The following is a 72,089-nucleotide window of genomic DNA, read 5'->3' as shown; positions in this document are numbered from 1 at the left end:
TTGTTGGCGGAGGCGACGGTGCCCTGGTGCAGCTTGTTGGTCAGGTACAGTATGAGATTGGAGGAGATGCCGTAGTACGCCATCCGCTCGAACGCCTCGTACGCTGCCAATCGATTCATCAGACGCCCGGAGGCGGTGATTGGGAACCAAAAGAAAGATAGCCGGAGGGGTAGTTCGTACCGACGATGAAGGAGCAGGCGGTCCACCCTCCCCGCTTGGACCGCAGCGCGGGGTTGCCTTTGAGATCGACGGTGCCGTCCTTGGTGTGCTCGCCGAGCACGGAATCCCCTCCGTTGGCGATGGCGGTGGTGGCGGTGACGGCCATGGCGATTGAGCGAGGTGGTTTGTTAACTATACGGCGGAGAAGATCGACTGTGAGTTATAACGCCAGCTGGTAAATGATTGATTGCTGTGGCAGAGCGTGCCAAAAAATCTAAAGCGGTCCTTTGTTACAGTTTGCGTGATACTCTTTTTTTCTTTAATAAATAAATAAAATAGCACTTCAAAAAATCTTTTATTTTAGTCAAAATTACTTTAGCTATTTTTTTTTATCTCAGTATTTAGCTTTTCACGGTCCAACCAATCCGGAAGATTATTAGTTTGATTTTATTGAAATTTTTACCTGACTACTCAGATCAATAGGAAAGCATAAATACAAACGATATTTTAGTGGTTTTGTTAGTCAAAATTATATTATATTAATAGTTTATTACAGTAAAAAAGAGGTTATTTGGGATAAAATTTGTGATGAATATTAAAAAAAATCATCGTAAAAAACATTTGCAATGAATTATGTGATGAAAAAATTCTACGATGAAAATATGTAAATTTGTCGTCAATTCTACGATGAAATTTTTTTGTCATCAAATTTATTATAATTTTGTAATGAAAATAAAATTCATCGTAAAATTATCAATCACAAATCTGTGATGAAATTCTCTTGTCATCCTAAATTTGATGACTAAAATGTTTTTTGTTGTAGATTCGGCAACGAAAATCCATTCATCGCCAAATCTAGGACAAATGGTTTCATTGTAAATATGAAATTGGTCGTCAATATATTAATTCGTCAAATTTGTGACGAAAATAAGATTCGTCGTAAATTTGGGGCCGAATCAAAGGATTCGTAGCTGATTCAACTATAAATTCGCCAATTCTACGATGAATCCATAGATTTGTGGTAGAATTGACGACGAATCTATGAATTCATTGCAGAATTATGATATACAATAAAACTATGATAATTTGACGATGAAAAAATTTCGTCTCTAAATCTATCCCAAAACACTAATATTTTAACCGAATCCTAACCATTTATGTATTTTATTAATACAATGCATCACATCCAAATTCAAATATATTTATAAATCATCCTATTTATATACATCCAACACATCATATCTAATAACATATTCTATTTAACATACAACTCCTATTTAACAACACATCCTTTTTAACCTACGCATTCTATTTAACATATACATCACATCTTATTCACAACATATACATTCTATTTACATTTCAAACCAAATATGCAATCATACAAGTTAAAAATTATCAAAATGAAACCACACAAACAAGTCAAAAGAAACATATCAAATCGAAACCATACAAACAAGTCAAACGAAATATATCAAGTCCATACAAATTATCATATCCAAAAATATCTAACATTCTCTAAGAAATTAAACAAGTTAATTCATATGAAAAACATCACTAAATTACCTTCTTTCTTCCTTGACAAACACTTTCTTCTTCTTCCATTTTTTACCTTTTCCTACGTCAAAACAAACAAACAAAATTATCATTTATAACAATAAAAAAAGAAAATCCTATAAAAACTAACACAACTTAATACTTACTTTCTCTAACATGAATTTTAAATTTGTACCAGTTTACTTGTCATCATCAATCCTGTTCGAAATAAATTAACAGTGTTAATAAAAAAATGAAAGGTTCACAATTAAATAATTAATATTTAAAAACACCAATTAAATAATATTCAGACATAAAAAAGTCATGAAAAATCATCGCCACCATCATCGTCGTCGTCACCACCATCATCATCATCGCCACCATCATTGCTAAAATGGGGAGGAACCTGACTTGGAGCGGAGCTTAACTAAAGATGTTGCATTATGAAATCTTGTTTTCAGCTCAACTAGCTAATTTCATGATCCCTTTGCAACATTTCTTGATCCTTCTGGGTCATTTATTTATTCCTTTGTAATATTATCCCCTTCAAATGACTAACCTCTCCAGTCAAGTTATTTATTTGGATCCTTACTACTGATGGGGTGGAAAATATGTACTAGCAACTATATGGGTTCTACTCAAGGGACTCATTCTCAATATCCTTCTCCCTTTAGCGCTCCCACTCACCTCTAGCCATAAACTAATATTATTCTATCTCTATAATTTCATCCAATAAATCATAAAAATCATTGCTAGCACTTCTATCATTGGATAACTAAACACAAACTCTACTATTCATTATAAGTTTACTCATTCTATGTTCTTGAGTATGCTAATTATATCTATTTATGAAATATATTGGTCAAGTATGTTAAGACCAAAAGTAGCTAGAGGGGGGTGAATAGCTCGTCGCGTTCGCTTGTTGCTCGGCGTTGCTTGTTTCTTCAAAGATGTGCAGCGGAAATACAAAGAAACAATCACACAACGCTAACACGGTTGGTTTACTTGGTATCCACCTCACAAGAGGTGACTAATCCAAGGATCCACACCAACACACACACCCTCCACTAATAAAACTCTCCTTTATGGTAACTACCAAGGGCGGAGAAGCCCTACAAGACTCAATACAAGAAGAGAGGGAAAGGATACAAGAAATACAAGCTTACAAGCTTACAATGAGTATAAACCCTAACCCTAGCTTCCCTTCTTGGTTTTGATCCGCCTCTTGACTTGGAGAACTTCCAAGATCCTTCAAGAACTGGCGATCTGAGCTTTGTGAGTGCTGTGGAGGAGCTGACAAGAGATCTGGAGTGAATCGGAGAAGAGCTGCCGAAGGAATCGTGCGCCTGCGGCCTTTATCGACGCCAACGGTCGGATCCCGATCGATTCGAATGTTCCCAATCGATCGGGGAGGCTTTGGATCGATCCACGGATCGATCCAGAGCGCCTCTGTGCTCTGGAAAAACGCCTGGATCCAGCGCTTATCGCGCGAAGCAGCCGCGTCCCAATCGATCCACTGATCGATTGGGACATCTGGATCGATCCACGGATCGATCCAGAGGCTCTCTGTTAGCTTAGGAAAGGCCTGGATCGATCCACTGATCGATCCATCTCCTGGATCGATCCACTGATCGATCCAGCACTTGTTTTTTGCCCAAAACCAAGTCCCAAGCCTCTCAAACCAACATCCGGTCAACCTTGACCTGTTGGTACATCATGCCTAGCATCTGGTCACTCCTTTGACTTACTAGGACTTCCCACCAAGTGTCTGGTCAATCCCTTTGACCCACTTGGACTTTTCTATTCATGCCAAGTATCTGGTCACTCCCTTGACCTACTTGGACTTTTCTATTCATGCCAAGTATCTGGTCACTCCCTTGACCTACTTGGACTTCCATCAGATGTCTGGTCAATCCCTTTGACCTATCTGTATTTCCTCGTGCCAAGTATCCAATCAATCCTTTGACCTACTTGGACTTCCCAACACCAGATGTCCGATCATCCTTGATCCATCTGGATTTTCCCTTGCCTGGCTTCACTCACCAGGATTTTCACCTAGCTTCACTCACTAGGGTTTTCCATCTGCCTAGCTTCACTCACTAGGGCTTTCACCTGGCTTCACTCACCAGGACTTTCACCTAGCTTCACTCACTAGGGTTTTCCCCTGGCTTCACTCACCAGGACTTCCATTCTACCTAACATCCCAGTTAGGACTTCCCAGTCAAGTATCTGGTCAACCTTGACCTACTTGACTCATCTTCAATCAATTTCTTATTGTCAAACATCTAAACTCAAACCAAGACTCAGCTTGGTCAACCAGGTCAACCTTGACCTGAGGGATGTTGCACCAACAATCTCCCCCTTTTTGATGTTTGAGAATACCACAATAACACTTACAATACCATATGTAAGTTAGGCTAATCCTATAGCCTCAATCTTCATGCCACTAGGTAATGAACACATAAATTAAGCTCTTCATTCTCCCCCTAAGAGGTTAAGCTCTTCATTCTCCCCCTAAGAGGGCACACTCCCTCTAGGTAATGAAAGCCTAACTTACACCCATTCATAGGTCCTTTCATTCTCCCCCTATTGGCACACATCAACCCATCTTTGGGCATACATCAACTCATGCCCCAATTTTGGATACACATCAACAAATCCATTTGTTGACGACTCTCCCCCTGAAGAGTTGCTCATCGTTGTTCACAACATCACTCGTTGTGATCAACACGATAATGAAGGTCTCATACCCTTCATTTATCCTTAACTTCTCCCTCATTGTAGACAAATACTCAACCTTGAGCATTTTCTAACCACGTGAGTTCCCACTTGAAATAATGAGGATATCCACTCCCCATTTCAAGTTCAAAAGCTCATACATGAGCATTTTCTTTAAAGAAGGTTAACCACCTTCCAAGGTTCATGAAAAAATAATTTTTCATGTCTTTAAAGAGTCCCTCCCCCTAAAGACATGGTAGTAACTTCTGTCATTGCACCAACAATGACTTGGAATCCCTAACCATTTAGGAAACCCAAATTTAGAAGTTTTGAGGTTCAAATATTCAAAATTTGAAACAAACCTCAACCTAAACTTCAACTTAGCCTTCCTTAACCAATCCATCTTTGTTTTCCACACGAAAACACCCGTTTTATGTATACAAATGTATTTTTAGGGGTTTGGAATGGTTACCTAGACTAAAATAGGTTTAGAGTGCTGAAATCAGACCTTCCTATCCAAAATCAGCGTCCTGGATCGATTGGAGTTGGGTTCCAATCGATTCAACCTATTTGAATCAATCCACTGATCGATTCAAGATGTGTGGATCGATCGGCTAATCGATCCAGCGAGCTTCTGCTCGCAAGAGTTGCCTTATGAATCGATCCACGGATCGATTCAGGCACTCCAATCGATCCACGGATCGATCGGAGCCTCTGATAGTTGCTGAATTTCAAATTCAGCCAACTTCAGAAACCCCTAGAAAATTCTACAAAAATCCAAAAATCATGAAATTTCGTGTAGACATTATTTAGGGCATACTTAATCATAGAAAAATAGTTTTCTATGAAAATACTTCATATTTTCAAAGATTGACACAAACTTGAAAACTTGCAAAAACTTTAGCGTTTTCTTCAAGTTTGTGTCTAACTATTCAATGGTGATTACTATCAAAAGATAGCCTTCACCAAGGTTTTCCAAAAACATTTTAAAAACATTTTCAAAACCAATATCCCATCATGTTCCTTGGGCATAATGCACATGGCTTGTACATTAGCTTTCCCAATGATGGGAATACACATAACTATGTGTTTTGATGAACCTAAAACTCAAAAGAATGCACTAAATCAACATCTTGAGTTTTGTTCATCTTCCTAACATCTCACTTGTATCTAATGTGCACTAAAGTACATACAAGTCACCTTATAGTCTTTGTGAGATGTAGATTTTGGTTTTGCCCTAATCTGGGGATCATGCATGTCTATCTAGGCATTTTAAAGATATTAGACATCCACCTAGGATGTCACTTGTTAATAAGTGTTGTTAAACGCCATTAGTCCTTAATTACAAGGAAATAAACTAATGCATGATAATGTTATGGCATACATCAAAATAAAATAACTTTCAAAAGAAAGATTCCTATAACTACATGATATATGAATGTCATGACATGGTATTTTTGGATTTTTCATGACAAAACATGAATGCAAAAATAGACATGATGTCATGACATATGATGGGCAAACAATCATGGCAAGATTTAGCATAAATAAAATATACTTAGATTAACTATCTAAGTATCCTTAAAACCTTAGCTAAACTTACAACTTAAACCTAGATTGCCCTAAAGTGCTTTAAGAAAATGTCAAAGCCTAAATTGGCATTTCTAATTCCCTTGATTAATTTATGCCAATCGAAAGTAAGCATATCCTCAAATGTTGGCATATTTCATTTTTCCACAAGAGTAGCACTTTTAAATTAAGGCCAGGATTGTCTTAAATTTCTTAAGAACATACCAAAATCCCAACTTGGTAGTTCTTATGAATTTCCCAATATGTGCCATTTAAGATTAAAATCAATTTTTCCACCATTTGGCACATTTTACTCTTTCAAGGAGTAAATAATAATTCCATTTCATTTTCAAAGGTTAACAAAAACCTTGAAAATGCTCCTTGAGTGTCAATTTCCTCAAAGTTGGGTTAACTACCCTTCTAATCGGAGTTGACACTCTCTAACCCATCTATGGGGTAGAGAAGATGCTCCTAGGAACCCAACACCTATTGGTGCTCCTTGGATGCTCTAGGTATTCACTAGGGATAACTTCTCTAGATACCTTCCTAGTGACCTTGTTTGGCTTCTTGGAGGCCTTGGTCACACTTTCTAGGTCAACTCTAGGGATAGCCTCCCTTGTGACCTTGTTTGTGACTTTCTTAGACTTCTTAGAAGCCTTAGTCACGTTTATTGCAAAAATACTCTTAGGGATGACTTCCCTAGTATTTTTGGCTTGACCACTAGACCTAGGGTTTGTTCCATAACTATATGGAACTCTATGGTAAGAGGGCACATCCTTCTTAGCCTTTGGTTTGTATCCCAAACCTCTATGGCCATTGGATGACTTTTGTACCCCTAAACCTAGGTTATGCTCATTTTGCCCTAATAGGATATTTTCCATCCTTTTTAGGGTCTTTTCCATTTTATCAAGTCTTGACCTCAAGACTTGATTTTCCATCACTAAGTCCTTAGTTTTTGGTTTTCCATTAAGTTCATGAGCATTTTTGTTTCTAGGCTTGTAGCTACAATCCTTAGAGTTCTTGCCTAGACTTTTACCTACATTCCTAGCCTTAGGTGTAGTAGTTTTGGCATGTAGGGCCACATGCTTTTCCTTAAAGCCCTCATGCTTCCTATTCTTATGGTAAATCGCATTAAAATGATAAAAATTAGAACTATCATGCTTTTTACCATAATGTAAAGGAGTAGGCTCAATAAATGTTACCTTCTTCTTTACCTTGGAGGCTCCCCCTTGACTAATGCCTCATTGAGCCTTGACCATCTTCTTCCCCTTGAGGCATTGACTCCGGTAATGCCCCTTTTGATTGCAAGAGAAGCATATGATATGCTCCTTGCTCTTCTTTGTTCCGGGAATGGTCTCCTCGGGCTTCTCCTTGCCCTTTTGCGTCACTTGACCCTTCTTCTTGGCCAAGTTGGGACACTTGCTCTTGTAGTGCCCACTTTCCCTACACTCAAAATATATTATATGATTTTTATTTTTAATTGAAACATTTATACCTTCTTGTGTAGGGATGACACTTGCTCCTCCATTTGCTATTTCTTGAATTTCGGAGGTGGCACCATCTTCTTCTTCTTCACTTGACCCGGATGTAGAAGCTTCTCCTTCTTCTTGATCCGGCGTCACCAAGGATTGCTCCCCCTCAATCCTAGAGGTGGAGGCTTCATCATCTTGAACATGAAACAAGGAGTATGCTCCCTCCTTGTTCCCTTCGTTGCATTCCCTTGAGGATGAAGCTTCTTGGATTTCCTCTTCTTCGGAGGTTAAGCATCTCTCAACCTCGGAGTCCTCCTCTTGGCCTTGCTCCAAAGAGTCACCCTCTCTGGATTCTTCATGATCTTGTACAGTGGAGGGGATCTCTTCATGAAGCTTGGCCAATTTGCTCCATAGCTCCTTTGCATCTTCAAACTCTCCAATTTTGCAAAGGATGGTGCTTGGCAATAAATTGACCAAAAGCTTGGTCACTTTGTCATTGGCCTCGCACCTTTGGACTTGCTCCGGGCTCCATTTGCTTTTCTTTAGAACTTTGCCCTTTGAATTTCTTGGAGCCTTGAAGCCTTCCATTAGAGCAAACCATTGCTCTATCTCCATCATAAGAAAATTTTCGATTCTTGATTTCCAAGAATCGAAACTCGTAGAAGTGTATGGTGGAGCCACCCTTGTGTCAAATCCAAGCCCATCTTGGAATTGCATCTTGAAGTTGAGCTTGATAGAGTCTTGAACTTGAAGAATTTGCTCCAACTTCTTCACCCTCTAGCTTTTCTTGATATGCTTGACCCTTCCGGCGATGATTCCGGTGAAGAGCAACCTGGCTCTGATACCACTTGTTAAGACCAAAAGTAGCTAGAGGGGGAGGGGTGAATAGATTGTCGCGTTCGCTTGTTGCTCGGCGTTGCTTGTTTCTTCAAAGATGTGCAGCGGAAATACAAAGAAACAATCACACAACGCTAACACGGTTGGTTTACTTGGTATCCACCTCACAAGAGGTGACTAATCCAAGGATCCACACCAACACACACACCCTCCACTAATCAAACTCTCCTTTATGGTAACTACCAAGGGCGGAGAAGCCCTACAAGACTCAATACAAGAAGAGAGGGAAAGGATACAAGAAATACAAGCTTACAAGCTTACAATGAGTATAAACCCTAACCCTAGCTTCCCTTCTTGGCTTTGATCCGCCTCTTGACTTGGAGAACTTCCAAGATCCTTCAAGAACTGGCGATCTGAGCTTTGTGAGTGCTGTGGAGGAGCTGGCAAGAGATCTGGAGTGATTCGGAGAAGAGCTGCCGAAGGAATCGTGCGCCTGCGGCCTTTATCGACGCCAACGGTCGGATCCCGATCGATTCGAATGTTCCCAATCGATCGGGGAGGCTTTGGATCGATCCACTTGATCGATCCAGAGCGCCTCTGTGCTCTGGAAAAACGCCTGGATCGATCCATGGATCGATCCAGCGCTTATCGCGCGAAGCAGCCGCGTCCCAATCGATCCACTGATCGATTGGGACATCTGGATCGATCCACGGATCGATCCAGAGGCTCTCTGTTCGCTTAGGAAAGGCCTGGATCGATTCACTGATCGATCCATCTCCTGGATCGATCCACTGATCGATCCAGCACTTGGTTTTTGCCCAAAACCAAGTCCCAAGCCTCTCAAACCAACATCCGGTCAACCTTGACCTGTTGGTACATCATGCCTAGCATCTGGTCACTCCTTTGACTTACTAGGGCTTCCCACCAAGTGTCTGGTCAATCCCTTTGACCCACTTGGACTTTTCTATTCATGCCAAGTATCTGGTCACTCCCTTGACCTACTTGGATTTTTCTATTCATGCCAAGTATCTGGTCACTCCCTTGACCTACTTGGACTTCCATCAGATGTCTGGTCAATCCCTTTGACCTATCTGTATTTCCTCGTGCCAAGTATCCAGTCAATCCTTTGACCTACTAGGACTTCCCAACACCAGATGTCCGATCATCCTTGATCCATCTGGATTTTCCCTTGCCTGGCTTCACTCACCAGGACTTTCACCTAGCTTCACTCACTAGGGTTTTCCATCTGCCTAGCTTCACTCACTAGGGCTTTCACCTGGCTTCACTCACCAAGACTTTCACCTAGCTTCACTCACTAGGGTTTTCCCCTGGCTTCACTCACCAGGACTTCCATTCTACCTAACATCCCAGTTAGGACTTCCCAGTCAAGTATCTGGTCAACCTTGACCTACTTGACTCATCTTCAATCAATTTCTTATTGTCAAACATCTAAACTCAAACCAAGACTCAGCTTGGTCAACCAGGTCAACCTTGACCTGAGGGATGTTGCACCAACAAAGTACGTACCAATACTTTTGGATCCCATGACAGATGGATTAACAAATCATGTTCAAGGTGAACTTAATTAACTTGAACCTAAAGTCAAATATGCCAATTGTTAAAAGTTTACATACGTGTAAACCCAATTTAGATTATCTACTTATATATGATTTGAACTATGGTGAAATTCTTCTTCGCATACGCGATCAAACTCTTGTGTCAACAATTTAAAATATAAGTTTTAGAAAATCGTACCATAAAAAATAATAAATTATAACATAAACAATTTATATAACATAAGAAATATATGATTATAAAAAATATATACTTACTCGTAATATAATGATACTTTTGTACTATTTAGTAAAATATATGTTTGGATTGCTCACCATTCTTGACTAGTTAACTATCTGACGCTGGGCAGAATATAAATTATTCTGAGGGGTGAAGTTACAGAGGGATTAAGAAAAAATAAGAGAGAAATAACGAAATAAGAAGTAGTTCAAGATATGTTTTTTTTTAAAAAATCTTCTTGAAAAAATAAGAGCGGGAAATAAAGAACAAAAGAGATGTAGTTGTAACGTGGCTTAAGCGAAACCAATTGATTCAATATTAAAATAACTTGTCCCTAAACATCATCTAAACATAGGTTTATATAGTTTTCAAAACCTTCAAAAAATCTAGATGGTAAAATAACCAACTAGACTTATTCCCTAAGATTTAAGATAAATTAACTATCAAAACTCAGCTCCTAAGATTTAGGACAAAATTAAATCTAAAAAATCAACTAAACTTAATTAACGGATAACTACTTTAAAAAACTCCAATTTTGGATTCTCTCCTGCATCAGTCGCCTGGAGTTGAAGAGAACTCGCCCTCGAGTTTAGGGTGGGTGTATCCAGCTCCAGAGTATAATGATTTAGGTGTTTCACATTAAAAACATCAGAAGTTTTTAAATGGCTAGGAAATTACAACCTGTAGGCATTGTCATTAATCTTTTCTAGTATCTTGCAAGGTTCAATCTTTCAATCTTTGAGCTTATTGTATTCACCAACAGGGAAACAGTCACGAGTTAATACAGCCCAAACCATATCACCAATGTCAAAAAGAACCTGACATCAATGCCGATCTACCCTGATCTTGTATTCGGTGTTGCTTTCTTGAATAGCTTGCTTAACCTACTCATGAATAACTTGAAGATGCTCGGCCATCTCCTTAGCCTTGGGGTTAGATTGTCTGGGATGCGAAATAGGGACTAAATCCAGTACCCCAGATGAGTTTCGTCCATAAATAGCTTCGAAAGGACTCAAACCAGTGGTCCTATTCTTTGATCATTGTATGCGAATTTTGCTTTAGGTAAAACTAGATCCCATTGCTTCAGTTTGGTTCCTGTGAGACATCTCAGAAGATTTCCTAAGCTCCGATTCACAACCTCGGTCTGACCATCTGTCTGAGGGTGATAGGCGTTGCTGAAGTTTAGCTTTGTCCATAGCTTTTCTCATAAAGTCTTCCAAAATTCGATCTGAACTAATAGTTTGAGGAATACCGTGTAAACGGACAATCTCTTTAAAGAAGAGGGTGATAATCCGAACAGTATCCATGGTTTTTTTGCATGCTACAAAGTGAGCCATCTTGGAGAATCGGTTCACCACAACTAGAATAGAGTCTGTGGTCCATTGGGTGCAGGGTAAACCCAATACGAAATCCATGCTAACCTCGTACCAAGGGGCTTCGGGAATTGGTAAGGGAGTATACAAACTAGCATTGGTGAGGGTTCCCTTAGATTACTGACAAATAAAGCAACGATCCACAAAATAAGCTACGTCACTAGTTAGCTTGGGCCAATAGAAGTCGGAAGAGATGAGGGCTAATGTCTTGTCTCGGCCAAAGTGTCCTTCGTTATGTAATTCACTAATAATGTGTTGCCTTAAGGAACAACCTGGAATATAATGCATAATTGTAGTCCACGAAATAGATAACCATTGTGCAAAATAAAGTCGTTGTGAAGTCCATTAGTTACCTCTTGAAATATCTTGCCAAAGGAGGGATCATCAACATACATATTCGAGAAAGATCCAAAGTCGGTAACCTTAATACTCATGGTAGTAAGTAGGGAAGAAACTACACAAAGGCTCATAATCTCACGAGTATAACCTTGTCTCAATAGCTCCACAACTTGTCGTTGTAGTTTTTCAGCATCCTTAGGGCTAACACGGTATGCCTGCCAGTTAGATAAGATTTACCCTGGAACGAGGTTAATCTGGTGTTGAATGTCTCTCCTAGAGGAAAGTCCCGGAGGAAGGTCTTCAACCATCAAATTAGCAAAGTCGGATAGGAATTGTTGCACCTCAGTTGGTAGATCCAAGTCTAAGTCTATTTTATCGCTTTTGTAAGGAAGCAAAGTATAGACCATGTCTTCGTGCTTCATCTTGTTAAAAAATCTGGACATAGAAAGTAGTGTAGAGTTATTAGTTACCAAATCTGAAGGGATTCCATCTCGTCCAGACTCCAAATAGAGTGCAACTATGTTAGAAGACCACGAACTCATCATCTTCCTTGTAAGTAGCCTCGATCGTCCTTCTTCTAGATTAGGAAAGTTGGTAGCTTTATTTTCTTCTCGTAACAACTCCAAGGGAAACATAGTCATGTTGGATGGTATGAGATGATTGTGTCACTGGATGCTTTTGCATCAGACGTCCTAGGTTGAAAAGAACTCGTCCTCGAGTTCAAAATAATGTCTTCAACATCCATAATCTCCCTTTTCTTCGCATTGCCTTTCGATACGGCACAAACTGCATCCTTAAGTAAGACAAAATCTCATGGTCATCACTATAGAGTACCTCGTCAACTTCATCATCAAATATCGGTTCGCCTAGTGCTTCGATCTCATCTTCGTCGTAAATTGGATCAACGAATAATTCGATCTTGTTGTCGTCTTCGCTGCCTCCTGCAATTGGATGATCGAGAGAGTAGGACTGGTTGTACTCGATGTTGTCGAGCTCCGCATCTTCATGGTTGTCTCCGGCGCCATGAGAGGAAGGGGGGGGGGGGCGTAGAGGCACTGGGAGGTTGGTGTTCTCTCGAAGTTGTAAGTGGTGGGGTGGTTGAACCCGTAATTCTCGAAACCAAACTTGTGCTTGGACAACTCTTCTCGATTGGAAATTAGAGATTTTTCAAAAGGGGAATAAAGGAACTTACGATATTTACGCTCTCGTATCGTTAAACGTTGAGATAATTTTGTGACTTGTCTCTGTAGATACTGAATCTCATCTTGGGTGCTACGACAACAATGCAAGACTTCATCAGTCGGAACCTGCCTTTCATGATCATGACCATGTCTACGACGACCCTCTATTGGATCTTAATGAGCTCTGATACCAACTACACCGAGTAGAATATAGATTATTCTGAGGCGTGAAGTTGCAGAGGGATTAAGAAGAAACAAGAGAGAAATAATGAAATAAGAAATAACTTAAGATAGGTTTTTTTTTAAAAAAAACCTTCTTGAGAAAATAAGAGCGGGAAATAAAGAACAAAAGAGATGTAGCCGTAACGTGGCTTAAGCGAAACCAATTGATTTAATATCAAAATAACTTGTTCCCAAACATCATCTAAGCATAGGTTTATATAGCTCTCAAAACTCTAAAAAAAAATCTAGATAGAAAAATAATCAACTAGACTTATTCCCTAAGATTAGGATAAATTAACTATCAAGACTCGATTCCTAAGATTTAGGACAAAATTAAATATAAAAAATAAACTAAACTTATTTAATGAATAACTACTTTAAAAAAACTCAATTTTGGATTCTCTCCTACATTAGTATCTTTACTTACATGGTCCATTTAGTGGACCAAAGGAAAAATTGAGAATGAGTTCAAATTGGGATCAATAGGACCCTTATCATTTCTTCCCACTCTTCGTCTTTTACTCGGAACTTGAGGCTCAAAGTAATATAATACAAAAGTTGTTACTTCCTCCACAATGTATGCATTAACAATAGATGCTTCAACACGTGCCTTATTTTTTTACTTTTTTCTTCAAATGATATAGGAATATGTGTTAGTTAGAGCCCTAGAGCCAATCATATGATGATTATTGTATGGACTCATTGTATCATATTCCTATATATATAAAGACTTTTGTTTTGGTTATTATACTTACTTGTATTGGTGCCAAATAACTAAGTATAATAGCGTCCTTGAGTAGAAGGTTCTTACCTATATCAATCGATTGGTTGAATCGATAGTAAGATGATATAAGGAACGCTACTCTTAATCATTTCTAGTCAAGTATTAATATTCAGGGACAATGTTAATACGATGAGACTAGCATGTAGGTCAACTCGATGACTTGATCTCACAAGTCATGGATATAGAGATATCAAATTGACACATGGGTATGCATTGGAGAATGTATACTGAATGACCCGCCATGAGAAAGTATCATGGATCGTTATATGAGTGTCATATATTTTCTCATGTGGCTATTAGTATGACTACTAGTCCTTGGACCTGAAGTTACCATGGTTCCCTACATAAGGAGTTGCATATTTTGGCTTCGTCAAACGTCACCTGTAACTGAGTGGACTATAAAGGCGATTACTGGGTATGTAACAAATTATGCGGAGGGATGTGAGTGATGTAGATGAGATCTATCTCTCCTATATGACAGGAGTGACATCATTATTCTTGATAGAGTGAGACCACTAAGTGCATGGCCATGCCCAAATGAGTCAATATGAGATATTAAGCTCATTAGATTAGAGTGAGTCTACTTGGAGTTCAAGATTTAGATTGATTAGAGGATGCCACGGTCTATGTCTTACATTGATCAATCTAGATATCAAGGATACAAGGACATTATCATATATTGTGAAGAGTCACAATTAGTAGTCACAAGGTGATGTTGGATCTCAACATTCTTATAACTTGGGATAGTAATGATGTGTTGCTAGATACCGCTCATTACTTATGCTTCTAAATGAGTTTAGGAGCATTGCCAACATTACAAGAACCTATAGGGTCACACACAAAGGGAAATTAGATGGAGATTAGGTTCATATGATGAACCAAGAGGATTAGGTTCATATGATGAACCAAATTGGATTAAGAGTAATGCAAATTAGATTAATTGAGTAAGACTTGATTAAGTTAGACTTGAGTTAGACTCAAGTGAGGCTAGACTTGAGTTAGACTCAAGTGAGGCTTAATGATGATATTCATTGAATTTTGAATTCAATGATAAATGGTGACATTCATTGAATTATGAATTCAATTTGAATATTAGATTCAAATTTCGATTCAAATTATGAAGAGAAGAGGAGTTTCAAAATGGCTATTTAATGAAGAATGAATATTCATTAAATACTCATTAAGACTCATTAATGGAGTTAATGAGCATTAAGTAGTTTCATTAGATGAAAATACTTAATCCATTTTACTCTTATTTTTTATTATGAACGGATCATCATTATTCTTCCTCTCTTCTAGCTCTCTCTCCCTCTCCTCCATTGCCGAGCCACCCAAGAGTGCTAGCACACTCTAAGTGGTTCTTCTCCACCTATTGTTCGTGTGGATACGTATAGAGGAGTGTACGCTTGACACTCTCGAGATCCGGCAACCTTTTGGACGAGCGGGATAAGCGAAGTGCTTCACAACAAGGGTAACGCTTCTTATTCATGTAGATCTAAGGTAGATCTAGGTTAGAAACTTGTACATGATTTATTTTTATATATCTTCGCACGGATCCGGTGGCATGGGATTTCGGCGTTTCCGCAACGTAAAAAGGGTTTTTGCGGCCCGAAAGACCCTACAGTGGTATCAGAGTCATGTGCGAAACATGTACTTGTTTTTATTTTAATTTTTATGAAAAATTACAGATCTGTAAGTTTCTGTAAATTTATAATTTTTATATATTTTATGAGTATTTTTCTTGTAGAAGCGAAGCAACAAGTGTTTGAACACTTGTAGACTTCGACTACCGAGAAACACCTTCTGAAATGGCAAGGTATGGCCCAAAATGTTTTGGGACAGCGGGTCAAGGCGCTGTAAGATCGTCATAGGACACTCGTGAGACTCATATCACGATAAGGGGCGCTGCCCCTAACCCCGCAAGGGGCATTGTCCAGCGATCGCGCCCAAAATTCGTTATACGGGACCGCCGGGAAGTTGTGACTCGTAAAATTATAAAAATCAGTAGTAAAATTACAGAAATTATGGAAATTACATAATTTAGAATTATGTATAATTTTTGTGATGGTCATGGTCCAAATACCCAATAAGATTAGACAAAATGTGTTGTAATTCATAATATGGTCTGCGTGCCATTTTGTGTGTTTGTGCGTGTTGTATATGATCGCGACCTGCGCGTCGTGCCTTCCTTTATTTTATATTCTTGTTGTAAATAGTTTAGACTCGAATGTAACTCGAGTTTCAAATTTGTAATATACAAAAATTGAAGTAGTGGAAGGTCCACTCGAGGAGGAGTTACGAGGAGGGTGCGAGCAACACATGGTGGTCAAAGGGAGGAGCTTGGAGAAGCTGTTGACCCTAGGTTGACCATCTGATCTTCTCATTGGTTGAGAAGATCATAGTAGGGTCATGACTAATCACAATTTAATTAATTGCTTGTGTGTGTATGTGATGCATGCTAGAGTAGAGTAATTAATTATGTCCTTGGTTAGTATTAGTTGAGCCAAAAATTATGTCATCGAAGTATATTTGAGCTATAAAAATATCTTTTTCTAGGGTTTTGACAAATAAGGTCTAATCTATTTGTCCTTGGTTAAAGCCCTTGGATATTAGGTAATTGGATAATCGTTCGTATCATGCCCTAGGGGCTTGTTTTAGTCCGTATAAGGCCTTTTTTAGTTTAAATACATGGTTTGGGTGATCTAAGTCCTCAAATCCTGGGGGTTGACTTATATAGACCTCTTCCTTAATAAACCCATTTAGGAATACGGATTTTACATTCATTTGGTATAACCTGAACCCTTTATGTGCTGCATAGGCTAACAACATCCTTATGAATTCAAGTCTAGCTACTGGTGCATAGGTTTTGTCATAGTCTAAACCCTCAACTTGACTAAACCCTTTGGCTACTAGTCTGACCTTATTTCTTATTATTTCACCCTGATCATCTAACTTGTTCCTAAATACCCATTTGATGTCAATTACTGATTTATCTATGGGTTTAGGTACAAGTTCCCAGACTTGGTTTCTATCAAATTGGGCTAACTCTTCCTGCATAGTAATAATTCAGTTTGGATCAGGTAGGGCTTCTTCTATAGTCTTAGGCTCAATCTTAGAGATAAGAGCAATCTGACTCAGGTTTCTGTAAGAGGATATAGTTCTAACTCCTAGGTTTTGGTCACCCAAGATTTGGTCTGGTGGGTGAGAGGTACCTATCTTTGTTGGTCTTAAGTTTGTGTTGGGAGTTAGTTCCTCTGGTTTTCTAGTGTTGGATTGAATTTCATCGTCATCTATAATTCTTGGATTAATGTCAACATTTTCATTTACATTGGGTAGTTTATTTTCTTCATCAAATATTACATTAGTTGTTTCTTCAATTTTTTTGGTATTTTGATTATATACTCTATAGGCTCTACTGGTTATAGAGTGCCCTAAAAAGATTCCTTGGTTTGATTTGGGTGTAAATTTTCCTAAGTAATCTTTAGTGTTTAAGATATGGACTTTACATCCAAATAATTTTAAATAGTTTAAGTTGGGAATTCTATTATAATATATTTCATAAGGGGTTTTATTCTGACATTTGTTAATTAGAATTCGATTTTGAATATAGTTTGCCGTATTTATTGATTCAGCCCAAAATTGATGATTTAAATTATATTCATTTAGCATGGTTCTAGCGGCTTCTTGAAGGGTCCGGTTTTTACGTTCTACAAGGCCATTTTGTTGGGGGTCCTAGGGCAAGAGTATTCATGTTTATACCCATTTATTTCACTGAATTGGGTAAACCTCTGATTTTCAAATCCCCCCCCCCCCCAATGATCACTTCTTATTCTTGTAATTTTAGTATTTTTTCATTTTCTGTTAATTTACAAAAGTTACTAAATACTTCAAACGTTTCATCTTTTGTTTTTAAAAATTTCACCCAGGTGAACCTAGAGTAGTCATCAATTATAACTAAACAGTACTGGTTCTTGTTTAGCGACTTGGCTCCATGTGAATCAAATAGGTTTAGGTGAAGGAGCTCAAGTAAAGAGTTAGTTCTTTCTATATTGATTGACTTGTGGCTAGACTTGGTTTGTTTTCCGTGTTGACAAGCATTACAGATTGAGTTTTCAATAAATTTTAGTTTGGGCAAACCTCTAATTAGACCGTTTTGACTCATTTTTGAAATGAGTCTCGTGTGAGTGTGACCCAATCTTCTGTGCCACAGCTTAGTTTCCTCTTGTTGTGTTAGAAAACACCTTATTGAGGATGTTGGTAGATTTATGGTGTAGATATTATCTTTCCTAGCGCCCTTAAGTATAATTTCTGGATTATCAATATTTTTGATTACACATTCGGATTTGGTAAAATTAACTGAGTAACCACTATCACATAATTGACTTATACTTAATAAATTAAAATTGAAATTTTCAACTAATAAAACTTTTCGAATAATAAAATCGGAGTTAATTTCGATATTACCTTTTCCGATTACCTTAAGTTTACCGTCGTTGCCAAATGCAACCGACCCTAGGGTCTTTAGTTTGAGCTTAGTAAACTTCAACCTATCTCCAGTCATATGTTGGAGCATCCACTGTCCAACATCCATGATCCAATTTCTACACATAAAGTAGTTAAATTGGATTCTTTTTTATGGATAAAAAGACAGTTTGAATGAGGTAAGCTTTCTAATCACCCAATCTAAGTTAGTAATCAGCTAGTCTTTTGGGTGATTGTTAGATAAGTTAGAATAATTACGACATTTTACTTATTTTAAGTTGAAATTCGAAAGTTTTAGGTTAATTAATTTGAAAAATAATTTAGTTAATTAATTAAAAATAATAATTTAGTTAATTAATTTTGAAAATGAATTAAGTTAATTAATTTTTGAAAAATAATTTTAAGTTAATTAATTTGGAAAATAATTTAAGTTAATTAATTTTGAAAAATAATTAGTTAATTAATTTTAAAATTTAAGTTAATTAGTTTTGAAAAATAATTTTTGAAAAATAATTTAAGTTAATTAGTTTTGAAAAATAATTTAAGTTAATTAGTTAAAAAAAAATTAATTAATTAATTTGAAAAAATAATTTAAGTTAATTTAAAATAATTTAAGTTAATTAAGTTTTAAAAAAATTTAAGTTTAATTAATTTGAAAAATAATTTAAGTTAATTAATTTTAAAAGTGATTTAAGTTAATTAATTTTGAAAATAATCTAAGTTAATTAATTTAAGTTAATGAATTTTGAAAATAATTTAGTTTGATTAATATTGAAAATAATTAAGTTTGATTAATTTATTTTGAAAAATAATTAAATGTTAAATCCATTTTTAATTAATGATGAATTTTAAAAACTAATTTTAATTATTTTTAGCACTTAATTTAGTTTAATCAATTTGATTCTAATTTTAATTTAACTTGAACTAATTTCATTTGAATTAATTTGATTTAATTTCAGGTCAATTTTAATTTCTTATTCATCTCACCCGATCTAAATTTTCAATCAGAGAACCCTATAATTTTGTGAGATGATTTAGATTTAATTTTAGGGTTTGATTTGACTTTGTATTAGATTCAGGTTTAGCTTTGGTCTCAATAGATAGACATTCTTCGGATAAACCTCTAAGCTTGGTGAGTCACCTGGACATCATTAGAGTAACCAACCTTTCGAGCTTTTCTGAATAGTCCTATCCACGGAGCTTAGTACTAAACCTTGGTCTAACTAGTTAGCATCCATTTAAGGGTAGTTTCGGTCAGTTCCACTTGGCCAAATGCACCAGGTTGAAGTCATATCTTCCTAGACATGCGATGTCTAAGCTTCCCAACGTACTATCATCCAAAAACTTCACCAGTACTGTGAGTCAAGTTAAACCTAGCCCTTTTTATTCTAACCCTATTTACCCTGCGGGGTAGGTAAAGTTCGGTTACCCTTTCGGGTAGATTAAGTTCGGTTACCCAGTCGGGTAGTTTAGTTGGGGGTGTCAGCTATTCTGGATCCTCATTCTATTTTTATTTGATTTAAGTTGAATTTTACTTTTAATTTTGAATTAATTTCGAATTGAATTTCGAATTTTGAGTTTTTAATTTAATTTCGAATTTTTAATTGAATTTTGAATTTTGAATTTAATTTAATTTCAAATTTTTAATTGAATTTCAAATTTTTAATTGAATTTTGAGTTTTTAATTTAATTTCAAAATTTTAATTGAATTTTAAAATTTTAATTTAATTTCGAATTTTTAATTGAATTTTGAATTTAATTTAATTTTGAATTTTTAATTTTTAATTGAATTTCGAATTTTTTAATTGAATTTTGAAATTTGAATTGAATTTTGAATTTTGAATTGAATTTTGAATTTTGAATTATGTTCGTTTTATTAATATCGTCTTTCTTTTTGCTCCCCCTGGATCATAGTCTCGATATGGTCTATCGAGATAGTGTATTTGATCTTTCGGGATCCAATATTGACCAAGTCCAACTTGATTAATCAATTTGGACTTGGGGACCTATGCTTGGACTGTTTTTCTATTTGCTTTTTGTACAAGAGATAAATAAGATTTATATTTTTTTCTTTGGTTTAAATCCTAAACCAGTTCTATTGTAAACGGCTCTTTGTGTCCCAAGAATTAGGTCAAGATTCTTGGAACCTAAAGAAAATCGTTCTAGTGTTTTCTCCAGATCCTTGACTTGAGTTTTCAGGCTGGAATTCTTTTCTTCAAGTTTTTGGACTTGAGTTGAGTTTCCAGTCTGAACTGATTCAGTCAAAGATTCGGAGTTAGTCACTTCTTTAAGGACTTCTACTTCCTTTAGAAGTGTAAAATACCGGAAAATAGGTGAATATTAATAAGGGAATTTTCCGAAATTTTTGGACATTTTTCGGGAATTTTTCGGAGCTCGTATGGACGAGTTAACGGGGACAAGAACGGGGCCAGGGAAAAAGCCTGTTTAGGCGACCCATTTAAACGAGGAATTGTTTCTTTTATAAATTCCTTATTCCTTTTCTTTTATTTCTTTTTATTTTCTTTATTCCTCTGTTTTTTTTCCCCCCGAACCCGTGCGTGCCTCTCCCTCACGCACCCGAGCCGCCTCGCCCGGCGCCTCTCCAGCGTGCCCTAGCATCGTCGTCGCCGTGCCCTAGCACCGCCGCCGACCCAGCTCCTCTCCTCTGCCGCCACCACAGCCGACGCCGAGCATCGACCACAAGAGCTCCAGCGACTGCCTTTGTGCCCTAGCGTCGGCCCGCCGCCGAGCCTAGCCGCGTCGTCGCCACTCCGACCCAGCGCCGCCGGTCCAAAGAGCCCTAGCGCCGACCACCGGAAGCCTCTACCTTCCTTCCCCCTCTGATCTTCGCGCCGATCGCCCTCTTCCCCGCACGGAGCAATGCTGACGCCGGAGTAGGGGTGTTGGTGTTCTTGCTGTGCCCTAGATCGCCGGCGTGGAAGGGACAATTAGGACTCCGAGGGTAAGGTACCGATCCTTTCTCTATTCTGATCTATGATTGGTGCCCTAGATTGTGCCTTCTTCCTCAGTTCTTCTTCTTCTTGTTATCGCCAGTGTAGCCCTAGTCGAGACCTAGGTGCCGAATTCTTCCTTGGTGTGCCACTTCCGAGTGCGAGTTTGTTGCTTCCCTTGGTTCTCACTCAGTGTACTCCTCTCTGCCCTAATCTGCCGCCGGCCGAGTTCCTACTTTCCGCACGAAGCTAGTACAGCCAAGCCCTAGTTTCCCGATCGCTTCTACCCTAGCGCCGGTTGCTACTACTTCTGTGCTAGCCGACGCCACTGCCCTAGTGCTCTCTGCCTTGGTCAAATCCACGGTGAGGTGTAGCTTGGTTGGAAATTCTGTATGTTTAAGAATGTGGATTAATTACTGTTTTGGTTTATTCGTTTTGTTCCAGCAGCAATTTATCTTTGCTGGCTGTAAACAATCCTAATTGGGCAACAACTTTGTGACTTCCAGCAGCCGTTGAATTGAGGTAAGGTTTATGGTTTTGATCTTTGTGTTAGATTATTGCTAGTTGTGTTAGCAATAATTATTGATTTAGGTTTAGAAGTTGTATAACGGTGTAGTTGGGGTTAATGAAACTAACCCTAACTGGTCAGTGGATTAGAAATTAGTTTAGCTGTTTGTTTATAATTAAATTAGCTAAACTATGTGGTTTAACACAGGACGTTGACGCGAGACGAGTATCTCGGAGTCAGATTGGACCTTTCTATTTTCGGAGGCGGGTACTTTTGACTTATTGTCTTTGATATGCTTAGTAATGAAAATAATATGTTACATTAATTGTGTTTCCTATTTGTTTCGGTTAATCACTACCCAATACATGTTACCTGTTTGATTGATTGTTTGTTTGCATCTCGTATTGATCTTGTACCTGATCTATCATGCTCATGGGTAGTGATATAACCATGTTTCACATGTTCAGGACCTAGGTTTGATACCTTATTGATCAGTATATCTTGATATGATTTATTCACTATGGTGCCCATTGTTATATGTCCAGAGGTTGGTTTAGTATATTACCATGCTTAGTGACATGCACCATTTGCATGATCGCATGCTGTGCGATAGATTGCTCCATTATTGTCGAGCACTTTGCCAGTTTTCATCACTGTTCGGTGCTCCGTTGTGACGCTCACGGGTAGCGTGACACAGCGTGGTAGCACGTCAGTTTGACTCTTCCGGTGCTCCGTTGATCCGCTCAGGGGTAGTGTGACGCAGCGTGTAGCACGTTAGAGATTCCTCCCCGTCATAGTGTACCGGGAGATGAGAGCATTGCGCTCCCCCATTTATGATTTGGGGTAGGAGTATGTATGTACTCCGACAGCATCCCGTCCACTCGATCACTCATCAGGAGTAGTGTTGCAGAGTGCACGGTTGTCACAGCCCTACCAACTTGGTCCCACTTTTGTTGTGAGTTGGCTGACTGGCGTCAGGGGTGACCATGACATTGGCATCATATGCATGATGCATTTATTGTTTGTGATTGTGTTTGCTGCATTTATATGCTGCATATTGTTTGGATACCTATGTTTGACATGCATACAGGTCTTCTATACCTTTCAGACTGTTTGTCCTTATACCGGGTCCTGGTTAGTACAGATTCTCTCCTGTTTACTTCGGTTTGCATTTATCTTTATTTTATCAGGAGACTGTACGCATGATTAGTGCTAGGTGTTATTTCTTTACTTTGCATATCAATTGTACCTGCTGAGTGTTGGACTCACCCCGCATCCATTGTTGTTATTTTCAGGTTGATGCTGTCCGGAGGAAGTTCCAGTCGCTAGTCCCCACTGCACGTAGTGCTAGATCCCCTGCAGACCTCGAGGATTGATTGACTTATGAGTTTTCTTCTCGTTTGTCTATGTTTAGACTTGATTTGTTTGATACTTGGACGTTGTATTTATTTTTGTGATGTCGATGGATTTTATTTGGTCTTATTCTACTACATGCCTGCCGGGTCGGCATAAGAGGTGAGTTTCGTCGGATTTGAGTTTTACGAGTGTAGTTGAGTAGGGTGGTTTTCGAGTCAGAGTATTACTGCTTTGTTTGATTATATATATAGTTGCGTGGATGTTTGTGTGGTTGTGTTATATTTATTGTTATTATTCCAGTCGCATGTGGCTGAGGTATGGAGATATGTAGAAAGTTTCAGATTGTCCGCCGTACAGGGGAGATGCTGCCGAAATTTCTTCGGACGGGGACTCCTCTGGGGCGTGACAAGAAGTGACTTGACTCTAAGGTTTGATTTAGCGAATTTTTGTAACAAATAATTAACTAGGTTATTAAGTCGAGGGATACTTACAGAGGGATCGGGCCCTTCGGAAATGGATACAGATCCGTGACTTCTTTCCAATTCTGCTTCTGACTAGCTCTCGCTCTCGGACACATCGATCTGGTCTCGGGCCATCAGGGCAAGAAGGCTCATCTGTTCGAGCTCGTCGTCGGTGTCTTCTTATGAGGATTCTTCTCAAGTCGCTTTTAGTACCTTCCTTTTCTTCTGCTTCTTTGCATCCTTCTGATTGGGGCAGTTGGCCTTGATATGCCCCTTCTGGTTGCATCCGTAGCAGGTCACCTCAAACTTGACCTTCGAGCTTGGTTGACCCTCCTTGGATTGAACTGTCTTCTTTAGGTCTTTCTTGTTGAAGCCCTTCTTCTTCTTGTAGAGATTCTTTACCAAGTTCACGAGTTCTGCTGTTAGTTCATCATCTTCATCGTCTGAGTCTGGTTCCGACTCTGGCTTGGTTCTTCGTCGTAATCTTGGTTCGCGTGTTCTACTGGTACCTGCAAGCAAAGCTACACCTTTCTCAGGTGGCTGTGTATTAGACTGCTCATGAAGTTCAAATTCACAAAATAACTCATCTAATCTAATCTAATAGAAGATAGATCCTTGGAGACTTTATAGGCATCTATCATTGATGCCCACAATGTGCTCTTCGGAAAAGCACTAAGTGCATATCTTATGATGTCCCTGTTCTTGACCTTTTGCCCGATCGCGTGGAGGGAGTTTAGTATGTCTTGTATACGAGCGTGAAGTTGGCTGGCCGTCTCGTCTTCCTGCATTTTCAAATTATATAATTTATTGAACAAGAGATCTCTCTTGCTTACCTTAGTGTCAGAGGTGCCCTCGTGGAGTTCGATCAGCTTCTCCCAAAGCTCTTTTGTGCTGGAGAATGGTCCAACTCTGTTGAGTTTCTCCTTGGTCTGTCCGCACTGGAGGGTGCAGGTTGCTCTGGCATCAGCTTCCACCTTCTTGATTATGGTCGGTTCCCATTTTTCGTAGGGTGTCGGCTTGCCGTCTTCGTCGGATGGCAGTTGTAGTCCAGTCTTGATAATCATCCACGTGTCGAACTGTGTCTTGAGAAAGATTTCCATTTGCCCCTTCCAATATCCGAAGTCTTCTCCGGAGAAAAGTGGAGGGGCGAACGGTGTTGAAACCTTCTTGTTAGGCCATTAGCGATATGCAACAACAAAAAAAATAGAAGTATCCCAAGACTAGGTCTTGGATTAGCAGTGTGAGAAATGAAGTTAATAATTTGCGAACTCGAGTGGTGTTGCACCAGTCTCGAGCAAAACCGATTCGTTAAAAAGAATTAGAATGTAGCTACAAAGCTAATTCTAATTGACTCCGAAAAGATTAAAACGACCACGTAAAATTGCTTTGAATGGTGGTTGCACCAGTTCAAAACGACCCCGCTCTGATACCAATTATTAGATCGAAAGCGCTAGAGGGGTGAATAGCGCTCGTGGCTTTCGCTCTTTTCGAATTCGTAAATCGCGAGTAATAAAGCAGCGAAAATAGTGAAATGCACAGACATACGGAAGACACGAGAAGTTACTTCGTTCGAAGCCTATCTCGACTCCTACTCGAAGGCCCACGCTCGTTGAGCATTTACTTTGGGCAATAGCTATATCTCGTAAAAACTATTACAAACTAAGTACAATTCAAAGCAGTAATAATAAAAATTATACCGACAACAAAAGACTAAATCTGAAGCTTCGGGTTGTCGGCGTCGAGTTGAGGCTTTATCGGAACGTCTCGTTAGCAGCAGGTTGCAGAAAGATTGCTTGTGCGAAGTTGTGTAGAGCTGCTGTTCGAAGTCCCCTTATAAACAGTGCTGGAGGCACCTCCAAGCCTGTCTGAGGCGCCTCCAGGCCGCTGAGTCGCACGGGTGGATCAGCACAAACCTGGTCGCACCTCATCCCTCTGAAGGCGCCTCCAAGCTGCTTCAAGGTGCCTCCAACGCCTGGTCCAGGGCGCCTCCAGCTTCCTCCGAGGCGCCTCCAATTCCTCTGGACAGCTGGCTTCGGCTAGCACCCGAGGCGCCTCCAAGCCCCATGGAGGCGCCTTGGACACTGTTCATCCGAGGTTTGAGTTGCTCCTTTGTTCCTACAAATTGTGTTAGTCCCAAACACAAACCCTGCAAAACAAAGTTAGCACAGAAATAATATTATAGATAAACTTGACGGTCGTCGGACTGGCCGGGTCTGACTTCGGATTTCCAACCGGAAACTCTAGGTCGACCCGACGCCTACTGTTTCCTCTACGGGGAACGCGTCCTCACTTACTCCACTCAGGAGATTTACCTGTTGCCAGTGCGATCCTCCAGATCGACTGGACTTTTGCTCAGCGTTCGGAGCTTCCAAACTTTCTGCTGGACTTCCGCTTCCCGGCTTGTCCAGTCTTTCACCTGGTTCACGACACCAGGACTTTCCACCTAGGGTTACCGCCCCTAGGACTTTTGCCTGAAGCTCACGACCCGCCAAGACTTTCCGCATAGGGTTACCACCTCCTATGACCTAGGGTTACCACCCCCTAGAGTTTTCTCCCTGCCTAACTGCAGCTAGGACTTGTCTGAAACACTCAATTAAGTATGTTAGATTACAAAATAACTTAACTTTGAATTCCTTTGCCATTATCAAAACAACGGTCGATCGTCGGATGCTTCCCGCACCAACAAATAATTGATTAATTTAAATAATCTTATTTTAATCAAACTTAAATGAACAATTATAATAATGTATTTGCTAAACATAAGTGTTAGCCATACTCATTCCCCTAAATACTCAGGTAGAACTTCTTATAACTAACAAAGATAATTAGAATGTGCTAGACTAAGACCTTGAAATTTAGCATACCTAAAGTCTAATACAAATTAAGGGGGGTGTTAAATTAAGAGAGAGTGTTATATTAAAAGGGGGGTATTAAATTAAGGAGTGTTAACTTAAGGGGGAGAAAGAATTCAAATATTTAAAAAATATTTTCACTTTGTTCTGAAAATTATTTTACTTTGAACAACATACCTTTAAAACCTGAAAAATTATTTTGAATTTGTACTCTTAATAGTATTTTAAAAATATTTCTTACCTAAAAACTTTTTTTTTATGAATGTCAAAGGGGGAGGGTAAGGGTTAATGTAGAAAAAGAACAAATAAACTTGATCAACTAATTCAAATTTAAAATTAACTTAGATCAATTGTTTGCTTTTTTCATATTGTCCTTCAATATTATTTTTTTTCTAACTTTAATTCAAGTTGTCATTGCATCAAAAAAGGAGAGATTGTTAGTGCAATTTGCACTAATGATCTCACTCAGGTTTTGATGAATGACAAGTGATTTAAAGCTAGAGTGTGTGTAGTCTAATTACTTTACCATGTGTGCAAGAGTTAACGGGTTTGAAGAACCAGACACTAGGCTGAAATCTAACTAGGTCCGCGGGATCCGATAGTTGGTACGAAGTTCAGATAGGTCCACGGGACCCAATATCTGGCAAGAAGTCCGATTGGATCCATGGAACCTGATAACCAACCGAAGTCCAATTAGGTCTGCGGGATATGATAACTAGGGATGTAAATGAACCAAACGGTTCGCGAGATATTCGGAGTTCGATTCGGTAAAAAGCTCGTTCGAGTTCGTTCGTTTATCTTATCGAGCCAAGCTCGAGCTCGATTTCGAGCTCGACAGTTTTATCGAGCCGAGCTCGAGCTTAAGGATATTCGGCTCGTGAGCTCGCGAACATATTCGTTTATAGGTTCGCGAGACAAAAAAATGAACCTTAAAATGAGCCTTAAACTGAGCCAAAAAATAAGCTTTAAAATGAGCCAAAAAATGAGCTCTAAAATGAGCCTTAAAATGAGCTTTAAAATGAGCCAAAAAACTAGCTCTAAACGAGCCCGAGCTCGCTTAACGAGTTAGGCTTGTTAACTTTGATAATCGAGCTAATAACGAGCCGAACTCGAACTGTTCGCGAGCTTGATAATTCTAAAACGAGCCGAGCTCGAGCCTTGTGATAAAAGCTCGATTTGAGTTCGAGCCTTGTGATAAAAGCTCGATTTGAGCTCGAGCCGAGCTCGAGCCTAAATATAACTTAAACGAGCCGAGCTCGAGCCTAATACTGTTCGGCTCGTTTACATCCCTAATGATAATTGGCGGGAAGACCTAGTGGGTCAAAGATAAGTCAAGCGACTACCGTTAGTAAGTGGAGGTAAGCAACTAGAGAGAGAGATTCAGTGAGGACGCATTCTCGGTTAAGGAAACTATGGGCGTTGCTCCAACTTAGGTCCATTTGGAAAATCTAAGTTGAGACTTTGACTAAATCCTAGTCTCAAGGAGATATGATTTAATTACTACTCCTATCTGCTGTATTATGCTAACTCTGTTTTACAGGGTGATTGGACTAACTTTTTATTGTAGGGAAGAAAAGAGACAAAAAGTGGTCCGGGTGCCCGAAGTTGGTCCGAGCACCCGGAGCTTGTCCGAGTGCCCAGACCAGCCTTGCCGAGCGGCTGGCTAAGCACCTGGGTTGTTCGAGTGCCCGGAGCTGGTCCAAGCACTCGGACCAAAAATTTCATTCCGAAGATGAGTTGGAGTGTGATATCTGGCCGAACCCATATCAACGGTTTATGAGCTCGGAGGGGGTGCGGGCGCCCGGAGGTGGATAAACTTGATGCATCAAGTTTTGACGAGAGATTATCACGTCAACGGCCTATGAGCCAGGAGGGGTTCCAGCGCCCGGAATGGGCCTATATAAAGGCCTTCGACCAGCAACTTAAGAATAACAACTACTACAACTTTTGTTCCTGTGTGCTACTCCAAAAAAGCTCCTACGGTACTGTAACACTCCACCTATAACCGGACATCAAGCTTTACTTAGTTTTCTATGTTGTCGGTAACATTTCATTATAGTTCTTGTACTTCATTATTGTAACTTTTTAAAACTATTAGTGATTGCCCAACGAAAGCACTCGATGAGTGAGGACCTTGGAGTAGGAGTTGTCGAAGGCTCTGAACCAAGTAAAAAAATTACTTGTGTTAGCGTGTATTTTTATTTTCTTTATTCCGCTGCATAACTTATTTTAAATCGCTATTTTCGACGAATGCTATTCACCCCCTCTAGCATCTCTACGATCCAACAAATATATACTAAATGGATCCGCCATGAGAATATTTCATGGATCATTATAGGAGTGTCATAAACATTCTTATAGTGACTATTAATATAAATAGTCCTTGTACCTGAAGTCACTACAGTTTCTTACATAATGAGTTGTGTACTTTGGTATCGACAAACGTTACTGGTAACAAGGTGAACTATAAAGTTGATCACTAGATATGTAATAAGTTATGCGGAGGGATGTGAGTGATGTAGATGAGATCTATCCCTTCCATATGACGGAAGCGATATCTGTGGGCCCCTTGAGTAAGTAGGACTATTAAAATACATGATCATGTTCAAATAAGTCAATATGAAATATTGAACTCATTGGTTAAGTGAGTCTACTTAGAGATCAAGAAACACCAAGATTGATAAGAGGTTAACACGATCTATTCATCATGGATCAATCTAAATATCGAGGATAAAAAGATTGAGTTATACAAGATAATAAACACATATAGGTTAGGTCCGATCTCGACATTCTCGTCATTTGGAGTAATCCCAATGGTCCGCGGGACCATGTGTTTTGGTGTTTGGGCAAAGGGTTTAAGTTAGGTTCACCCTTGTATTTGATATGTGTATTTGAGTTGTGCAGGTTTGCAGGATACATATGTGACTCAGGTTGATGGCTTCGAGTCCGGTGAAGGATGGAGCATCCGAGGGACCGTGGACAAGGCAGCGAGGACAAGGGCCGAGGGAAACGACTTCGAGGCATACGCGAAGGATGACATTGGGGATGAGCCGCAGGCTTGAATGCATCTGAGGGACGAGAGCCAAAGGAAGTAGGCTTGAAGGCAAGAGGTCAAAGCTGTAAATGAAGCGTCAAATGAGTCATAAGGGTGAGGGTACGAGTGCATGAGAGATTGTACTCGGAGTAAAATCTTAGTTTTAGGTTTTTTTTTACTGTAGCAGTACTGTAGCAGTCGACTGCATGTGGAATCGAGCCGTTGGGATGTAACGGTCGAATTTCCATAGAGGGCAGTCGACTGCATGTTTTAGCAGTCGACTGGTAGGCGGGGTTTTCCAACCCGCGGCCTATATAACCAAGGCTTGGAAGCTTGGTTATCCCTGACGAAATTAGACTTGGTTAAGGTCTAATTAGTAGTCTACAAGTGCTCAAGAGTTTCCCTTGTGTCCCAGAGGTCTTGGTGAGTTTGTGGTGAGGTTTCTCCACCCACAAGGAGGTTTGAGCTAGCCGGAGATCTTCCGGGGAGTAATCCACCGACGGATAGGGATCGTCCACCTTACGGACATGCCGTGGAGTTGGAGCTTTATCTCCGAACCACGTAAATGATCGTGTAGCTTGGTTTGCATTCTTTCCTTTAGTATTTAGCTTTCTACTTGCTTTGTTTCCATTTCCGCTTGCGCACTAACGTTGTAGAAAGAAGCGAGTATTTGGAGGCGCCGTCTATCCAACCCCCATTCAAGCCGGTCGACCGATCCCCAACAAGTAGGACTATTAAAATACATGATCATGCTCAAATAAGTCAATATGAAATATTGAACTCATTGGTTAAGTGAGTCTACTTAGAGATCAAGAAACACCAAGATTGATAAGAGGTTAACACGATCTATTCATCATGGATCAATCTAAATATCGAGGATAAAAAGATTGAGTTATACAAGATAATAAACACATATAGGTTAGGTCCGATCTCGACATTCTCGTCATTTGGATAGCAATGAGGTATTGCTAGATGTCACTCATTACTTGTGTAAATGATTTTAAAAATACTGTCAACGTTATGAGAACCTATTTAGTCACACATAAAGGACATGTTGACTTAGAGATTGATTAATTTTAATTTGACTAAAATTGTATGGGTTTGAGCCTTAATTCTGAAAGTGGTTTCTGACTTTATTTTGGCTCAACCTAACTATATAGCCCACTAAGATAAATACTAATAGTCATCGGAGAAAATGAAAAATCATCAGAGAAATGAAGAGTTTATCGGAGAAGATGAAGAGTTCATCTGATAAGATAAAAAAGTTAGTGTTTACTCTTCTTTTAATGTCACAACTTCTGAAGTTCTTGGAGAAGAGCTGAGGGACTTGCTCATGTGGATATCATAGAGGCGCGGACATTGCTCTGAGATCTATCGAAGCATCAGTGTTGCCGTGTTATCAGGATTGTTCCGTTCACATATCAAAGGTAACAATCCGATCAAAACGTATATTCTACATTCACTTAGATGTTTGGAGGAATCCTTTTCCACTGCGTATGTATATTATTTATCACTAAAGATCCCTACATCATATTCTCATATACACATAAATATTTGCATATCGGAACACATATATCAAGTTATTACATTAAGGACATCCATGGAAATATTCATTATTTTTATTTTACAATTATTCTTGTATTAGATATTGTAATGAATATTGTATAGATTTGTCATTATATTCTATTCCTTAATTTAATTAAAGCTTCTCAAGATATTATTATGTTAATCAAAAAATAGTTCTTTACTAAATAATATCTATTTCTTTTCATTCTAATATATATGAAAAAATTTCACTAAAAAATAAACAAAATCATTGCATATAATTTAATAACATTTCTAGTGTTTTTATTTCATCATTAATCAGATTTCGAAAATACTGACTCTTGTATTATATTATATCAAAAAATCAAAATATTAGATAGAAGTAACAGAAAGGCAATAAATGTCTTTATTTTATAAAATTATATTTTGAGTAAACATATTTCAACACTTCTAAAAGTATAAACGTTCTATTAAAATAATATTGCTTAGTATTGAGGTGTAACTATATAGTATTGCGATGTTATTTAAAACTATAGTTTTGAGGAAAGCATGATCCAGTAGTTTTTATGTTTTTAAAGTTACATTGATAGTGAAAAGCCCTCAATGTGAATTGACGTTGAATTATCTAATCTCATTAAATAATTTAATGAGTTAGGTTAAAATTTTATCAATTCATTATTTGATATTAATTAGTGTGGGTTACGGGTCCAAGCAGACTGAGACTTCCATTGGCCTACACATTTATAAGAATTGTTTTAAAAAAACTTAAAATGAAAATAAAAAACTTAATAGATTTTAATCCGTCTAACTAGAAACTCAAATTTAAAAATTTTAATATTTTATATATATATATATATATATATATATTTTTACAATTGCAAATTTCCAAGTATGCCAAACTGACGGCCGGTCAGATGAATTTTGACGGGCGGCCCGTTAAAGTGTGTATTAATTTTTCATCATTTCATTTCGTTTCATTTCTAATTCGTGTTTATTCTCATTCCATTCCATGGAATTCAGCTGGGCCGATTTGGACCGTCCGAAATTCACTGATAAACTGGGCTGGGCCAAATCATCGTCAAACCCTAAGCAACACGTTCACCAATCCAGCTGTTTTCCATCGAGTACAAAACGGCACTCAAGTAGACAGTCATACGATCACATAGTGCGACCGACTGGAACATCCAATTATACCTCGTCTTATTTTGTCGCCTGGTTTAGTCTCCATATCTGATCTTCCTTAAAGTGATCTGCATCCAAATGCGGGCGACGCAGGCTTTAAACGACAGTCGCCTCGCCCCTCCGCGCATAAGCATCGGAAGAATCGGTCCTAGCGATCTTTGTCCTCCGACTACAGCTAGCCAGGTAACGCTGCCTCCCGCTGTCTGTTCGAGATTTTTGTCCTCGCAAGAACAAATACCTAGGTGCAGTTTCGTTGTCTGTTCTGAATCCTTTCCTGGTTCGTGAATTTGGTTTTTTCTAGGGTTCTCGGTCGTTTACCCTTCCTGAAAATACGTCTTGGTTCCGGCGCCCTTGTATGGGTTTCCAATTTGTATCTTTTTGGGTTGTAAGCCAACTAGAAATGAGGATATAGTCAATGCAGGAAGAAAAATATTTGTTTGTTAGGATGAACAGTTATCTCGTTCCTACTTTTTTATTTTATGTTGGCTGCAAGTTATCAAGTCCAGCGAGCTTATTCCTGAATAGTAGTCCTGTGAAGTTCGTCTTGGTTTTCAGTTCTGATTTCCATTGGTTGTTCTTGAGATGTAGTGTTTCAAACTTGATATTGGATGCCATTTCAAAGTTAGTTACTCCAAACTCCAAAGGGTAATAGAAAGAGTAGTTAATGTCGTGCTCAATTAGTTGGCTTATGGTTGGTGCAATTTTTTTCCCCTAATGTCCACCATTATTGTGGTTTTATATTAATCTTTTACTTGTCATGGTTACATTCCAATCATCCTGCTATTTACCTTTCTTCTATTTTTTTTAATGCAGATTTTGACATAGCTGTCCATCAGAGGACTCATTGCAATTGTGTGAGGTCATAGTGAAACTAGGTGGAGGGAACTAGAAAAGAAATAGGAAATGAGAAAAGAATTTATTGTTATTTTCTGATTGGCGAATAGTTCAAGCAAATTTTTACGGATTCTGATAATTCCTTGTCATCAAGTAAGATGAGTAGGACAAATGGGAGAAAGGAGGTGACTGGTAACTATAATGGAGGAACCTCCGCTCGAACTCGACCTCTCAGCTTTGAAGAGATAATGTTGAAGCGAAAACTCGCAGCTGATGGTAAAGAAAGAACAAGTATCTTGAAGGAACATTTGGTACAAAATGATGTAAAACTGACTTCAGCCCACATGGATAGTGCAAGGGACAATAGGAGCACGAAATATTTTAAGGAGGAGAAGAAAGAAAGATCTCTCAAGACAAAGGAAAAAATAATGAAGGCAAAGGATGGTAATTTGGGGACAACCTACAAGCACAAGCCTGGCTCAAATGAGATGTCAAAGTCAAACTACACAAGTAGCAACAAGGATAAAGAAAGAACAAACGAAAAGCAGACTAATCATAGAAGCAAAGATGACAAAATGCAGACAAGTTTTAGAAATGATCTAAAGAGGAAGCAAATGAAACAAAGCACAGAAAAGGATAAACATGATAATAGAGATAGAAAATCAAGGGAGGAGATACAAAGAAAGGAATATCGTTATGCTGATGAAAAAAATAAATCTGAAACTGAGTACTTTAGTTTGAGAAAGTTTGATAAGTATGATTCAGAGAGACTTCAATATTCAGAATATGCAGAAAGAAATGATAGAAGGAAGGAAGGTTCAAAGCCTTATTTTGAAGAACCCAAGTCAAAAAGAAGGAGATCTAGAAGCCCGGGACAGGAACCAGAACGCTATAGGTCTGTCTCATCCTCTCCTCGGGCACATAAGCGTTCCTATCGTGGATGGGAGCATGAGCATTCATCATTATCATCATTCAAAGAAAAATCAAGGAGAAAGCATTCTGATGGGGACAAGCTGAGAACATCAGGAAATGGTGGATATAACAGTTCCAATTATCATAAACATGGGACTAGGCTTGGTGGCTACTCTCCTAGGAAGAGGAGACCTGAGGCACCTCATAAGAGTCCATCACCAATTCTCCCATCACAAGAACGAAAAGCTGCCAAATGGGATCAGCTTCCTTCAGAGGCAAGGAATTCTGGTTTCATGCTGATGCCTTCTAATGATCAGACAACTGTCACTAAAATACAAGAGCCAGCCTCAACCGCTCCAGTTACAACAGCTACCACCATTCCACAGCGTGCCCCTACTGTAGAGATTCTATCGTCAGAGATTAGTGCATCTGTTGATTCTGTGCAGCTAACTCAAGCAACCCGCCCTATGAGAAGGCTTTATGTAGACAATTTACCTGCATCAGCCTCTGAAAAGGCAGTAGTGGATTTTCTTAATGATCTGTTAGTATCATCAGGTGTTCATCACATCAAAGGAACTAGTCCATGTATCAACTGCATAGTACGTGGAAACGTTACATCAATAGATGATTGATTTATAGTTTGTTATTGTTTACTTTGTTATTTTTTTATTTTGTAGTTTAAGAATTTGATCTTACTATCATAATTGTGTTAATTTATTACAGTTAAATAAAGAGAGAAATCAGGCTCTTGTTGAATTTCTCACACCCCAGGATGCTACTTCTGCCCTCACATTTGATGGAAGATCATTCTCCGGAGCTCTTCTTAAGTTCAGAAGAACAAAAGACTTTGTTGAAGCATTAGTAAGGCCTTTAATTTTCTTTGCTCGTGTATTTGTAACTTTTCTCACGTTAATTACTCAATAGTTTTGTTAATAAACTACATTAATAATTGAGCTTGGAGTTTAGAACTATGCCTTTTCTATTAATCAATTACCACAGCAAGTCTCTTTTTTTTAAAATATTTTTTAACTTTCAGGATTATTGAGTGAAGCTAAATGCATTGTTTCGGTAAAAAGTTGTGGTCTAATGGTGGTTTGTTCATAGCTTTAGTAATTAGGGTCTTTTTTCTACATTTTTTTAATGTTAAACCAAAATATTGAAAAAATCATTTATTCTAGCAAGGTTTAAAATTTCAGTATTAGTCCGATAGGGTGCCTTTTAGGTGTTGAGGCGTCATGGCACTCGTCTTGTTTCAGAATGTGCAAGCTAGCCTGGTTTACATGAATCTCAATCCCTTGATCTCCTTCCATGTGACATGTTCACCTCTTTAAAGAAACAAGAACATATTAGTCTTTCATTATTAATTTACTTTTCATAGAAATAATAAGAAAAGTTATCAAAAAAAATATTTATTTATAAATCCTATAACTACCTTACTAGTAGGGGTCTTTCCACTAATATCTTATTATCAGAAGCCTCTACTAACAATAAAAATATTATATTGCATTGAATAAGAGCATCTGTTCTTGCATCTGATACTAGTATATATTGGAGTTCTAATGCAATTTATCATCATATGGCATAGTGAAACTAGAGTAATCAAAGACCTAGTTTGATGAACTTCAATCATACCCATTTTCATACTAGGTGGTTCTTCCTTGATCCCTATTGCAATGATCATATGTCATCCTTGTATCAACTTCGCAAATAGTGGCTCTAATTGGTTTAGAGTCATGATTGTTGTCTTGAGTAGCATGTGTCCTTGACATGTTGAGCTTCGGTGTTGGAATTGAAGTTACATATATTTCACTGAAAACTGGTCCATTTCACGTTGCTTCCCAATAGATGTGGACCCCATCAAATGTCCACATGTAGATTGAAGGCTCTTGTTGAATTTCTCACACCCCAGGAGCTAAACCAGGCAGTTAATAGTATCATGATGACGACATTTCATTGCCACTTTGACTTTTTCTTTACAGATGCTAGAAGCACCTGGATATTCTTTCCTAATCACTAGTGACTCTCTTATCTCGTTAACTAGTTCTTTAAATTGGATGTTGAAGTTGTCACAAGTTTTGTCTTTCTCTTTCCTATATATTGTTAGAGCTGTGTTTCCCTTTTATTAGTTACCTTGGATGCCTTTGGGTTGAGAATGTTATGATTGTAATTGTGGTTAGACTCACTATGAACTTCTAGGCTGATGTATCAACAAAAACATGGTTTGAAATCTCATTATGTGTTAGGTGAATAGTCAAAACATATCGTTCCGATAAATTACCAAAACTTGATTCTACTTGGCACGGACAATGTCTTCTATGCCGTTGTGTCAATCATGTCGATGGATATCATTTCTTGCCAACACTCGACACCCCTTGACATGCTAAAACACAAATCAAGATCAATTGAGACAATGTGGTTATTTTTTATAGGATGTCAAAATCATACCAATCTAGATGGAAAGCAAACTTTGATATAGTTGTCTTATCATCTTTTTCTTCATTCCATTCCTCGTGCCGCCTTCAATTCGCCACTCGCAACATACATCGAAATGCTAGCACAATATCGAAATATTATCATTCCAATCAAAGGCCGAAACACTAACACTGTTTGTGATTTTGAACCTTGGATAACAATTCTCACTCTAGGGTTGCACCGCCTTTTTTGGTGAAATATCATTTATGTTTATGCCTCTTCGATCTGTTAAGCAATATATTGAGGTGGTAATGGGTCTGACACGTCATTAAGCATTGTTTTATGAGCCTTGATAACACTCTAATTTATCACATCGTCGTATTTGGAACAAATAATAAGAAAAAAGACAATTGTTCGTATTTGAAACAAAGCTAAAATGACTAAATTCTCTGGCTATTGTTCTTCCTTTTTATCATTGCTTGTGGTTGAAGACATTAGAGTGTATATAACCCATCTTCTCTATATGGGTGGTTCTTATTTAGAAAAATTGACAACATAAGTCTATAGTTCTCCCTTCTCTTATAAAATTACTTTCAATTGGAGACATGTGTCATGCTAAAAATAGATCATATTTTTTAAGCAACATACCACTCTTTTGTATAGAACAATGAGAAAATGGATCAATTTCTTTCTTAGCCATTTGAAGACTTCGTGTAATATGGATTCATACTACAATTTTCCTTAAGTTTGGGTCAGATTCTTCATTTTATTACTACCACTAAGTTATAACATACAATAATAGGCAAAATTAGCAAAATCATGTGAACAGGATCAATTTTTCTCTTTTTTATTTTACCTGCCTTCAATCTACATGTGGACACTGCAAAAGAATAAAAAATAAGTCAAAAGCCATTTGGAATTATCTTAAGATATTGTATATTTGAGGATCATCACTACAAGAGAACCGTTTCTATCTCAGTTATGAGTATTGTAATGTCAAATTAAGATAACAACACAAATTTAAGAAGGTATATCAGTACCATTTTGGATCAATAAATCACAATGTCTTTGATCTCTAACCTGGTTTCGCTAACTATATTTGGCTCTATGTTTGGTTAACCTTGTACACTATAATTCATAACGGTTCTATTGCCATATCAATTTTATTTATGTACATCAGAATCTTTGTCCTTAGAATATTTTTTTCTTTTTCATTTGAGGTGATAACATAGCTAGATTTTAAGATCATGATTATCATAACTATTTATGGTCAGCTATATGAATTTTATTCCTCCACTAAGCTGTGCAATGTTATATCACTAGTACATTCAATTAAATAAATTAATTTGTATTACTTTAGCTACTTTTTCCTTTGATCTCCCTCTACCTGTTATATCCTTTATTCTAATAGATTCAACTCTTCTAGTTACATAATCTATTGGTTGTATTTGAACAATGCCCATATCATCTCAACATATTTTCTACTTACCTAATTGCTCTTGGATAGTACTATATGATTTTCAGAATTCCACACATTTTTCTAAGCATTCTTATCTCTACTACATCAATTTGTTTAGATTTTTTTACTAGTGCAACTCTCTAATACATAAAGAATGGCATATTGTACCACAAGCTTATAAAAGGTTCCTTTTTAGCTTAAGGAATTACAATGACCACAAAAGACTTCAAAAGCTTCTATCATTATTTGACCATCCATATTTTATCTTATTAATGACTTAATATTCTTGCTAATTTTTTCCCAAAACTACATTTTATATATTCAATTTTTGTTCTACTTATCTTAATTTTTTAGTCTTTGAAGTTTTTCTCTTCAATTCAAACTTGAATTTAATCTAATTATGCACTTATCTATTTAATCTAATTCACCCATGAGGAAAGATAAAACTAGTGTCAACCCTGTTCCAATGTCACCCTTGTCGGTCGAAATAGAATGACATTTTTAGACCATACACTATAACTGCCCAGATTATTTGCAAATTTTGAGCAGGCTCCAGCAATCATATGATCAATATCACACCTGATATAATACTTCCTTTATGTGCTAGTCACTATTCCAAAGGCTAGTAGCCATCCGTGATTTACCTCCTCCGTGTTGGCCTTGGGACGGGTTGGCAGGGGCGCTGGGGGAGAGCGTATTCACCTTTTGCCATAATATCACACCTGATATAGAATTTGCTCTTGTACACTGTTTGATGCTTGATTAAGCAACATAATTTATGACTTTTTCATTTAGCCAAGTCTATTTCAGTAAACCAATAAAGGTCCATATTTGAGACTGTTCTAGTCAGAGAGGCACCTGAGTTATGGTTGTTTGAGGGAGGGCACACTGACCTGGTGGAGAGTGGTGAAGGGAGTGTTCATGAACCCTTTACCCATGCCCTTCAAGGGATTCAAATGTTTAAGGTTGTCATGTTTTCCTAGATGCATCAAACGCTAAGATTTTGAATTTTCCTATTGTGGGTTAAATCCTGGTGTCCTTTGAACATTATGTATTGCACTGGGCGGAGAGATAGGGCCCTTTTGCCGTTCTAGAATTGATGTCTGTTCTCATCCTTGTGCTTCTTTGACTTTTTTTTAACAAAAAATTACTTGCTGATATAACCATGAATGTTAAACTAATGTCCATCATAACAGTGAGCTGGTCATCTGCATTCCTATGACTTACTTGCATGTGTTTGGTTCTTTATCATTCTGATAGTTTTTCATATCCACTGTATGATGCATCTAATGCTAATTAGTAGTTACTTCCTGTTAGTGGTTCACTAAGTAATTTTGTGCCACCTAATGTTTGTTGAATTCATTTTGTTCATTAAAAAAAGTTTGTGTGTTCCTTTTGATTGCACCTGAATATAGCTTCTCAATCTGACTTTCTTGGTGTCTTTATTTTTAACTTATTTCTTTTTTAATCTGGATGTTGAAGGGTGCTTTCTTTCTGTAACATTATTTAATAAATAAAAATAAGTTAATAGGGATTGGGGACTTGTTGAATACTATATTTTTGTTTGGTAAACATCCATATACCATAAGATTGTTAATCTTTTATCACCAGCAAAAGACATAAAACATTTTGTTTGAACTCTTTTCGATCACTATGGTTATTCATTCCACTAGATTCATTCCTCCTCATTCTCCCGTCACCATTATATTGAAAATCATGTAAAAATTCATTCAATTCCAATTTCATTATTGCCATTCTTTCCATGATTCCAAATGTGTTGAAATACAGGAATGCTCTCTGCTATCAAATGAGGCCTCACTTTTATGTGATTAATTTCCATTACTGATTATAGCAATTGATGCATCTGATTAGTGTAAAATCATTAGATTTGCAATTGTACTTCATTATTTTTCTTTTGGTACTTGAATGGGTGGTATTAGTTAGTCCATTGTTTGAGTTTTAATTGTATCTGATTTTAACTGAGAAATGGTTGATGGTGTTCACAAGTTAAATTCAATTTAACATTCCTAAAGTTCTAGGGGACTAGGATTAAATCTACCAGACTCTATATTCCTTGAATCTTTGGAATCAGGATTATTTGTTTTTTACAAAGTTCTTTCGTCTTGAGACATTCCTGTAGATTGCTTTTGAGGTTCCTATTAGCAATTTTTACCCTATTTTTTGCTTTTTGGGTTTGCAATAGGAGTGGTAATTGTTTTCTCCAATCGAGCATTGTCTGACTATCACATTGAAATCTCTTTTAAATAGGGTAATTTTATTGGGTGTATCATAATTCACATTCATGATCGTGACAAAGCGAGGACTTTATAAAGCTGATTCCAGGTGTTGTGCAAGATGTACAGCTTATACTCAACTGATTTCTGGTGATTAACTTTTAATAGAGTCCCTTCTTGGTGAATCATTCTGCGGTATATGCCTTAAATTTATGGGAAGTTATACAAAATGATATTTAGTCAACTATCAACGAACATGTCACCCTTCTGCAGAATTGAGGTTACACAATCCAAGACATCATGACTTGGTTCAGGAGAACTAAACTTGCCCACTACTTGCAATGATATTTAATAGTATCAAAAGTGATACAGCTTCTTTGATTTTTCTCCATTCTTATTTTTCATTGTCCCTTCCCGCAAAGATATATTTTTAATGCAAGTTATTATAATGCAAAGATTATACTCTCGTTTTCATATATGTATGTCTTTTTCTAACAGAGCCTTTTGGTATCTCAGCATAAGTTTTCTATTTATCTTCTCCTTTTCGTTATATATATATATATATAAATATATTTTTGGCATATAATTTTGGTGTTTTTATGCAGAAATATATTCTAATTGAGTATTCATGAAATTTCTTTTCAAACTTGTGTTATGTTTTTTTAGCTCAACTTCTATATGAATTTATTCATATTCTCTTTTAGGCTGTTAATTACTAGAAGATGAGTGCATTTTCTTGAACTATGTTGACAAAATATACTTGGTATCGTCCTCTTCTTTATCATTTAATGAAAAATTTGAGAAAATTGTTCTTGATACTTGTTGTATAGCATTAAAGATGAATGCAATAGAATACTATTAAATGATGAGAAAATAAAAGAGGGATGAAATTCTTATTTTCATCAATTTTTAATAAAGGTTTAGGTGATTAATTTAATTTAGGTAATTTAAATAGGTCAAAGAAGTAAAGAAATTTAAATTTTTATTATATAATCCAAACTTCTGAAGCAGAACAACATTTAAATGAGATGCAAAATGAAAAAAATAGTTGGATCAAATGATATTGCGATAGAGTTATTGAAGTGCCTAGAGAAATAATGTATTGAATAACTTACAAAGTTATTCAACCTAATATTGAAAATGAAAAAAATGTCTGATGAGTGGAGGGTAAGCATTCTAGTTCCCTTATATAAGAATAAAGGAGATGTGCAAAATTATGCGAACTATAGAGATATTAAACTAACGAGTCATATCATGAAATTTTAGGAAAGAATAATAGAAAAAAAAGATTAAGGAAGAAAGGAGACCACGTTGATCAAAAATTAATTTGAATTCATGCCTGGAAGGTCAATAATTGAAAAGTATCGAGAACAGAAACAAGACTTATACAAGATATTTGTCGACTTAGAAAAACCTTATGATATAGTTCCAAGGAAAATTATATAGAGAATTCTAGAAAAGAGGTGTTAGTGTAGCATATATTAAAATAATTAAGAATATGTATGAAGATGTAATGACAAAAGTGAAGACTTCATGATTAACCGAAACGTTTCCTATAAAGATATGATTATACCAAGGATTAGCTCTAAGTCTTTATCTTTTTACACTAATCGTGAACGAACTCACTCGATACATCCAAGACATGGTATCGTGTTGCATATTATATTGTTTTGACAAATGAAACATGTGAAGGAATAAATGTTAGACTGGAATTTTGGTAGGAAATGCTAAAAGTGTAAAGTTTTAGGCTTTGTAAGTAAAGACAAAATATATAAAATTTAAGTTTAGTGAGATTAGACATAATGAAACAATTGTTAATATAGAAAATGACGAATTGTTTGTAACTGAGAACTTTAAATATTTAGGATTATTTTTACAAAAGATGGAGGAATTGAGAGATGTCTTACATTTATTTTTTTTTGTAACCGGTATCCAAGAGATGTTTTATATAGAATATAAGCAGGATAGTTGAAATGGAGGAGAGTATTCTTTGTGATCGTAAAGTACCTCTAAAATTTAAATGGAAATTCTACTAAATGACGATTAGACCTACTATGTTATATGAAGTTAAATATTGGGCTATGACTCGAGTACATGATCAGAAGATGAGAATTGCATAGATGGAGATGTTAAGGTGGTGTGAGGATATATGAGGATGAACTATTAAGGGAAAACTTAGAAAGGCACGTTTAAGATGATTCAAATATGTACTTAGACGACTAATAAATGTTCCAGTTAGGCAATATGAAACTATGATAGATATGTACATCAAATGAGGAAGAGAAAGATCATAAAAGACTTAGTTAGTAACGATAAAATAAGATAAAATTTATTTAAATATGGATGATGGTATAATAGGGGTGAGAGTCCAATAGCGTAGAAGGATTTATATAGCTAACCCACCTAATGGGATAAAACTTGGATGTTGTATACTTGTTGTATAGCACTTTATACCAAGTGCAGCTTGCCATGTAATATTACCTTAGGTCTGTCATGTATACATTATACTTGTGCTCACACATTAGTCATCCTTTTATGGAAGATCCTGGCACAAGGTGTGTGTTTAGGACTCATTGTGCTTGGAAGGTACCACAATGCATCTACTAAGGGGCTTTTCTGTCAGTCACAATTCTTTTACTTGATCATGTCATCATGCCAGTTAGAGAAAATAAAATATATGTATGTCTTCTGTGTTAAATACGTTGTCATTCCTATCCAAAGGAATGCCATCTCACTTCCTCTCTTTCCCTGCCTAGTTCTTAAGTTGTCTTTGGGATATTAATGCGGCTGAACCAAGTGTGAAAAATCATATTCATCCAAAATCTTTAAAAGGACTAAGATCAGGCAAGGGTCTGACACAAGAGTGAACCCGTGAAGTTAATTTATGATGTTCACATAATTTTTTTTTATTTCCTTTTTCCTTTTGTGGGAATCCCTGATCAAGTTTCCAGTTTATTAAGGTACGCATAGTTCATCCTGTGGACACAGACTGCTCTGAGAAATGCTGAAATGCTAAACTCATTTTATTAATTTCTGTCAAATGGTGGAAATCTAATGTCTCTGTCATCCCATCTGGAACATAATGATAATCCTAGTGTCTAATTATCTTTTGGTATCCATTATCAAATATTTAGTACCTTGTTATGAGTAGGTTTATAAAGATTCCCTTATGTGAATGTGATCAAAACAATAAGAGGTAATACAAATGCAAGTTATCACAAGTCTAATATGAGGGGAAGGTGAAGCAAGTTTTGTAAGCCTAAGACACGAGAAATACTGGTGAGTCTTCTATCTTAGGGTAGAGAAGGATGCTGCTGGAAGGTAATTGTTTCTAGCAATATCACTATGCCAATTCATATATTACGTTAAACATTTTAGAATTTTTGGTCTTGTTGTCTGACTAGTAGCAGAAGATGAGCAGGATATTAGTTAGTTAATCTGCTATTTTCCAAAGGAAGTTCTGTTATTCTATGATTAATTATACTTCTCTAGATCTACTTCAGTTAACCATTTATGTTTAGCTAGATGTATTTGTAAAATTCCTTCTTTTGTAGCTATTTCGATAACTTCATGCACTAATGATTGTAAAATGAGAAATCAGCTTTGATTGTTTGATTAACCATGTATACATAGCCATTACTTGTTGTCTGTAGATACTCTCAGCTCTCAGTCAGAACTTCACGCATTACAAAGTAAAGAAGTATCATTTGACCTAACAAAAGAAAAAACAAAGTGAAGTATCAGATTTAATATATATTTTTATACAAGCTTTTTCTGTGCTTTCCATCCATTTATTCAACTTAAACTAATTTCAACTTGTCATTTACCATACTTTCATCTTTACCAGTACTGACATTAACCTGATGTATCTGTGGGATGTGTAGTGCCTTTGATGTTAAAATTTCTAGGATAGTAGAACTCTTGTTAAGGTTCATGTGTGGAAGTTTCTAGAGATATAAGGGATTTTCTTTTATTTTATGGGACATCTTAAAGTTGGATTGTCAACTTGATATGAGCAACCAAAATCTCAGTTCCATTTCTGTGCTTGCGTCTACGTGAACAGTTGTGTCCATTCTCCTTCTATCAGATGGATCATATTATCCATTCATACACGAGTTTAGGAGCGGGTATTACTACCCATGTCGCAATCATATGGACTAGTATTACCATATAATATTGATCAACCTTGTGTTTTATGCCTCAGTACAATAAAAAATTTAAGAATGTAAAAGATGTTAGTATGTGTCTCCATCTACACTGTAGCATACTGATGTATTTACCACCCAGTAGAGTCTGGTAGATATTTCATTCTTTAACAGGGATGTTGATTTTTTGCGTTTATATGCCTTACAAAATCTTTTCATTTGTGAAAATGTACCTGTTATTGCTTTTCATCAGTTGTAAAAATACCTAATCATTGTGATGGTGTGCCACTGATTGTACTTAAAACTAGTAGCTATATCACCAGGCAATCCTTTTCAATGAATTGATATGTACAATGCACGTGCAGGCTCGCATGTGACTAAACTCTTTTTTTTTTTTAATGGTTCTTGTGAATTGTTAATTCTTCTTGTTTAGAGTCTTTATGGGTTCAACGTGCATTTTGATTTATATTAAGGTTGATATTCTGTAGCAGGTTTTCAGACAGTTCCTATTTTCATGCAGACTGGTGCTCCAGAGAAACGACAGGAAGAGATAAGGGCCGTGGCTGACATTGTGAGGGATTCACCCCACAAGGTACATGCCCATTAGCTTTTCTCTTTAATCACAGAGTATTTATGACTTTGCTTTTGGCTAGTTGTTGTAGCTTGCTTGATTAACAATATTGCGTATTACTAAAGGAAACATATTAGATCTGATCTAATTGGTCCTTCATTATACAGCAAAACTTCTAGTATGTCTCGTATCTGTACATGGAGTTCAGGGTCACATGCGCTGTTTGCATACCTCTAGCTCATTAACTTCCCTGATACACATGATTATTTTTATTCTGTTATAGTCATTTCATCATGATCATTACCATTTATTACCTGTGTTTAACTTGCATGTTAAATTATTATAATTCTTGATTTCATGCAAAGTTGGATATATCAATGTGAATAAAGGTATACACCTAAATTATCAAGTTACTAACAAAATTTTGTTAGGGTACGGAAAATAAAATATCATACACAAGTTGGGAGTAGGCTCATGTCCATCAAGTGTTTCTTTGAAATCACCAATGAGTTGCTAGTAGTACAAGTGGGAGAGCTAATTAGAGTTTTTTCTCATTCTTCTTACAAAGCTCGTCTTCACTCTGTTAGTTAAATAGTTCATGAAAGACTGCTTATTTTGTCAAGCATATAACTTAAACACCTAAAGTGTGGTTGAGTTGCACAAGACCTTAGTACATGAACATTTCATTTTTATCTTTCCTAGATACTTTTAATGGCCATGCTTTTCTAACTATCTCTAAGGATCATGCTCCATCCCATATATGTATGCCTGATTTGTTGACCAATAAGGAATATATATTTCATATGTTATGCCAATTTGAACATTGACAGCTTTTAGATATGATTTTGAAATTCACTTTTAGGCCATCTTATCTTTTCCTACCCATTGGCCAGAACTGTTAGCAAAGTGGGCTTAAAATAGGTTACAATGCAATTCAATTATCTTGAGATCCCTATTCTTTAACATTCCATTATAAGGAGGTTTGTTAGTTGTTCAATCATCACCTTTAGATAAAGAAAATAAAAAATGATTGACATTAAAGGATAGATGATTCTTCTAGGAAGAACATATTCTCGTATCATACATATAAATACCTAGTTTGTATGTGTTATTCCAGTGTATATGTATAAAGTTTGAATTAAAATATATTCTTTCCAAAGATGATTTCCTAATTTTATATGTGAATGATCTGGTTAATGCTAGTCATTTTATTTTCAATTTTTAGAATGTAAAAGCTATTTAATATATGTAAATTGCCATGAAAACCCCAATTTGTTGTTACTAAGTTCCTTAAGATTGACCAAGTGAAATCATCAATTTGAACTGAAACACCTAAACATATTCATTATCTTACATGAATCAACTTTTGAAGATATCAATGGTTAAAGAGTGGGCGGTTGAAACGGAGAGGTATACTGATGTTTTCATCATGCAGACTGTTGGTCAAAAAGAAATTTTTCATAAGATTGTGATTTGATCCATCCTACTTTGTGGTTTAAAGTGTTGAACTATTAGGGAACAACGTATACAAAACAATAATCTAGCAACAATGAGAATGTTAACGGGAGTGTGGGATAAAAATAATAAGAGAAGAAAATATTATTATTGAGGAATAATTAGGTTTGCTTCAATAGTGAAGAAAATGAGAAAAAATAAATTGAGATAGATATGTTCAAAGGTGATGGTCCAATAGATTTTGTTAGTACATGAGTTGAATTTATAAGTGTGGTAGGTGTAAGGTGTCGAGGGAGATTAAAGAAAGACTAGCTAAGATAATTTTAAAAAACATATATATGTTTGGTTATACAGCCTACATATGTCATTTATCATAGTTGATGTTCTCAACATCTAATGCTGGTTATATTCTATTTTGTATTCCAGATCTTCATAGGAGGAATTTCTGAGGATATCTCATCTAGTCTTGTAAGTTTATCGAAATTATTTTTTAAAATAGAAAAAAAAAATTCTACAGATTAGTTTTATGAACTAGATTGTGATCTTCCATGGTTGTGCAACTTCAGTTCGGTCACATTGACTGTTGAGTTATTCTTTTAGCTTGAAGAGATTGTCAGTGCATATGGGGATCTTAAATCATATCGCTTTGGGTTTGAGAAGAAACATAATGGACCATGTGCTTTTCTCGAGGTACAAATTTGTGATTCATGCTTTTGACATGACTGAAGTTGCTGATACTGAAATTTGGTACGACAGTATGAAGACCATGCAGTTACTTTAAAGGCATGCTCTGGGCTAAATGGGATGAAGCTTGGTGGGCATATTCTAACTGTAGTGCAAGCTCTTCCTGATTTCCAGGTCGAGGTACTTTTATTTTCAAAGTCATCTATTTCGCATAAGTTAGGTTAATGAGATATCTGACCTGCCACTATAATGGTTTTCAGGAAAAAACAGAGTGTGCTCCATGTTATGATATTCCTGTGCATGCCAAGCCACTACTTGCCCCATCAACTAAAGTCCTTCATTTAAAAAATGTGGTATGTGAAACCAAACAATGTTTGTTTTCGACTGTGTAAAGATAGAAATATTGTTAGTGACATGTTAATTTCTTGAGTTACCTCTTACTAAGACCTTTTTTTGAGAAGTTCAATGAGGAGTTTATGCTGCTTTCTGAATCCGAACTGGAGGAAGTGTTAGATGATGTACGTTTGGAGTGCACGAGGTCTGTATACTTGCATGTCTGTCATTATTCTCAATGTCGAAAGCATCATGATGGATTAGTTTTTGAATTGCAGGTTTGGAACTGTAAAAGAAGTCAATCTCGTAAGATACAACGACAACCAAGTAGCTGTTGCTGGAGCTTGTGAAACGTGTAATAATGAAGATTCCATCGAGATAGAATGCAGAACAGAGGATCCAAGCGATCAGCATCAACACAGTCAAGATCTAATGCGTGAAGGAGACATTGAAAGTGCAGGAGATACCAGCAACGGTAGTGGTGAAGATGTGCTGCGAATCGATGACTCTTCTGCAATAGAGATACAACATATTGCTGATGTGGAAATTGGCCAACAACTGGAATCTAACAAGGTCACAAGTATGAATGAAGAACAGATTGGCCCAAGTCCAGGTTCATCGTCACCGAAACTAGATACGGTAGATGCCGAAATTGGAAGTAGCTCTTGCCGGAATGTTACTGCTGCTGAACCTGCAGAATCCACAATTGATCGAATGGACTCCAGAACAGTAGTAGACAAAGGAACTGGGGATAGCGACGAGTTTGCGTTCGAACCAGGCAGTATATTTGTGGAGTTCTTAAGGAAAGAAGCAGCTTGCACGGCTGCACACTCATTGCACGGTCGAACTTATGGCGAACAGATTGTCACAGCTGGCTTCTTCCCGTACGATAAGTATACAGCACGATTCCATGGATCAAAGCAGTCATGACAGTGATTCAGACTTTAAAATTGATCTTCATAGTAAATGAAGGTTTTACGGAAGTAGAACTTGACAAAGACATCGGAGGTTGTTAGTTATTATTACCCATATGTAAGTACAAATATCGATATTCCAATTTCCTCTGCTAGATTGCCTCCAGATTTTGCTGCTGACTTTCTACTCAAATATGAGCAACATGGAAAATGAGTCTGTTATGTGACTGGAACATTTACCTGCTTACTGTCTTAAGAATTTCATTCACATTGTCGAAAATGGAATTGGTTGATGGGGGATGAAATAGTTATTCAATATATTTTTTAAAATTGGGTTCATAAAATGAAAAAATATATATTCATACACATGTATTAGTAGTTTGGTAGATCTCATTTTTTATATATGTATTCAGTTGGCAAAGATTATTAACTAATAGATAGGGAAGCCTTTAAATTATGAAAATATTCATAAAAAATATCTTGTGTTATGTATTGAATTTTTTTTTTTCTTTTCTCTTCTCCCAAAGTTGTCTCCCATGTGTGCTAAACGTTTGCTCGCCGTCGTTCTCTTGTCGTGTAAATACCTCTATGCATCATCGACCGTCGACTCTCTTCGTCTTTCTATTTATATTTATTCCCTTCTCTTCAAAACAGCAACAGTATGGCCAACAGCAGCATGCTCAATGTTATTACAGTCCGTAGGACCATTAGCTGGAGGTTGATACGAAATACTTGTTGTAAGATAAATATATTTTATTTTAGTAGGTCGATTTATAAATAATTATTCGATTGTAATAGAGGTCTCGGGTAAGGATTTGCTGTCAAGTGGAGTACCTCTTGCGGGCATGATTAATTCAAACTTTTGCTCATAATCTAATTCAACTAATTTGATTTGTCTAGGTTAATTGATTTGGTAGATTTGCTGGACTCTCTTCGTTAATAAATTTGGTATTACGATTCGATAAGATTTATTTATGTTTATTTAATAATAAAAGAATATATAAAATATACAAACTCGATGTATCTCTCTTCTCAAGCATTATTTTCTTGACGAGTGAGAATTGTTTAAAATAAAATATAAACCTCCAATAAGATAATTGATCAAGACAACTAAAACAGATAATGTCTCCTCTACTAGCAAGGCATAGAAAAGGCTGATAAACACATCTTATTGGCCTATTCTCATTCTCCATGAGTTTTTTGTTTCGTGTTTTCCGACAAGCATAGAGAGGTAGGTAGGTATAAACTATATGCATCAATAAACACGAGAAGCTCATTGGGTAAATGGAACTGATCGTCAAACTCCTTCAAAAAAGATCGGAAAACAATTCACAATGTCGTACTTCGCCTAAATTCAATTCACCCAGGGAGACGGTCCAGTTTCACCACTGCCATCAATGTAAGTTTCTGGCATTGGCCACATCTTTAAACCACTCGAATCTCCCCAGAATCCTTGAGTAAACCAGCTGCTTACGAACGACTAAGGATGCTTTCCATTCGTCAGATAGAAGGCTGTCTGTCGTATTACAATGAAAATAGCCCAACTAGCGCAGATAGCAGCAGCTTGGTTTCCTGGCAAAAAAAAAAAAAAACAATCAGCAAGTTAGAGAGTGGAGTGAATAATGATCAGCCGCTTATGACTAGGTATTCCATTAGCACAGTTCGGTCCTGTGCCAAATAGCCGGTTGGCGTGTTGTGTGACCGATAAAAAATTCCATGCCTTAATAAGGCGTGCTTCAGGATAAGATTTTTTGAGGAAAAAAAATGGTATTTCAATTCAGTATTTTTCTACAATGCTGAATTGATTCGCAAAATACTTCTGAGCTTTATTATTGTGTCATAAACAAATTTGATCGGTTTGTCGGTTACCTCAGCCATGAACATAGTCGCTAGCATTCCAATGTAAAAGAAATTGAGATGGGGAACTGAACAACAATGTCAAACAGGGCATAACAAACAAAATTAATGCTATGTAAAATATAAATTGAACAATAACAGTGCATTAGTTGCACATGAAGTAAAATACCTGGTCGATAAAAAATCTAAAATGCTATGCATGCTCAAAAGCCTTTGCCTATGTCAGATATACTGTCTCGGGATATTGACTATCATACAAACACATAATTTACGAAAACCTGCCGAAACAAAAACTAGCACCCAGAATATAGTAGATCATTTCCTATTGTCCTACCCCTGAAATTTCTACCTGGTCTTGCATTGGCAAATCATGTGTTATCCCATCTAGGCATAAAGGGAGAATTACACTAACCTAAAGAAGTCAATATTGTCCCGGGGCTATGGTGCCACGGTAAGACATTCAGGTTGTCACCTAGGCATCCACGGTTCGATCCCCAGCTATGATGTATTTGTAAGAATTTTCCCTCCAAATAGGACGCGCAACCAAAGGATGTTGGGCTCTAAGGCTACCCGCCACGCGCGCTTTTCGATTTATCCTGGTGTCCGGTGGAAAAATTCCGTGGGGTTAGGCCGGTCACCCCAAGACTAATCAATGAGGCTAACTAGGTTTATCATTTTTTTTTCTATTTGAATGCTTTGACCACTAGAAGTTAATAAAAATATTTTTAAAAGTTTAAACATGTTTCAGCAAGTGCAAGAATATTTTTAGAATGTCAGATGGAAGGCGTCGGTTGATAAATTACAAAGTGTGGTGTGCCTGTTGGTAAATGCTAAATTTTATGTGTGCCTTTTGGTAAGTATTGAATTTCACTAATTAAATATAGCCTTTCTCTGTCAAATTGTCCTTTGCCCGGTCAAGACTCACTTTTGATCAAAGCGAGGAGAAATTTCATAACAAAATATAGCTAAAATTGATGCCAGCATTCTATGATAGCCTTCAACGGGTGAGGAATGCAGAAAGTATCAAACAAGGACACTTTTAAGGATGTGTTGACTTCTTACTTACTGTTTGATAGGTGGCTTGTTAAATCACAGAATCAAGCTACCTCTGACCTTCATAAATTCCTATGATTTAGCATAATAATAGATGCGGAGCAGGGATACTTGTGACAAAAAAGTGCTCCAAATAAAGGGTTTCAGTGGCATACCACACAAAATGGAAAAAAAAATCACTTCACATTTGCTTGCAGACAGTTGTGAAGAAGAAACTGATGTTAGAAAATCATACACGCAAGAAACGAGACTGAATTCTACAAAAGGTGAAAGCTGAATATATGACAATTGTGAAGAAGAAAACTGATGTTAGAAATCATACACGCAAGAAACGAGACTGAATTCTACAAAAGGTGAAAGCTGAATATATGACAATTGAGAAGAAGAAAACTGATGTTAGAAATCATACACGCAAGAAACGAGACTGAATTCTACGAAAGGTGAAAGATGAATATATAAGTCAAGGGTTTGAGTATTCAATCAGTGTCTAAATAAAATTACTTAAATCTCAGAAGAGTAGATTTTCAAGAAACAAGTTTGAATATTCATTTCATTGTTTAACAAGATAACTTAAATCTTAGAAAGTGAATTCTTGTGACTAATGAGACAGTAATGGCATATGGTTTTGATTAACATAACAAATGAAACAATAAAAGACTGATCGAAAGCCTTACTAGCAAACACATGGGATTCAGCTGTTCACTTTCAGCCGAAATCTGTGGAGCAAAGAACCAAGTTATTGCTGTGGCACATATGTCATTGGATATTCATTTGTTTACAAAGGAATGATTTGCAAATCAGAATCAGACAGTTGGGGTGCAACTGTTAGCTCTGCAACGATTGTCAAACTTCTAGTGCCTGATGTTTTAACTCAGACTTTTCAGTTTTATTTGACATCCCAGAAAAATTCTGTACATACCAAGGAAGAACAATGGTCCTTTTCATAAACCATGGTGCCATTTATGGTAAATTTGAAAAAAAAAAAAAAACCTACTCTTATTTATTCACAACAAATGGTGATTGGAGTTGTCAGATCACCGCCCCATGTACTGCTAGGAAGAGGAGCCTGTGCCTAGAGAACCTAATGGCCTATAGTGAAAGATCAGCATCAATAGGAAGATAACATAAGGCGATGCACATTAGAGGCACCTTCTCCTAAGGCCAATATATAAGACCTGCTATAACAATGCGAGGGTCCTTTTAGCAGGTCACATCGTATCTGTTGAAAGTTAGGTCATAACAGGTGACTTCTATGATCCAAGAAATATATGCATGAGAAATTTTATCATTTCTAATTCTATGCACTTAAATGATTGAAGCAACCTAAATACACAAAGCAGTAGGACCTGATACCGCAAAACACTAAAATAGTTGCAGATTCACAATAACTTACAGAGTTTGATTGTTGTGGAAGACGTCATCTGAAAGGTTCAACTGGTGCAGTCTCTTCAAGGAGAGTGGCAGCCTGAAAACACTCAGAAGCTTCAAGTGCCAACCTTGGATTTTCAGCTTTATAAATTAGACCAAGATTGAACCAAGCAATATGGTTAGCGTGGTCAAGTCGAAGTGCATCAGTGAGGAAGCCTTTGATGATGGCCAATGAAGTGTCATTTAGATCTCTAAGGACAATCGCAGTGGAGACCAAGCTAGGGACATGGCCTGGTTCTATGTCCAAGGCTTTAGCATATGCTCCTTGAGCTTCTTTAAGGAGGCCCTTTGCTTCATATAACTGTCCTGAAATCAATAGAGTTTAATGTGTAAGATTAAAATTGAGTGGAAATTTACACAAACAAAAAGCATTCGAAATAAAAGAGAGAATAGAAAAAGAATCTTTACATGACTAGTATATTGATAGTGGGTGGATCCATGGTTTAAAGTGCCGTGCCGAAACAGTCGAAACGAGTGAAACGTCTCGTTCCGTTTGGCGACCGGCACCGGCACAACCCCGGCACCAAACCCACGACAGGTGCGACGTGTTGCGCGACCCCGTGGTCACAGCAGAGGGGGCGTTCGACCTTGCAACAGTAGCAGAGAAGTCGCATAACCCTTCCGTTGCTGCCGTGGAGACATCGTGCGACCCTGCGGTCACTGCAGAGGGGTCGCACGACCAACGTGGTCGCGTCGAAGGAGTCATGCAATCCCCACGGCCATGGTTGGTCGTGCAACCCTACGACGGCATCGAAGTTGTGCGGGCTCGCGAGTGGTGTCAGATTTTAGATTTCTTTTAATTAAACTTAGGTTAATTTTTTTAATCAACTCCTAGTTATGGCAAAGATAATCTAAAGAGACTTTATTAAACCCTAATAAAATTATCTAATTAATTTTATATTTCATTTATTTTAATTTAAAAATTATAATAAATTTTTTATTTATTTATTTATCTATTTCATATCTTTTCCTTTTTTAAAAGATTATTTTTTATCTTGTTTATTTTTTAAATATTTATGTTAAATATTTTAGTTTTTAATTAACATATTTTATATTTAAAAAATACCGAAATTATATCGGCACGGCACGATACGGTACCGAAACCGTATCGTTCCGGTGCAGACCGAAACCTTGGCACGGGTTGAAATTTTAAACATTGGGTGGATCACGTATGCATCTGACGGTTACAATAAACAAGCAAACCATCAACCGGCAAGTACACACAAAAATTTCCACAAGATCTTCTCTAAAAATAATAAAATCCAACGATGATATGAGGTTAGCATACCTAACTACCAGAATCCCAGTATATCAATTGATGTCCTCAAAGGTGGAACAGGACAGGGAGGACTAAGCAGGGAAGGTTAATAATGAGAAAATTCAAAAATTAATGGTGTTGGAGTCTTTGCAAGAATGTAAGACATTCATCTTTCATATGCGCCCAAAAGAAATGCAAAACCAATCAGTTTATACAATTACAATCTGATCATTAACAATAACGCTACTCCAAATACTTATTATAATATATCCCGTTACACCAGCTAGATCAAACAAGAAACTGTCTCAATGCAATGAGACTATAGAGCAAGTAGGTCCTAATGGAATCTATGAGATCTTGCAACAAAATAATATAGGAAGGATGAGATACGAGAGGCACAAAACCAAAAATGTAAGATGTGCTTCATGAACGTGCTATTCATCACGACAAATTATAAATGATCAATGGCAACAAGTCAGGTTCATTGTAAACTATAGAACCATAGTAAATGAGTCACTACATGAATTCCTCAAAGGGAATTTGAGAACAGAACTAGTTTATCCAAAGTTCTAGTTAGATATCCGCATCTTCTTATTTAGTAAATTTGTACTGCTAAATTCTTCTCTTTAGATGAATCACAGAATAGCCTATGTATTGAAAGATATCTAGGAACAAACCACTCCAATCTTGAGGCAATCATGGCAGTTACAATAATCTGCTTTCGCAGATTATGTTGAAAACTAACCAGTTTAAGCTGAAGAAAACAACAAATTCAGGATAATTAAACAGCTGAAAGGTCCACTGACACTAAGTAAAAAGAGTCTTTTAGAAACAATCATCTAATTAAATTCTCATGAACAAAAGAAAATCAAGAGAAAAAAAAAATAAAAACTAAAACTAGAAAGCAGGTGATTATTGCAGACCGGCAGTATATAAAATGTAGCTTGGATAAAGAAAAAATAGTTGACAAACATGGATACCTGTTGCATGCCATGCTAAAGCAGAATAAGGATTAATAGCTTTGAAATTTTTTAAGCAAACTTCAGCATCCCTCCATTGTGACATGCTTATGTAGACATTAGTAAGATCATACCAAGTCTGAAGTTCCAAACTTCTATCAATTTTTCCACCCTGCAAATAGAAATCTGTGAAGTAATATTTCCAGATATATCTGAATTGAGAGGGATAAAATATTACATTATTGATGCATGGAATTGCAACGTATGTATTTATAGCCCTTAGAAATATACTAAATTTTTCTCAAACTTAGGCATACCTTAAACTAGGTTACATCTAATATTTTTAACACTCCCACTGAAGCTACAGTGTAGATACTATCTAAGTTGAACTTCTTCAGATGAATTATAAAAAGTCTCTTAAGGAAAAGATAAACCTGAGTAAAACACTTATCAAAAAGCAAAAAAACAAGACTGGTGCAGTGGCATGAAGATTCAAGGCTCTGAACTGATCTTCAAAGAGATGGCAACAAGATTATGGTTGTCAAGAAAGAGATATTAGAAATTCGTGAAGATCTTTAAATGTCTCGACTTAGTTCCTTGACTCCTCAAATTCAAGACATCATGAGATTTTGAAGTTTGAGGTTAGATAAAAATTGAGAGATTGCAGAGTGAAATAAATATATCAAGGTTCAGCATCTACTCTTGAAATTTTATCAAGGTTTAAAATTTCCAACAATGTCAAAGTTTCAATCATGGACCAGAACTATATATAACTATCTATCTTTGGTATCATATCATGTCATGCCGATGCAATTTCGCATATTTTTAAAATATAACTGTATATTAATTAAAAAAACACTTTTATTAATATTTAATTATTATAATCGTTAACTATTTTATATTTCAAGTGTCGAGTTCATATTTTAATATTATCTCGTGAGATGTTTAATGCCTATTAAAATTTTGTAGCAACTATTAAACATAGCAACCAAGTTTTTATTCTACTAAGTGGAATCGGTTATATGGATCCTCCTGCGTCATTAGGGTCGATCACAAAGAGCATATGTTGTTCTCCTCCATTTCAACAATCCTATTTGTATCTTATGTAAAACATTTATCAACCTCTATCATTTTGCAAAAATAAACCTAGGCTCTTAAATCTCTATAACTCATTATCTCCCATCTTAACAATTATCTTATTACGTCTGCTACTATTGAACTTAAATTTTATATATTGTCTTTATCTTACTAACCTTAAATTATTTTACTTCCCATATTTCCTCACACACACACACACACACACACACACACACACATACACACACACATATAATAATTTTTTTAATATAACAGTTTTAATTTAAACCATTATGTAATTCTTTTTGCCGCCAGGGTCACAATTTAGTCGATGATCACGATTACTTCATTTGAGGTTTCAACCAATGCTCTCTCCTCCAACCACATCTCCCACCCAGATAAAAAAACCTTATTTATGTGCACCACCCAAAGTCAAAAAGTCGTCGCCACTCAATGTTGCTCATCATCGCTATTACCACTTGCTAATCGACGTTTGTTGCTTCCTATTAAGTTTTCAAGCATTTTATAGCCCTAAACCTTTTTCTCTTTATTGCCAATTTATAGTATTAGATTGGCATTTTGTTGTGCTACATACCCACAAAGCATAAAGAAAAATAATCCTATGGTAAATATATGAAAAATAAAAGTATACACTACAATTCTTAGTGCTTTGTCATTGCACATCAAGCAACTTCTACAAGATGAATGATAATTATAAGATGGAAGATAATGACAACAATGAAGCAAGATAAATCTACTAAGCAATTAGAAAATATATTACAAAATCAAAAACTTTCTCATATGATATGACATGCCCATAAAACATATTTGTTATTGTAAATGCCAATCTTAAAAGATTTCTAACATATAATATTCTATTTAGTAAAGGTTGTTTAGACTGAGATCCTACATAGGACAATGAGTAAGCATAGGATTGGCCTTAGACCAATTAAGATCATACTTGGGATCTGGATTGTTTAAGTAAAATTGGATCATAATATTGTGAGATCCTGCAGGCTAAATCGCAATCTTGACTACCATGAGTATTACAATTCATGCATTTATATCCCTTAGACATAACTAATTCTATCTATAACTTAGGCATGAAAGTATTATGTAACACTATGTTAGTGTAGAAGCCAATGCATATAAATATATAACAAACAAAAAGGAATAATACATATTAATATATATAACAAAAGAAAAAGAATAATAATCCATTGTGACAGCTAATAAAAGCATTTTAGAAGAAGAAGATTATTTTACCTTCAAAGTTGCTAGTCCAAAGCCAAAACTTTTAGTCTTCAACTGAATTACTGCAAGAAGATGAGTATATGTCTCAATTGCATTCTTCAATTGCCCTTGTGCGATTTGAATTTTAGCTTTAGTCCTCAACAATACCCCGTGATTCCATTTTCCTGTTTGTTCCAAAGCAGCATTAATAATAGTTTCAGCATCAACAAACCGCTTCTGTGCAGACAATATTCGAGCTAAAAGAATCCATCCTTCAATATTTGATCCAGCTTCAAGTTGCATGAGCTGTTTGGCATAACGAAGAGCTGAATCCAACTTTCTTTGTTCAGCATTTTCCAAGCTTAGATTATATAAGATCCTATAATCTTTCCCAGGGACCACTTTTTCAGCTTTTTCAAGCGAGTAAATTGCCTCAGACTGCCTTAAAACCCTCTCTGAGTCAGAACTAGAAGACCTAGCCTGAGTTGAAAGAGAAATTCCAAGTAAACAATTAGCTAGACTTTCAATTTGGCCACAGCAACCATGCAAGTTGGTGAGAGCCCTGCGTGCAAACATAACACCATCTTCTGCACACGAAATATTCTCACCACAAACTTTAGAAGCAAGTAACAATGCTTTCACACAATTTGGATCCTCTGAAGCACTCAGTAGCTTTCTCAGTAGATTCAAAGCAGTAAGATCATCATTTTCCCCCAAATAACACAAAGCAAGAGTATAGTATTGGGTTTTCCTATCTAGGGCACCAGGTAGTAATTCTTCTACCTGATTGGCCAGTGAACCTAACTGCCCTGATATGGCTAGCGCAAAAGTCAGATGATGAAGAATAGATGGGTCCCATTCAATTCTCTTCAGAGAAAACTTTCTCAGTAGAATAGTTAACAGAAGAACAGCCTCTTCTATATTGTTCCTAGGAATAAAAGCGCCATCCATTTGAAAACGAAGGTTAGGGGGACTTGCATCAAAGCCTCCATAAAGAAGAAAAATAGCAAATTCCTTTTGTATCTTTGCTGTGGTGACAGCATCAAGATTCCAGTGTCCAAGAAGGGCTCTCCGGTAAGATAAGATGACCTCATGGGAAAACCCAGCCAGTTTCCATAGCTCCGGAAGTAACTCAACCGCCCTGCGTACTATCTCCTGTAACTTACTATCAGTAAGAAAGTTCCCCACAGAGCCATCAGTTAAAGCAGACTCTAAAGTGTCCAGGACAATGTTGCATGATTGAGCAGCTTCTGCAACAAATTTAGAAGTATCTTGGACATTCGTTAAATTCACATTCAATTCATAATGAGCAAAAAGATTAAAAAAAAAAAAACAGAAACAAAAAAGATACTGCCTAACTAATACATCTGAGAAACAAGAAACTAAAGTTACATGATGAATGGCGATACATATTTACCATAAAGAAGTTACATAGGTAAAATTTGTTTCAGCAGGTTTAACACATCGACAACAGAATTTCTTACATCATAAGGAGAGGATGCAAGAGAGGTTAAAATATCAAATGTTTAGTCACGAAGGCCAAGCTTGTCAGCTGCTCATTTTGGAGATTCAACACCCCAATTAGAGCATCCACATCAGTTTCCCTATCACTATATCTAAAATTTAGGGTAAATAACTTACTTTATTAAATTTAAACAATCACTTTTCACTTCACACTACATCAACTACCCTAAAATTTCCATTATTTTTAATTTTTTATTATTTTCTTCTCTTTCTTCTATTTTTTTATTATTATATTTATAGAATGAGTGGAAGAAGAGATATTGAAAAGAATGAGTGGAAGGAGAGAGATTGAAAAAAAAAATATTATTTTACTTTTAGAATAGAGGTTTCATTTCCTAAATTTAGAAAATCACTATTCATCAAATCTAAATTTAGGGAATAGATAGGATAGCTGATGCAAAGACTTTTTAGCTACCCTATCTAAAATTTAGGATAAAATCTTTGAATAGAGTAGCTGATGTGGATCCTTGTACACTTTTCAAACAAAGTTACATTCATTAAAATTTGTCTATCAAAACCAAAATTATAACTAACAAAAAATTATATATACTAGATCACACACTCTTAGTGCTTATCTCCAATTTCCTTAATATATTAACATTCCTTAGAGAAAGGATCCTCTGATCTCATTTCAAAATTTTGCAACAAAAGAAGAGTTCTCTAAAAGATATTGCACAAATGCAGCACTAGTGATGAAACACACTTCAGATGCTGCTGAAGCAATAATATAGAGATATGCACTAGTGAAAAGCTATGTTATAATAAGTTGCAATATGCACACAGCAACAAACATCTAGGACCATAGTTTTGATTACGCCATACTTGCTATGAGTCTCTGTCATAGAGCACACTCCTAGAATCACACATGCATAATGATCAAAACATAAAGACATGATGGGTCATGCAACAGTCTTTTTAGTCAAGTGAATTGGACTTTATGCCCATACCTAGTCAGTTGAATTCAATGAACTAACATGATAAAAGTTATCTTAGAACAAAACTTAGCAGTTTGTATAGTCCAAAAAAGAACTCAAAATGTCTAGTACAAATTTCCTAGAACCCAAGAGATGCAAAGATGCATCTCTCTCAGCAATGAACATGTGATTGCCTACACTTAGATCTAGCAGATTTGGCAGTATGTGGTTCATGGGCATTCTGAAGGGAAACCTGACTCGCACTAATAAACCTTAAAATGGCACAACTACCATTTTAGGTGGCAAAAATCAGTCATAAATATATAACCTCCGCATAGTACATTCACCACTTAGAGTGGAAGGATTATTCATCCTATACGATTGTACATTTTCTAACTTGTTTATAGAAGTACCTTTACGATAATGTAAGAAATTGTATTTATGCTTGGCCACTTAGAGTGCAGTTCAAATCAGTTAGAAACTATGATTCAGAATAAAAGGCACACCTTTAAACCTTCCCAGATCTTGCAATGCTCTTGCTTTTAAATACACTGCTTCAACAAGTAAGCCAACTGCATGTATGGACATTGGCCGAGCATCCCAGTTTGTATGATTCTTGTGGTGTTCCATTCTTTTATTTATCGTGGACCTTATCTTAGGAGTCACTGAAGCAAGATCTATGCCATCAAAAACACGAAGTGCAGCTTCTACATTTCCTCTTTGATACTCCAGCCTGCCAAGCAAGGCTCTTGCTTCCTACAAGATAAAAAAAAAAAAAAAACTCTTTTATGTAACTTCAATTGGTACCAAACAATAATTTTGTATTGTAGGTCTGTATAAAGTAATGACATACAAAACATAAATACACTCTAAATACACATTGAAAACCGTTTAGAAGATAGTACAGTGGCATTGTTATAGATCAGAAGATCCTGGAAAACACTTTCATCATCAAATATACAAATTTGTATAAATATGGAAATCCAAGATACCAAGCAAATAACAGTAACCATATGCACAATGACTAAAAAAAATTGAGCTTCAAACACTTCAAGTATACTACAAAAATTCAGGTTTGAAAGAATTATACAAGATAAGATGTGCCTATAAAATAAAGGCAGCCCAATGCATGAAGCTCCCACCAATGGAGCTCCGGAGAAGGGTCTATTGTACATAGCCTTACTCTGCTTTACAAAAAGTTGTTTCCGAGACTCAAACCGGTGACCTCTAGGTCACACGGCGCAACTTTACTGTTGTGCTAAGGATCCCCTTCAGGATAAAATGTGTCCATGCAAAATATTATTTAATTAACTGTTCATGATACTCAAACAGTTACCCTAGCGATTAACACATAACAGATAATAAGCAAATAAAGTTTTAGTTTGTATTTTCACAGCTTTTAGTGCTTATGCCAAAAAAGAAAATTTAATTTTAATGTGCAAAAAATTGATAATTTTCTACATATTCCTATTGTCTTCATATATACCAAGTTGTGATTCATTCTCTTCAGTATTGAGTACAGGTTAATATAGTGATCCCCTTTGGTTGAGACTTGAGATAGTCCACTACTTTTGAACCTTTGCAACTAAATTATAAAGTAATCCAATTTGAGCATGATCTATGTTTAACATACTCTTTTAATAGATGTCTTTCCATTTCCTTTTATTGTTTCCTCAAGTTTGTATGAAATAAAGAAAAAAAAATTATTAAATTAGTCATGTTATCCAAATAATTTCTAAAAATATCTAGTTGATCTGTAGTAGATTACATTTGCTTGGGTGAGATAATTGAAAAATAAACCAATATCTCATTGCAAATGCACTAGGCATAGCTACTTGAAGCAATAAATATTCTTAGGCGGGCCTATATAATACCTACCACAAGGAACTTTTCTAAAAGTGCAATACCAATAGTATAAAAATATCTTGGGAGCAACTTAATTTACCTAAAGCTCAGGATGGGTTAAAATAAGGCTTCGCTAAGGCTGATTGATTATAAACATGTTAAGCATCAGCATTTTGTTAGCCTTTAGATAATGACAAGCCAAATGTTTAAATGAATATGCTAAATTGAGCTTGACTATGTATACCCTCATGCACAGCAGCACGGCAAAATAAGCTCACAAAGTAACAGAGAATTGAATGTATTGTTTCTTAATATCATAAAGACAATCCTAATTCTAGAATTGAAAGTATATAGACATGCATGTGCATCAGAACTTTATGAAGGGCTCATCGCCACCATAAACTGGTGCCTAAAAAGACTGACACCAACCTCATAATTCAAGCAGAGACCTTCACGAAGAGATGACTCCGCTTCTTCAATGTTTCCAATGTCAACCCTTTGTTCAATCTCACTATTTTGTTGAGTATATTGGTCTACCGAGACATCCTTTGTGGACAAGAACTCAGTTGATTGGGTCATTTCGTTGACTTGCATTTGTTCACCAGAACACAAGCAGTTCATTGTGTTCCTCATAAGGACAGAGAAGGAACCTCTCCTCTTCATTCATTTCTAATCATTCACGCAGCTTGAAGAAGACTCTGTACCATCTACTTTTGAGAGATACCTAGCATATACAGAAAAGGAAGGAGTGTTAAAGAACCACTGATGAGTGGTATCCCAACTGACAGCAAGCAAATCAATTCGAACTCCATTGAACTGTTGTGAAATTCCTCATAAACAGACAAAATAAAAGATGGAATATCACACACAAACAGACACTCAAAACGCATGATGAATCCAGTGTTAGGGACCTATCCAAGAATTCAACTTTTGGCTTAATTTACCATAGAAAACTTTGCAACCTTGACAATCTGCGAAGGGTATGAGACAAGAAAAAAAAAGACTAAAGCACTGATGAAACTTAGAAAAGCTGAGAGATCGAACAATACAAAACAAAAGTTTATAACGCAGACTTACTATCTATCTCAGGGAAAAAGGAAAATATGAAACCAAGAAAGAAGATTAACAATCAAACACCTCAAAAGCCCGGATCCCAACACAAAGAGCAATTCGAACAACCACAAAACTGCCCCGGATGAACCAAAACCCACCCAAAACCACACCTTTCGCGCCCTCCGTCCTCTCGAAACCCTAATTACCGATTGCGAAAACACAACACAAAGAAGATCCTACCAGAGATTTCTTCAACCTCCCCGTCCAAAATAGGCAGACACTCGCCAACTCTCGAAACCTGGCCAAGTTAATGTAGCCAGTAATCCACAGAAGGGATACCGGACGAGTTTCGAAAGGGGCAATAAAAAAGTACTTCTAGGGCAATAAATCTTACCAATTCAACCAACCCTCGATCGGGGACCCAGCAATAAAATCTTAATCTCTCGACCTCTTTGATGAAATTCCGCCGAGGAAAAAAGCAAAATTCCTCAAAAAGAATCGCCCTGCCAAAGCATTCCGACGGTAATTCAAAGGAAATCGCTCCCTTTACCCTTCGAATTCCTCGAAATCTCCTATCAGGGAAGGGCGGCTTCTAAGAATTCTATTCAAATTAAGAAATCATCGCAATTTCTTAGGAATGTGGCAAAGATCGCTGAGAGACTTTAAAAAATAAAATAAAATTCAATTGTGCGTTTACTTGAATGGATAGAAAATGATGAGCGTGAGTAGGAGGAGGAAATGAATGGATAGAAAAGAAGATGGGTAAAAGAAAATTGAACCCAAAAAAAATATTAAAAGGACCTCCTTTATATCATATTATTAAACGAGCATCTACTTTTAAAAAAATTATCGAAATAATATTTCACCCTAATTGTTATGAAAATATCTCTACTTTTTTAATTGTTTGAAAAATCACTAAACAGCACATATAAATATTTATAATGCTCAAATTACTCCTTCATATGAATGAGGAAAAGAAATATTTAGAAATTTTCTTTCATAAATAAAGTTGTATCATTGTACTGTAACACCCCGACAGTCTCACAGTTCGATCTCGTGATCTCATGTGACAAACATAACATTATTTATCATCTTAAATGATCTATGAGATTGTACTATAAATTTCATCGTAATACGGTTTGACTTTTAGATTAGAGTATTTCGTGATATGATAATTTTATTAAATTTCTTTAAAATAATATAATTTTGATTAAAATTATTCTAACATAATGCAGTTTTTTTAAATAACTTATTTTTAAAGATAAGTATATTTGTCGAATTTGCTTTATTCTACCGTAATCTTACTAGTTAATTAAGAATTTAAATTTTTTAATAATTAATTTTAATGAAACATAAGATTAAATTATATTAACGTACTTTTTCACATTAAAAATAATTATTAGTACTTTGCTCTTATTATTTTTTATATAAAAATATATACTATTATTATGATTCTATTTAATCTCACAAAAAAAAATTTTACATTAGAGAGTATATATTTCTTAACATTTTAATAAGATAAGTTTAATATTTGATATAAAAAATTAAATTAATTTTTTATCAAGGAGAATTTATTACAGGAATTTGTTGAGATTTTTTTATTGTCGCCTTTACATTATACTATTGTATGATTATAAAATCTAATTTATAGATTTGGAATATCAATTTATACGTATTTATATATTATATTATATATATAATGCATATACATAATGATTAATTTTAATTAAAATTATTTATTTTTGAAGTAGTTCTATGCCAACGTAATGCAACTTTAATTAATACTATTTTAAAATGAAATACAGATATAGGTATTTTATATATTAAATTATAAGTAAAGTATTAATTTGTTAATTTTCAAAAGAGAAAGATTATTTTTGATGATATAAATAATTAGTAGTACCTTTTATTTTATTTCTGTCCAGAAAATTATCCATATGTTTACTTTGATGGATGGATAAAAAGACGGATAGCATTGAGTGTTCCTTCCCTTCAACCAGCCCTTCAAGGAAAGAGACGTCGGTCTGACCGCGGCCCTCGGTTGTGAGGCCTAGATCTTGCCACGTCGGACAAGTTCCCATCCACCTATGCCGAGCGCGTGAGACGGGGCGCGTTTCCCCAACATTAACGTACATCCACCGCCGTCGGTTTTAATATATTTTTTTACTAAGTTTTCAAATACCTGAACGCGCACCGCCAGACGCAACTGTGGGTTCTCTCGGTTGACTTGGCCTCGCTGTCCAATCAACATGCTGGGTCGACCAATCTCGAAACGCCTACCGACAGTGACGTAAAGGAAACGGTCAGCGAATCTATCGCTGGCGTTTATTTTACCGCTGCTAATAAAAGTCAATCGAACACAGACTTTTACCCGGACACGCGGGCCTAGGTCCCAGATTTCCCATCCAATAACGTCACTGGCTGTCTGGATGTCTACATAAGGGTGGTGTTTTTGTATTTCGTGTTTTAAAATTAAAGGGCGTCAATTTTTTCTTTTTCTTTTAATTTGTTTTTTACAGCTCACTTTCCTTTTCTTTTTTTGGTATTTTCTGCTCTTTTTCGTTTTTTTTTTGCTTTGATCGAGAAAACACGGGACCACCGACCCTGTCAATTAAAATTGATTTTAAAAATGAGCGACGTGGTCTACCTCCAAATTAATTGGGTTGGATGGATTTAAAAATCTGAATTATCAAAAATAAAAATAAGAATAATAACAAATATGAGAAATTAATTTAGGCTTGCCTAAATAGATGTTTTGCTAATATATATTTTTTATAACATTTCACGGCAGCGTATGCGAGAGGTTTCAATATTACTCGTTTCATGTATTAACTTTGGTAATTTTAAAAATAAGTAATGCATTCCCGTTATATTCCTCTTTCTTCTTTCTATGAAATAATCACGTGGGTTTTCACTCATACATTTTTTAAAATTTATTGCTCTTAATTTAAAAAATTTATTGAAACACATTGGTGGCGTTGATTAGTGAATGTTATATTGTCCTAATCTTATAATGAGCTTGTATCATTGTCCTAAAAACCCATTGATCTTTTTGAATTTGGTACAAATTCATTATAAGACATAGGATAATAATTCTCACTAACCGACATCTTCAATAAGTTTCTAGGACTCTCCTAGTTCAAATAATATCAATATTTTAAATTTTTGAATTGTACAAGTCTATCAATCAGTTTCAATCAAAATTGATTGATGAATCTAGAAAATTTTAAATTATTTTAAATTTAAATTAATATATTTCTGGAAGACTCCTTAAAATATTCACACCCTCAAACCTGAATTCAATAGTATAAATTGAGAGTAATGAATTATTGAAAACTTAAAAACTTGAGAAAATTTAGCACAAACTCGTTATAAGGCGTACAACAATGATACTCACTAACCAATACCGCTAATAAATTCCCTTAATTCAGAAAATATCAAGTTTTTAAATTTCTAAATGGTGTTACGTCTATCAGCTAATTTCATTCAAAATTGACAGACCAAATTGGCTAATGGATCTATAGAACTTTGAATCACTTTAAATCAAAGCTAGTGTACTTCTAAAAGTCTCCTTAATATATTATGTTCTCATATATGAATTCGATAATATAAATTAAAAGTGATAAATTTTTAAAAATTTATAAAGGCATGAGAAATTTTATTACAAACTCATTATAATACCTAAGACACACCACCAATGGGTTACTAGACTCCCCTAGTTTGAAAAATATTAAATTTTCAAATGATATAGGTTTGATCTAATTTTATCTGAAATTTACTGATAAATATAAAAAAATCTGAATCAATTTAAACTAAAATCAATATGCTAATAGAGGTCTTTTAAAGATACTCATGCTCTCAAACTTTGAATGTGATACATAAATGCAAAGCAATGAATTTTTAAAAATTTTCAAAGAATTGTGCAAATATTTGGAGATGCATTCACGCAAGTCCACGTGATTATTCATGGAAAGAAGGAAGAGAGGTATAACGAAAATATGCTATGTGTTTTGAAATTATAAAAGTTAAAGTGCTAAAGAAGGAAGAGAGGTATAACTAAAATATATTATGTGTTTTGAAATTATAAAAGTTAAGTACGTGAAATTAGTAATATTAAAATCTGTTTATGTAAAAAATATGAAATCGTCACATCAACGACCCTTCTAGAGTTGGTCCTACGAATATAAAAGATAAATATAGATACATAGCTGAAAGCGCATGATCGTGATGCTAACTTTAGGTAATGACACCCCAAGGATCGAACTCTGGATCTCTCGACTACGAAATTATGTGCTCCTAATTGTGCTATGCCCTGGGACTATATTAAAACTTGCTTATGTGATTTAGTAAAATGATGCATTTTAAACACCTTTTAAGAGAGACGAAATAAAATTTCTTATTTAAGAAAGTTAAGTTAGCTCTAATAATGTTTTTCTTGAATGTCAAGGTGTGTAAAACCTTTTATATCAAGAGTGTAGGGCTTATTATAAATGATTCTTGAATGTCAAGGTGTGTAAAACCTTTTATATCAAGAGTGTAGGGCTTATTATAAATGATGGACACATAATATTTTTAACGTAATAGTCAGAGGTTGATTCTTAGAAATTGACGACCTAAGATTTATTTTATTATGTGTCTATAATCTATATATCTGTATTTATCTCTCTTTATATCGTGAAATTGACATAGGAGAATCATTAAAATAGTGTATCTATTTTTTTTTGTTTTTTTATATCAGAGGTACAAATGAATTGAGTTTATTGGTAAACTTTTTGAGTTAGTTTAATAAATATTTAATTCATATTTAAATTACCGAATTTGAGCTGAATTAAACCCATTCAATAATTCTTTCGAACTCATAATAAATTGTTAGATTATTCACAAACCCCTTGCGAGCTCAACTTTATCATAATTTTAGTATAAATATGTTTAAATTAAAATTTGAATAACTTGGATTTAAGTCCTTCAGAGCTAGTTCAATTCTGTTTGTCATGGTTCGGACAACTCAAACTCGAATTTTATTTAGAACCAAACTCGAGCCATAATCATTTATATTTTCAAACTTCAAATCAAATTCGAATAATAATATTTTTATACTATTTAGCTCAATTCGACATGTATGGTCTAACACATGGTACCTTGGACCTTTTTTCGGAAAACTTTCTATGCTTTGTGCCCGCCCTGACGATCTCATTCGTAAAGTAATCAATAAAAATCTTAGTTGATATAGATACCAAATAAATTACTAGAGTTGCGCTTCTCAAATCCTAAGCATTCTCTCTATATTTTAATGATATGGATACCAAATAAATTACAACAGAAACAATGTTATATTATATGGAATGTGAGACTGAAGCAAGCACTCGAACAAAAAACAAAAATTACAAAGATTATATAAGAACGTATGAAAATGGATAAAATAAAAATATTAAAAAAAAAAGTCAAAATTGGTATAAACAAGTATTAAGACATCCAATAAATGTCTTAATTAGATAATATTTTAATTAACAATGATAAAATATAATAAATTTTATGTAAATATAAATAAAAATATAATAGAGGATCAGGATCGAATGACATATGTAGACTCAAATAGGTAACTGTTCCTTACAAAGAAAGCAAAAAAAAAAAAAAAATCTATAGAAGGTCGATATTAATCGAGCTAAATAAAAACGTTATAACATGCAAATCCTTGATGAATAAAATCCATAGAAGTTCAATGCTGCCAGTTTCAGGCAATCATTGGGTCCGAAGAAAGTAAATTTCATGATCTGTTTCTTGAGGTCCTTCACTAACACAACAGTATCACTAAACTAACAGAATCAAACTAAATACAAAGGGTTATAGCAAAGTTTAGTGTGTCTAACGATGCGACCAAAGCATTCCATCCAGTAAAACCCCGACAAAACAAATTTTCTTTTCATGGTCCTTAAACAGTCGCTTAGTATAAACAGTTAAATACTGACTGAAAAATGAATAATAAGCTGAAGCTGTTCTTTCCTTCACCCATTTCAGCGGAATATGCAAATCCTTGATGAATACGTTCGATCGGACAAGTGACTAACACATACAGTAAGTATCACTAAACCCAGCACCGAGTATTTTCTATGCGACAAATTCACAGATGATTGAACCCTATGAGGATCGCTAAATTTCTTGTTAAACAAGTTAAGCGTGAGTTTAATTTTTTCAACTACACCTTTTTGAACGTACGGCTCGTCATCTCTATATGTTACACAGCATTAAAATATGGAGATATCTTCCAAAGTTTGAAGTCATGATTGCCATCTAGAAGTCAATTTTCACCCATTCATACCTACCAGGAAGTGGGTGGTCATTAGCGGGATCGAAGTTGTACCTAGAGATATCGTGTAAAGAACAGCAAAACTATCAAGAATCAAGTAAACCACGGTCTTCAGAGAAAAGATTAGGTAAATGATATACCTTTCGATAAATATTCGTTGCTGGAGTTGTTCTTCCCTAGAGAAGAACTCTTCCATTTCATGAGCATTAGGCAAGTTCTGACGGAAGGTTTGAATTCTTCGGTTAGTGGCTCTAGAATTGGTTGGTCTATTTGTCGAACCTGGAGTCTGTATTTCTTCTGGATTTCTGATCAGACTACAAGGCGTTGTTTCCCTCTTGTTCCTGAAAACAACTGATACATCAGAAACCTACAATGCAACATTTGAAAAGTGCAAAACTTGTAAAGCTACCTGAGATAAGAACCACAACTCCAAGGTTTCTTAGATTCAACCAAATAAGAAAAGAATCCAAAACTCAAAATGTTCTTTGATCTTTTTCGAATAAAAACAAATAAATAAATCAGAGTGTCACCAAAAAAATTCCTACATGGTACAGTTGCAAGTGAGCAAAAGACAAAGGACCATGTTCAATTCACGTGGACAAGTCTGGATGCCCTTAGAATGCATAAAAACATAAAAAGGACCATAAGCAATAAATTATAGCAGACAAACCGAGTCCAGGGACCAAATACTTGCCAAGCCCTTGCTGACCAACGCAGAAAACTCTCTTAACCACATCTATGAAGTCAAACTACATTGCCTGAATATTCAGCATAGATTCATAGATATTTTTACCCCGTGGTAATTAACGAAAGAATATTCCCAATTTGGTACTAAGAATAATCATTTTGTACCGCTATGACCGAACTGGAAGCATGAACAAGGACTAAGTTGGATTGCTTCCTCAGTAACTCAACCATTAAGTGAGCAAAATAACTGGCAGCATACATGAAGAGATCCAGCATAATTGGCAGCACACTAAGACCATGGTAAACTAGAATTTTTTTAAAAAATCATCTGTAGTAGAGCAAGACACAAGTTTGCAGGATCAAATTCGTCAAAGACAGGAAAAACCATTAGAAAATATTAGAAACTGTTTAATTTCACAAGTCTCGTAGCTTAACAAAATAGCTTAACAGCTCAATGAATAAGCAGGGCCACCCAGATCATGCGCTTGCTCATAAGTTCTTAACAGAAAATATATACATTGTTCACCATGCCCCAAAATAGAAGAAGAGATCAAGCATAATTGGCAGCATAATAAGACCATGGTAAATTAGAACTTTCATAAAAAAAAAAACTTCTGGAGTAGAGGAAGGCGCAAGTTTGCAGAATCAAATTCGTCAAAGGCTCGAAAAACCACTAGAAACTATTATAAACTGTCAAATTTCACAAGTCTCGTATCTTGGCAAAATAGCTTCACAGCTCAATGAATAAGCAGGGCCACCTCGATCATGCACTTGCTCAAAAGTTCCTAACACATAGTCCAAGCCAGGATACATCTTACTTCTAGAATCACTAATTTGTAAGAAGAAAGAAAAAGAAAATGAAATGATAGAGAACAGAATAGAAAAAGACACTAAGAAACATGATATCAAAGGTAAAGGTAAAAAATAACTAATATGGAAGAAGCTGAAAATGGGGAGAAGAGAACATTAAATTCAGCCAAAGTTTAAAGTGCATTAAATTCAAGCCATGTCAACAACGGAAGTTCCACTTGCAGGCATGAATGACCAGAATCAGCAATGAAGGAAGAAAGCACATTCATCGTAATGACCTTTGTGATAAAACAGAAGAACCAATTCATCGAGTATCAGAGAAAACAACTCGCAATCTAAGGTCCCAGAGCACCAATTCATCAGCTAAGAAGCAGAATCTATGACCTTTTACTATTTTAGACTAAGAACAAAGTTTTCATAAAGATAGATAATGTAAACGATTACGCAGGATGAATTCATTTCATCAAGCTTGGAATCGCATCAAGACAATAACAACAACAAAAAACAAAAAAAGAAAGAAGAAAAAAAAAGTAAGGAAACAAAAGGTTCTGAGGAAATTTCAAGAGAATGAAGACGTTATCTTTCAGAAATAGTTTGATGATCGCATAATGGAGAAGAGTTCCTTGATCCAGAATTAGATCTAGAAGCGCGTCTACTCTTCCACAAGAAAATTGCGGAGATGCAAGAAACAGAGAAAACCAAGAGATTGGAGGTAACCCACCTGTCCGTTGCTTCGACCTCGAGAATATTCTCCCCGAACGACACCTGCGCATCCGGCGGAGCCTCGTTGTCCAGTGAGCATCGCCTCGTTGAGAAGGAACCCGCTGATCCCGAACTTGCTCTCAGGCCGGGGCTAGGACTGGGCTCGGGGAAGGCCTTGCAGGCCGGAGGCAGGGGAAGGGGTTTCTCAAGGCGGCGGCTTCGGAGCTCGAGATAGGCACAGGAGGCGGCGGCGGCTGCGAGGGTCCGGGCGCGAGTGCGTACGCCATGGGAGAGCTCCATGACGGCGACCTCGCCAGAGATCTTCGCCTTCCTCATATACTTTCCCATCTGCGTTATACGTCTTGAGATGTAGAGAACGCTGTAGGCAAGGCCGGCGGAGAAGAAGGCGGCGGAGGGGAGGTCGAAGTGGGGGAGGAGAAAGGAGCGAAGGAAAGACGAGTTTTGAAAGGGGGAGAGAGAAAGGGTAAGGAAAGAAGAAAGGAAAGGGGGAGGAAAGAAAAGGCAGATGTGGGGAAAGGAAAGGGGTGGTGTATCGATGTCATGTACTTGCATCGGGAAGGGTATAATTGGATTTTTCTTAAATAGTTTTATCGTTAATTTAAAAAAAAAAATCTTTTTTTTAAAAAAATTTAATTGTTGATATAGCTATGATTAAAATGAGTCATATCCGATGATCCCATCTGATTTGAAATGATCCGAAAAAAAAATAAATTTAGATGGAGGGTTTTGAATTTGGAACGAATTTGGATGGGAGGATTTTTAATTGGAGATTTTTGGATAGTATTTGGGTTTATGAATTTAAATTTTATTAGATTTTTTAGAATTAATTTAAATTTTATTTTAAAAACTAAAGTTCTTTGATATATATATATCAATATGATAATAATAAAATATGGAAAGAAAAAGTAAAAAATTATAAGAAAAATAATTTAAAAAAATATTTTTATCAGGTTGAGTTTGAATTCAGGTTTAAGAGTTTTAGGTTTGAGTCAAATTCAAGATGAGATTTTTATAAAAAAAATTTCAACCTGACTTGATTTACTTGAATTGACATCC

At 36.2% G+C, this 72,089-nt stretch overlaps 4 protein-coding genes across 7 annotated transcripts in view; 1 reads left to right on the top strand and 3 right to left on the bottom strand.

The window, feature by feature from the left end:
• The window catches only part of LOC122025434 (protein NRT1/ PTR FAMILY 5.2-like), a 24,416-nt gene extending 23,988 nt beyond the window's left edge, over positions 1-428 (bottom strand). Inside the window, exons 1-2 of the mRNA XM_042584241.1 lie at positions 181-428; positions 1-103 (exon numbers count right to left, since the gene is read on the bottom strand). The exon at positions 1-103 is cut by the window's left edge and continues 115 nt beyond it. Of these exons, the coding sequence (XP_042440175.1) occupies positions 1-103; positions 181-325 (248 nt within the window). The 5' untranslated portion in view covers positions 326-428. The remainder of the gene's footprint in view (positions 104-180) is intronic.
• A 31,958-nt stretch (positions 429-32,386) lies between these two features.
• On the top strand, positions 32,387-48,626 carry LOC122024480. 2 transcript variants are annotated; one of them, XM_042583116.1, is made up of 10 exons: positions 32,387-32,538; positions 33,169-34,700; positions 34,825-34,962; positions 44,872-44,943; positions 46,804-46,845; positions 46,978-47,067; positions 47,134-47,235; positions 47,322-47,414; positions 47,523-47,599; positions 47,673-48,626. In XM_042583116.1, the coding sequence occupies exons 2-10, from the start codon at positions 33,348-33,350 to the stop codon at positions 48,322-48,324; spliced, it is 2,619 nt and encodes an 872-aa protein (XP_042439050.1). In that variant the 5' UTR covers positions 32,387-32,538; positions 33,169-33,347; the 3' UTR covers positions 48,325-48,626. The 2 variants fall into 2 exon arrangements, with proteins under 2 accessions (XP_042439050.1, XP_042439049.1); XM_042583115.1 differs by having other exon boundaries at positions 47,134-47,241.
• A 753-nt stretch (positions 48,627-49,379) lies between these two features.
• On the bottom strand, positions 49,380-63,167 carry LOC122022407 (protein NPGR2-like). Of its 2 annotated transcripts, XM_042580397.1 has the most exons (8): positions 62,904-63,167; positions 62,750-62,807; positions 61,886-62,180; positions 60,118-60,367; positions 57,207-58,423; positions 54,885-55,035; positions 52,612-52,952; positions 49,380-49,880 (listed from the first exon to the last, which is right to left on the bottom strand). In XM_042580397.1, exons 3-7 carry the CDS (start codon positions 62,117-62,119, stop codon positions 52,636-52,638), a joined length of 2,169 nt encoding a protein of 722 aa, XP_042436331.1. In that variant the 5' UTR covers positions 62,120-62,180; positions 62,750-62,807; positions 62,904-63,167; the 3' UTR covers positions 49,380-49,880; positions 52,612-52,635. The 2 variants fall into 2 exon arrangements, with proteins under 2 accessions (XP_042436331.1, XP_042436330.1); XM_042580396.1 differs by lacking the exon at positions 62,750-62,807.
• A 5,096-nt stretch (positions 63,168-68,263) lies between these two features.
• LOC122025665 (cyclin-dependent kinase inhibitor 4-like) lies at positions 68,264-71,533 on the bottom strand. Of its 2 annotated transcripts, none has more exons than XM_042584503.1 (3): positions 71,032-71,533; positions 68,954-69,154; positions 68,264-68,825 (listed from the first exon to the last, which is right to left on the bottom strand). In XM_042584503.1, exons 1-3 carry the CDS (start codon positions 71,358-71,360, stop codon positions 68,798-68,800), a joined length of 558 nt encoding a protein of 185 aa, XP_042440437.1. In that variant the 5' UTR covers positions 71,361-71,533; the 3' UTR covers positions 68,264-68,797. The 2 variants fall into 2 exon arrangements, with proteins under 2 accessions (XP_042440437.1, XP_042440435.1); XM_042584501.1 differs by having other exon boundaries at positions 68,264-68,867; positions 71,032-71,530.
• Between the last annotated feature and the right edge of the window lie 556 nt (positions 71,534-72,089).

This window comes from Zingiber officinale, chromosome 9B (assembly GCF_018446385.1).
Source record: "Zingiber officinale cultivar Zhangliang chromosome 9B, Zo_v1.1, whole genome shotgun sequence".
NCBI lineage: Eukaryota > Viridiplantae > Streptophyta > Magnoliopsida > Zingiberales > Zingiberaceae > Zingiber > Zingiber officinale.
Note: the sequence above shows the minus strand (reverse complement) of the source record. Positions and strands in the feature narration are given on the sequence as shown.

Excerpts from the sequence above, each read along its gene's own strand:
- LOC122025665 (XM_042584501.1), bottom strand. The coding sequence starts at position 71,360 with ATGGGAAAGTATATGAGGAAGGCGAAGATCTCTGGCGAGGTCGCCGTC. Across the intron at positions 69,155-71,031 it reads GAGGTCGAAGCAACGGACAG|GAACAAGAGGGAAACAACGC; the intron begins GTGGGTTACCTC and ends AGTTGTTTTCAG. Across the intron at positions 68,868-68,953 it reads CAACGAATATTTATCGAAAG|GTACAACTTCGATCCCGCTA; the intron begins GTATATCATTTA and ends CGATATCTCTAG.
- LOC122024480 (XM_042583115.1), top strand. The coding sequence starts at position 33,348 with ATGAGTAGGACAAATGGGAGAAAGGAGGTGACTGGTAACTATAATGGA. Across the intron at positions 47,068-47,133 it reads GACCATGTGCTTTTCTCGAG|TATGAAGACCATGCAGTTAC; the intron begins GTACAAATTTGT and ends TTGGTACGACAG. Across the intron at positions 47,600-47,672 it reads GTACGTTTGGAGTGCACGAG|GTTTGGAACTGTAAAAGAAG; the intron begins GTCTGTATACTT and ends TTTGAATTGCAG.
- LOC122022407 (XM_042580397.1), bottom strand. The coding sequence starts at position 62,119 with ATGAAGAGGAGAGGTTCCTTCTCTGTCCTTATGAGGAACACAATGAAC. Across the intron at positions 58,424-60,117 it reads AGATCTGGGAAGGTTTAAAG|AAGCTGCTCAATCATGCAAC; the intron begins GTGTGCCTTTTA and ends AATTTGTTGCAG. Across the intron at positions 55,036-57,206 it reads TTGGACTAGCAACTTTGAAG|GGTGGAAAAATTGATAGAAG; the intron begins GTAAAATAATCT and ends TTCTATTTGCAG.